The following is a 71,585-nucleotide window of genomic DNA, read 5'->3' as shown; positions in this document are numbered from 1 at the left end:
TTTTTAAATTTATGTATACCGGTGTCTTCTTGAATGCATGTCTGTATGAGGAACCCTGGAACTGCAGTTACAGACAGTTGTGAGCTGCCAGGTGGGTGCTGGGAATTGAACCCAGGTCCTCTGGAAGAGCAGCCACAGCACTTAACTGCTGGGCCATCTCTTCAGCCCCTTACTTAAGTTTTTGAATTTGGCTTTTCTCTCCCTATCATGTTGACCTTTTGTAAACATTCAAGGGATTCATTTTTCAAATGTTATCAGCCAATTTGGCATATACGACCTGAATTTCAGAATTATCATAAATGTCACAGTTCATTTTTGCAGATTTAGGAAGAGCTGAAGCTTTTGTGATAGGAGATCCCTTCTAGAAGGCAAAATATTTACAGTCTAAAGAGAGAACATTCCGTGCTGTCTATCACTGAGCATTTTCTTCTGCTTCCAAAGTTTACAAGATATTTCTCAGTGAGGAGTAGGAGCCGGGGGGGGGGGGTAACACAGATGCTTTTATTTGACGATAATGATGATGAGTATCCACAAAGAGAATAACTTGAGGGTTTTAAAGTCCTTGTCTACCTTCCAACTTGGCTAGCCAGAAGCTTTATAAAGTTATGTTACACAGGCACACCTGCAATGATGTTACCTCCACTTCTTAACTTTGATTCCAGGCAGGCTGGTCAGCTCAGGAGGCGGGGGGGGGGGGGGGGCATTCCCAGCATGGTCCACCCCCACCGCATTTCAGGCTCTACTCCAAGTGTTACCCTGCATCTTGGAAAAGCTCCCCTTGCCATTTCAGATAACAGATTAGAATCTTTACAATTACATGTCACCAGGAAATACACTATTTTACAGTCTGATGTGTTTTAAACTTAAAACAAACTCAATAGATTATATTTTTGCCTAAAAAGTAGTAATTACATCTCTTAGCAATGTGGCATAAAATCACAGAGAAATAAAAATTATCTTAAAATAATGACTGTTAAAATCTCAGGTTTGTGCTTGTAGTCATTTTTACTTTTCTGTAATTCTGTGTGATTTCTATATTACGTGTGTGTGTGTGTGTGTGTGTGTGTGTGTGTGTGTGTATGTCTATATAATGTATGTGTGTATGAGTGTGTGTTCCCTGGAAGACTGGAAAGGTTTGTGGAGGTAAGAATGTGCATGCAATTTGTTTGTGGAATGTATGCAAAGGTTGCTGGACTATATTTAGCAGTTTTAAATTTGCCTCCTTACTAAAGCTTTCTCTTTAATTTTGTGTTTTTGCCTTGGTCCCCTGGGGACCAATTATTTAATGTTATTTAGTGGTCATCAGTGTAGATTGAACTTTTGACCTTCCTCTGTGCATAGTTACAGCTGTAATTTCTATTTGTGAGCACATGAAGTGCCCGAGAACTTCTCTGCAATGGGAAGAAGTGCTAATTCAAGCAGACACTGTCCTTTCTTCTTATTTTCATAGAAATGCTTCCCACGTTCCTCTGTCCAGCCAGACGCTGTCGTTTGTATACTCATGATGTGAAACCGTTCTCAGTTATTAATATTTCCCAAGACATTTTTTTTCATTTTAAAATTTAAATGAGCATGCCTGGTTTGGATTTTGTTTTTCAAGACAGAGTTTCTCTGTGAAGCCCTGGCTGTCCTGGAACTCACAGAGATCCGCCTGCCTCTGCCTCCCAAGTGCTGGGATTAAAGACGTGCGCCACCACTGCCCAGTGAGTTTAGATTTTTATGGTGGGATTTTCAAAATATTGCTTGTGTTGATTTTCTTCTTTCTCTTCTCCCCAGCTCTCCCTGTGTGTTCCCACTGCTCCTCCCCCTCCATGTCCCACAGCTCTCTTCACAACACCTCTTCCTATCCTACCCGCCATGGTATCCTTTCCAGTTTCATAGCCTGTTCCCTCACCACACCCACACTCACTTTACAAGTGTGTTTGGTTGACATTTAATGCCCTTTAAGCCACCCTTAGAAGGAACTACTGGCAGGAGCAGCAGAAACAGATCTCTAATATTAAAGCCATTCAGGTTTAAACAGAACAAGCTCTCCTCGGTGACCCCAGAGCCCTTTAAGATATTTTGTAAGTATTTTAGGATTTGAAAGGTATTTCTATCTGAGTCTGACTATAGTTTTCTTTCTCGTATTACTGGAGCTGGTGTTAATTTAGCCTCTGGAGATAGACTCTATTCTCTGTATCGTTCTCTGCTATGAAGTAGTCCATATAACTAGTTCCTTAAAACACTGAAAGCCTCTTTTGAGATATTTTAATTGTGCTTTACATTTGATCTGGGGATGGTAATACACTCACATCGAAAATTTCTCCTTAAAGCAGGGTTGGTAACTTGCCCTTAAAGCAGCCTCATTTGAAGATTTTTTTTTCAGAGTAGGATATTAAAGCTGCCTGTCATTCTGTTCCTTACTTAGAGTACTTTTTCAAAATTTGAAAAAAAAATATGTGTGTGCGCGTGCACATGTCTGTGTCTGTGTGTGTGCATGTGTATGTGTGTGTGCATGTGTGTGTGCTTTTGTGTGTGTGCATGTGTGTGTGCATGTGTGTGTGTGCATGTGTGTGTGCTTTTGTGTGTGTGCATGTGTGTGTGTGTGCATGTGTGTGTGCTTTTGTGTGTATGCATGTGTGTGTGTGCATGTGTATGTGTGTGTGCATGTGTGCGTGTGTGTGCATGTGTGTGTGCTTTTGTGTGTATGCATGTGTATGTGTGTTTGTGTGTGCGTGTGTGTGCATGTGTATGTGTGTGTGCATGTGTGTGTGTGTGCATGTGTGTGTGCTTTTGTGTGTGTGCATGTGTGTGCATGTGTGTATGTGTATGTTTGTGTGTGAAGTCAGAGGACAACTTTGTGGGGTCAGTTCTGACTCTTCACCTTTCCTTGAGTTCTGGGGGTCGAACTCAGGTTGCCAGGTTAGCACACTAAGCAGCCTTACCCTCTGAGTCCTTGTTTTTTTCAAACGTTTTATTCAACGTTATTACAGAGAAAGGCATGGCTTCAGGGTGCACTGCTCACAGTAGGCCTCCCTCTCCCCACCCCTCTGCCTGCCTCCTCTCCCTCCCAGTATTCTGAGCAGATCATATCTTGATTTAGAGGAGTATAAATAGTTCTTTAAAATATGTACTCAAAAAGTAAAAACCGGCCCCACCCACTGTTAACATTCATCGCATACCATGCACTATCCATCTGATGCTCCTGTCTCTCTGTTCTCGTCTGTGCACATGATTTGTTTGGTCGTATGGAATTCGTCAGTCGACTTCTTGCTGGCATTTCTATATTCCACTCATCCTCTCTCTTTTCCCCTGGAAATGTCTAATTTACCCGCTTTTGTTCTTGGTTGCCTTAGCCAAAGGGAGAAACATTTCATCCTTGTCCCTTGTCTCCATTTTCTTGGTTGTGTACACACGGGGGGGGGGGGTTTCCATTACGATGTTTTAAGAAGTCAACACTGAATGGTACCAACTCTGACACTGTCTTCTCTGCCCACTCCAAACATACTGATTCTGTTGAGTTTCACTTTCCTTAGAATACTTCCCCATTCCAGCAAAACCCATTCATCTCTTCATCTTGTGAGTGTGTGTTTACACCAATGTTAACTTTTCACTAATGTTCTTTCTGAGATCTGTCTGAGAACCTGCAGGTGGCTGAATCCCTTCACTGGGGGGGGGGGTCCCTTCTCATGTAGTGTCCAAGAGCTGCCAGTATGGCTTCAGCAGCAGTCTCTATTGTTACGAGAAGCTTTTCCTGCCAGCCTGGTCCCAGAGCTGCGTCAGCCCCAAATAACACACAGAGACGCTGTATTAGATATAAAGCTATTGGGCTGTTACTAGCGTTTCTCATTGTCTAGCTCTGTCTTAAATATTAACCCATTTCTATTAATCTAAGTGTTTCCATGTGGCCTTATCAAAGAGAGGGTCTGGACCTCTTCTCTCAAGTCAATACATCTTGAATCTTCTCTCCTACCTCTCCCAGAATCCTCCTTGTCTCCTAGTCCCGCCTATCTTGCCTTCCTATTGGCCAACAGTGCTTTAGTCATTAACCAATAAGAGAAAAGTATTTATAGAATGACATCTCCCATCACTCCATGCTGCAGCCTTGGGTTAGGAGCAGGTCTGTACCTTCACAGACTGGCTTGGGAACACCAGGCTCAGGAGCTTTCATAGTTTATTCACCAGAACTTTCCCTTGGCCAGAGCCTCCCAGCTGTGACTTGCTCTGCCTTTCTGGTTCTCCTGGGATAGCCAAGGAAATAGACATCAGCCAAAGCATCCATGGGTGTCACAGGGGATGCCACCAAGTGCAGAACTTCTAAGGCCAACAGCCATTTTCCAGACCCACTGAGGGGGCTACTTGCCATTTTTCAAATGTTTGTCCTCCCCTCCAAGCTCCCGTCCATAGAAATGATATCAAACCTGGCTCATCGGACCAGACTCCTATGTGTTAGGAAAAGCATTCTTCTTGTACAACATTATCATCTGCTGTTTCTTGATATTAATGCTCATCTACCAGAGTCTTTGATCTTTTAATGTAGCCTGTTCTTGTTAGGCTAGCACCCTGTCTGGTCTGCTACACTAAGGAAGGACATTTGTGGCTTGTTACTAGATTTTTATTTTCAGATATTGTTTGATGGCAGTGTTTTTTTCATATATATATATACCAAACTGTTTACAAATATTTCTGAATTCTTCAGGGCTAACTTCCCATTGCCAAATATATTTCTGGTCCACATAGTAAACCATGTTTAAGAGTCTCTGCCTTCTCTGAGTCACCAGAGTTTGTTTCAGACATTTTCGAGTTTCCTTCCAATTGGTAGCACATTCACTTTTCCTCTAGTCCAGTTTGATTCTCTGCAGAAAAATATGCTAACTGCCCCACCTCTCCTGGTGAATGGCTGCTGTTCGTGACACAGACTGCAGAATGCAGTCCAGATGAGATAGACTTATCAGATGGTGTGATAAATCTTTCAGGACCTTGGTGAGATCAGGGATTATTTGGTTGCTAGGTAATTAGAAACAACTACTACCAGGGGAAATGTCCAATCACACATGCATCAACTCCTCCCAACACCCACTGCCTTGTACCTGTTTCTAGGAACTGGACTTCAGGAGCCCAGGGGGAAGAAACCAAAACACCTACTCCAATGGCCTTAGATGGTCACAGACTTGCTTGCTTGCTCATACCGTTTGAATCCTTCTAGCATCTAACTAGAGGATTCTACTCCAGATCCTAGCATCTGGTATACCAGAAGGCCGAGGGAAAGGCAGTTGAGAAATCTGCTGCACCAAACAAGCTGAGTGATGGGTGGACTTTTGTAGCATTTCTTGTCACACCAGGTCCTGCTGCTGCAATAAGCACACAGACGCTACTTTAGTTACAAAACTGTTGGCTGATGGCTAGAGCTTCTTATTGGCTAGGTCTGTCTTAATTATTAACCCATTTCTATTAATCTAAGTACTTCCACATAGTCTTATCTCACCAGAGATGGGTCTGGACCTGTTACTCTTTGGGTAGCCTACATGGTGACTGTGTTTGGCAGGCTCTCTCTGCCTACCTTTCCCAGAATTCTCCTCAAGCTAGCCCCGCCTATCTTCCTGCCTCTATTGGCCAGATGGTATTGTATTCATCAATCAATAAGAGAAACATATACAGAAGGACATCCCCCATCAATGGACTATCTATAGCTCCAGTCCCGGGTCCTGAAAGGCTCCATTCATTGAGGGTGGCTTTATTCTCCCTACTGGCTCTGTGGCTTTGCTGAAGATGGATATCAAACAAATTCCTTCTTTCCAGTCACGTTGGGGCTCTTCTTACCTGTCTCTTCTACTACAGAAGTTTAATTTCTCAAATGAAACATGACACAAGCAATCTCTCCTCAATCTTCCCCGCCCAAACTCACCGCACCCACTAGTATTTTTAGTTATGGTCTCTGAGTGAGAATACAAGTATGTAAGGAAAAGTGAATCCTGCTCACCTGCATGATAGAGAGACAGTTGTAAGCTGTCATGGTGTCTTATCACAGCAATGGGAAGCCCGGCTAAGAGAAGAGGTAACACAGACTCAGAAAGGCAAATGCTGCATGGCCTCTTTGGGTGTGAGTCTATGTGGGGGTGAGGGGAGGTACAGGTAATGAAATTAGGGGGGGACCATGAGAAGAAGGGAAATGCTGTTGACAAAGGTATGGAACTTAATAGGACACGTGTGACATCAAAATAGAAAAGAAGTTTCCAGGAATGGAAGGGCTAAGGAAGACCAAAAGCATGGGAAGAGAGAAAAAAAAAAAATCAAGATATTTGAAAATGCCACAGTGAAACCTAATGCTCTGTGTGTTAATTTTTGAGATAAAAATTTAAAAAGGAAATTGTACATGAATGATGACAGTCTTAGAAAAACAGGTTTGATCTCAGAAAAGAGACTTGATGGCTATGCAAATAAACAGAGTTTAAATCTTCACTGAAAAAAAAAAATCCACAAAAAAAAAAGAGTCATAGTGTGTCATGCGTCACCCTCCGGGATAGCTCAGGGAAGGAAGGAAAGACAGACAGTGGAAAACATTGTTAATGCAGCTGCTTTGAAATACAGTGGGACAATTCCCCAAAGAGTTGATCTTGGAGTTGCCATCTGACTCAGCGGTTCCACTCCATGAGCATTGAAAACACATGTCCACACAGACATTTGTACACAGACGTTCCTAGCAGCATTGTTCATAACATCCAAAGAAGGAGAAGGCGAATGCTGTTAGCCAAGGAATGGAGAGACAAAACAGGGCGCATCATTGGCTGTGAAAACGAATGAAGTGCAACCTACACCTAAGTTGGATGGAAGCTGAAGCCAGTGGATTCAATGAACAGAACCAGTCACAAGGTATAAGTTCCTGTGTGGTTCTGCGTCTTTCTCACCTCTGTAATGAGCAAGTCTGCCAAGACAGAGAACAGATCAGCGCCTGCCAAGGGTTTAGGGGAAAGATGGAGAGACATTGATAACTGGATAGTGATGTAGCTCAATGATAAACTGCTTGCTTAGCATGTGCGACGCCCTGTGTACAGTTCCCAGCACAAACAAAAGAAATACAGAGAATGAGAGACACTGTGATGCATAGGTCTTCTTTGGTGGTGGTGGATATCCCATCGTGGAGAGTTTCTGGAAAACACTGAACGGCGTGCTTTATGAGGGTAAGTTGTGGTGTGCCCCTGCATGGGGCTATTTGCGTTTCACCTAGCGCATTGCTCACTCGATCCAGATTCATCCATCCATCCATCCATCCATTCATTGTGTCCTAACTTAATTACGGATTCCGAAGGTTTAACAATGAAATGCGAGGACTGCAGTTCCATGTTAGAACTTCAAAATCAAATGGAAAGAAGGAAGAGGGGAGGAAAGGGGGCGGTATAGGAAAGGGGGTGGACAGGTAGCTGTGACAAATTCCTAAGACAAACCCCTCAAGAGGGGAAAGGATTTCTTTCGGATCTTGGTTTTCAGAGGTTTGAACCCAAGGTTAGTTGGACCTACAGCATTGGGCCTGAGGCAAGGCAGAATGGCAGGTTGGCAGGAGTGTGTGGTGGAAGCCTGAAGCAGAAATGAACAGAGTGGGCAGGAGTTGAGATACTCCCCAGTGACCTACTTCCTCCGGCTAGCCCCGCCTCCTCCACCAGCTGGGGACCAAGCCTTCAATCCAGGGGTCTATGTGAACATACATGTTTAAAATCTACCAATAGATAAGGGTGACATTTAACGACATATAAAACCATTAGATATAATAAAGTCAAATTTAGTTAATTAGGAAAATACAACAAAGCACAGAAGCCAATCTAAGGAAAAGAGATCACAAAAAAAGAGCAAACAAACAAAAAAACTCACAAAAGGAGAAATAACTGTTGACGCGAATTAAGTTAAAAAAATAAACATTGTTGCCTTCTGATCCCGAGGAAATAACAAGATCCAAGCTTCCTGTCTCACATGAGCTACTTGACATCTGGACACAATAGATTGGACAGCTGTTCTCAGACATGGGTTGGTAGATAGTTTGATGCAATATTTGAGGCTGAGGAGCATGTAAAGGAAAAGAAGTTTATTTAGCTTAGAGAGGCTGGAATCCAGGTGACTGTGTCAGTTTCTTATGGGGAACTTCCCTTCTGTTTCCTTTCCTGGCCTGGTCAGAGCCTCCTATCAATGTAGGAGACATTGTGGAGGAATTTTGTGTGAGAGACAGAGATCATAGGATAAGAGAAAAAAACCAGAACAGGGGAGAAATCGGGTTCGCTTACTTTTTTTTTTTTTTAAATAGAAACTTTAGTAAGAATGTACATTACTTGTACATAAGAATGAGTTTGATTGTGATATGTGTATGATACTTTGATCATATTCTTTCAATGTCTCCATTCCCCTCCCTCTGGAACCTTTACTCTTCTCAAATAGAGCTAGTCTTTTGCAACAAATCGGTGTTGTGAAAGCAAAGACAACTTCTCAGGGCGGCACTCTAGTGATGTCATCTACCCCTCCTGAAGAGTCTCAACATCTCTCCCATCTCCAGTCTGGAGACCAAACCTCTAATGCATGAACCTTTAGGGGACAAGTGACACCTAAGTCTTGGCAACTATGAAACCCAAGAATAGGCAAACAGAATATTAAACTCTACGAGTGCCTGGCTTTCTATCCAGAGGCATTTTCAGATTATAGATACAGAAGTGGCATCCGAGACAGACTCCAGTAGCCTCAATGGGTTGAAGAGGTGGCTGTAACAGTTCAGGAGAGTAGGGAGGACTAATGCTATGAAAAGTTACAGAGCAGAGTTCCAAAGAGGAGGGAGCTCCTCAGAAAAATAGCTGCAGAGATTTCATGGGGACTTTTGCAGAATTTGCTCCTCTGCAGTGTGGACCTCAAAAACTATAGGTAGAATGACCGTGGAGGTATAACATGACTCAATGCCCAAGTCCCATGTGGAGATATTAATTCTGACATGTCAGAGCAGAGGGTCCATACAGAAGCCTGGAGAAGCCACTCGCACTGGGGACGTACGTCACTGGGGTCTGATAGAGCATCATCACTTTAGACTTCCCCTAGATGAGCGTAAACAGGCCCTATAGGCATCTGTCTGGCCTTTGGGTTACTTAGCTTCCTTCCAAAGTGAAACCTTGTAGCTTAAAAAGAAAGCCAGAATTGTCCAGACCGTAAGTCACACTGGACATGATAATTAGCAGAGTTATGAGAGGTACATAGCTGACTTGAGAAAGTAACCAAAAGACAACTAGGTCACACACTGGCCAAGGAGCCTCAAAACCTGATACACAGCTGGGACTGAGCTTCAGTGACGTGCAGGCAAGCATAAAGTCCTCCAGCACGAGACACCAAAGAGGAGAGGCAGGAAACACTGAAGGAACAATGGCCACAATGTTTCCAAATTTGATAAATATCATACACCCAGGCATCCAAGGAGCCCCAGAAGCCTACTGTAGGTCCTACATGTAGACATGCTGCACATGCGTGTGCACACACACACCACACACACCACACACACCACATACACACACACCACATGTACACATATACACGTACATGATAAAGTATCATATTAAAATAGTGTAAAACAGGGATAGGAAAATCTTTGCGAGCAGAGAGAAGATGAGCATATTGCAAAGAGAGTGATAATGACTATGGACTTCCCGTCAGAACCCTTACGGTGCCAAGGAGAAAAACAGGATGTGTTAGACAGCAGACAGACGGACAGATAGTCAATAAGTCCGATTAGCCTGTAATTGTCTGTGCATGGAAAATAGTCATCTGGCAATGGAAGCAAAATAATTTGCAAGCAAATACCAGCTCCAAGAATTCACCTTCTAGGGGACCCACTGTAAATTTATGACAATAAATTTAAACTAAGTTCCTCAAACCCTGAGACTAAAAAGCCTAGGATCACCTGATTTTTAAGATTGTCGATGCTGCTAAGCATGTGGATACATGCAGAATATCTGCCTTGCTACTTTTTATTTTTCCTTTAAAGTTGCTTAGGCGACCAGGAGGTGGCTCAGCAGGCGAAGGTGCTGCCATCACTGCCAACATGGATAGACCTAGGAGGAGGGGACTCTTGACCCTCACACACATGGGCACAGATGTGAGCACAGGAGCATGCATGTGAGCACATGGACATGCGTGTGAGACCTGGCCATGAATGTGAGTACCTGGGCATGTGTGTGAGCACCTGGGCACATGTGTGAGCACATGGGCACACATGTGAACACATGAGGACGTGTGTGAACACATGGGCATGCGTGTGAACACATGGGCACACACTCCCCACATAAAATAAGTAAATGTAACTTTTTAAAAAATGTCTCCCATGTATTACATCCTGACTGGTTTCCCCTCCCTCCTCCCAGGGATATCAACCAAACATGGTGTATCATTTTGCAATGACCAGGCACATACCCTCATATCAAGACTGGATGAGGCAACCCAGTGGGAGGAAGGCAGAAGAGTCGTAGACACGCCCACTCCCACTGTTAGGAGCCCCGCAGAAGACCAAGCTACACAACTGTAACATATACGCAGAGGGTTCAGGTCAGTCCCATGAAGGCTAAACACTGGGCACATATGTTACAGTTGAGGGTATGGGAGGCAGAGGCAGGCGGATCTCTGAGTTAAAGGTTATCCTAATCAGCCTCGTTCCAAGCCTGCTGGGACCACATAGTGAAACCCTGTCTTTGAAAAAAAAAAAAATAGTTAAAAGTTAAGGCAAATAGCAAAAACACATTTTTTAATTAAAATTACTCGAGAGATAAACAGCACGACAGATACAAACACAAGATTCCAAGGACGCTACATTGCCCGTGAAAAGCTATATCCAGTATATATAATCCAGTATATATAACTGTGTGTATATATATCCTGCATAAAATAGAACAGAACAGCGAAAATACGCATCTATCTCAAAAGAAAGTTAGAATGGGAAGAAAAGGAGTAAGTGGGGTCTCGGGGGCACAGGAAAAACAAGATGGTAGGCTTACAGTCAGCTCTCCTGTAATTACATGATGCTCAGCTGGTTAGCACTCTTATCGAAAGGCTGGACTTATATGAGGGTTAAAAAAAAAACCCACAAAAGATGGGCATGGGTGATTTACGCAAAACCCATTTTAAGATGTGTCAACGAAGACAGGCAAAAGCAAAGGTCCACATGGGTAGGGGAGTCCACAAGAGCCTGAATAAACGGGTATCGAATATTTATTTGGGGAACACTCATGAATAACAATAAAGGTAGAGAGTCACAGCAGACTTCTGGCCTGGGGGTGCAGGATGCTGTGATTAGATCTCCAGCCACCACACAAGAGAACGCGAGAACATTCTTCTCCCTCTCATCAGTGCACACATAGCACCGGAGACTTTGCCTTAACAGAGGCCACTGCCCCAGAGGCTTTTGGCTGAATGAGTTCCCACAGCACGTCATAAAGGACCATTAGGATAAACAATCAAAACTGAGCAGATGCTAGCATCAGAAAGATGACAGGGATGGGGGGGGCAGCTCGTTCTGGCAGAGGGTCAGATCATCACAGGGTAGTGACACTCTCGGTGCATGCAAAAATGCAAGCAGAACCAGACAGAGCCAAAGGGGAAATGGACACATCTTAAAGCATGAGAAAACACGGACCAGTGAAGGCTCTGTGGGTAAAGGAGCTTGCTGCACACGCCTGGTGATCTGAGTTCAATCCCCAGAACCCACACAAAAGTGGAAGGACTGAACAGACTCCAGAAAGTTGTCCCCTGGCCACCACACATGCACTGTGGTATGCACACTCTCACACACATCATGTACACACACACACACACACACACACACACACAATCGAGTGAACATAAAGTTGGTAAAGATATGCAAGGTTTGGAAAATGCTGTTTGCAAAGATGACTATGGGATGTAAGCATGCCAACCATGACAGGTACAGGATGTATGTTCTTTTCACACAGTCTCAGACAGATCATGTGCTGAAACCAAGACCATGCCTCAGCAGATTTAAAAGGATTGGGATCATACAAAGTTTATATTCCGCTCACAGCAGAATTTAATATGTCAACAACAGAGGAATCTGGAAAACCCCCAAATATTTGGAAGTTAAACAACATACTTCTAAATAGCTCATGGGTCAGAGAAGAAGTCCTAAGAAGGATTAACACTATTTTGAACTAAACGAGAATAACAACACAGAGTTTGTGGGAAACAGCTAAGAAAAGACCTAACCTTTCACGTTAACAGATGAAAAATTAAAACCAGAAATGGGAAGAAGGAAGCAATAAATAATGAGGCAGACAAGAGCGAAAACCATCAAACCTAAAAGGAACCAAATGATAATAGTAGAAACAGATATACAACTTTTAGCTGGGGGAAAATAAATGAAAATGGTAAACATTCAACTAGATCTATTTATTACAGAAGGTGTGCACCACACCAGGAACAAAGAGACAGACCCTAAAGATTGAAAAAAAAAAAAAAATGAAGCAAACACAGAGAAATACTAGGTCAGTTTCATTCCAGCTGCTCTGACAACAACTTTGTCCGATGATCTTGTGTTTGCGTTAGTGAGTGCTTTTCTCCTTAGGAGGTTTGTGCGGAGCAGTTCAGGAAGACATCCACCATGGTGACATGCATACAGTGAGCTCGCAGCCCAGCCTCAGCCCCCTCTGTAGCTCTCCTCTGTACATGGGGTCTACCGACTGTGGGTAGAGAATATTTGAGGGAAAACAAAAAATCATCTCTACTGACTTGTTCTTGCCTAAGCGGAGTGCAATGTTTATATCGCACTCACACTGTTTATACATCGTAATTAATCTAAAGGTGTCTAAAATATGCAGGCAGGTGTGCACAGACCGGCCTCTTATAAGGGAACTAAAATACATGGATTGCGTTAGGGAGCTGACGAGGGGATTCTGGGAGTGAGTACTCTGTGGATAAAGAGGGACAGCTCTGTTTAAGGTGTCTGAGGGAGGCCACTCAATCAGTAGAGCACTTACAAGTCTTACAAGCATGAGGGCTGCGTGTGATCCCCAGAACTCTTACTTTAAAACGAAATGAAACACCAGGAGGAGTGGTGGTCGCACTTGTCTTCCCAGCACAGGGGAGACAGAGACAGGTAGATCCTCGGGGCTTACCAGCTAGCCAGCCTAGCAGGGACAGTAATAGATGTTGCCTGCTGGTCCCACATCTATGCAAACATCCTTGCGAATACACATCCACTTGAAAAGATTTAATACACAGTTGGGAACGGTAAGGCAACTTAGACATTAGTCATCAGGGAGACTCATCACAGGTGTACTTTCCAGTAAGTCTGCCTATGAGGACAGTGCTGTGACCTTGTCACTTACAGGGTGGGGCTGGGCTTCCTTCATGGCCAGTTTAAGGTGACAGTGGCCCAAGAGATTGGTGAGCTCTGGAAGCTCCCACAGCCCATGTCAGAGAGGAAGTATCCAGATCACCTGGCCATTGGTGCAGCCCCTTTCACAAGGATCAAGAACACGGACTGCCTTCCTCTAGCTACTTGGGATAACTTGAACACTGCCTACAGCAGTCAGCATGGCTGAGCTCTGTAAACAGAGGCCTGACCTATTTAATTCTTCCCGGGGGTTGGGTAAGAGGCTTGACTCACGCAGGCATGAAACTGTGGCCTAATTGGATACTAATTACTCAGGGGTTCACGATTTACCCAAACTTGCAGTAAACCTCGCTCCTCACGAAATGAGAAGAAACATGACACAGATCAGGACATCATCCTTTTGAAAGTCCTTTTTAAAAAAAGATATGATGTCACTAACTGCGTAAGAATAAGCAAGGGCAAGACTGGCCAAGCCCCCTTCCGGGCTGAGAATGGCTGTCCTGCGTTTCTAAGGGGCTGTCCACTTGGAAATATTTGCAAATGTGCGAGGTTAATGGGCTAGTAGAAGGAAACAAGCAGGATTTCCCTTCCCTTCGTGAAGGGAGTAATGTGCAATGGAAACAAATCTCTGTATGTTCACCAGTTTCAGCAAAGGAAACGAGACCACGGATGGGGAGCCTCCCTGGGGCTGTGCATGCAGCTGATCTCTAGGTTTGAGTGACCCCGGGGAGTGTGTCTGCATAAATATAATCCTTTCCATGGAGGAGAATGTGTCAAGTCAACCAAACCTGACCGTGGAAGACCAGGGTCACGTTCTTGCTTGTGTGTGGGAGGCCAGAGAAGGTGGATGTCATAGATACTGAGAGTAGGGCAGAGGTCACTAGGGTCACTGAGAGGGGAGGGGGAGGGGGAGGGGGAGGGGAGGGAGGTGTTAAAGTAACGGTGACATAGGATGACATTGTATATTTTATAAAGAGCTAGATAAGGTGCTCAATAGTTCCCAACACTAAATAGTAAATGTCCAGGGATATGGAGGTGCGCGTTATTCAGAGTTTGTCACTGTATGTATACACACACATACACACACACACACACACACACACACACACACATCACTCAAATTACTATACCGTGCCCCACAAATATGTACAATTGTACTAACAAACCATTCCTTAGAAAAACTTGTATCTGTGGAAGATATGTCAACGATGTTTTCAAATGTCAGCCATTGTGGGTGATTCATTTTAATTTAAACTTTTTCACTTCGTAAGAAACGGACTTCAGAGAAACAAAATTTCTTTGCAGGATAACAAGTTCCTTTACTCCTGCCCTATTGCCCATTGGTCAGCGTCAATGCTCTTTGTGTCTCTAGACGCTGCGGCATTCGAGCAGAGTTTTAAAAGGCAGAATAAATTGCTGGCTGCTCTAGTGAGCAGTATGGTGGATACAGTACACTCAGAGTAGAGCCACACCCCCTGCGGTATCCCATGAGCCTCCTGTGACTGCTGTGACTCAGTACTGCCCATGAGGCTCCTGGAAGTGTGAAATCCAGCCAAGGTGTAATGGCGATCCTCTCCTGGCCTCTCTCTGGTGGCTGTCCCTCACTGGAAACTCCCTTCTCTCTCCAGCCTCTGCTTGCCCTTTGTCCTCTCATGCTTCATCCTTGTGAATCTTCCGTTTCTCACTGATAAGACACCGGTCATTGCCTGCAGTGCGCACCCTCATCCTTCATGACTTTGTCCTAGTTACTTCTGCAGGCTCGGGAAAGGGTGTGGGGTTCGGGTTCCTTGCTTAGCGCCGAATGCTTAGTTTTGCCCAACTCTGCAAATCCACAGAGTCCTGGTAGGTCCTGCTGAAGGGTATGGAAAAGCCTCAGGCCACATGTTCTAGAGAGAGAAAGTCTGGACCCGGCAACAGGGAGGAGAGGAATAGAGAGCTGGTTGCCATGGTGATTCCCTCTCCAGTTTCCATTATACTCCTGCTACCTCCCACATGGTTCTAGGTTATTTTAGAGTCAATCCATCCCACGCAGAGGGGCCACAGGTGACTGGACAAGATGTTCTCCTCCCTATAGTTTGGGGTCCAGTGAGGTGTTAGAAAAGGAAGGGTTTTAATTCGATGAGGGGATGCGGGCTGAGTCCCAAGAGGAAGCAAGTGGGTGCAGGGCCACGGTGCAGGTTCAGCTGCAGCAGTATCTGGCCTTCTGGGGTTCTCTTTGTTCAAGGCAAGCATTGCAGCTGGGGGATGAGCCTTTGAGACTCTGTGTTCAGAAAGCTCAAGAAAATGTCTTGAGTGAGTGTGTGTGGGGGTCTCAGTTAGGAAGCCACACCGGGCCACTGCAGAGACTGCCTTTTGTGGACCTTGACGTCTGGGGACAGCTGACTCATGTCTTTACCCACCAGCTTGGTTTTCTTTCAAGGCCCGTGTCTGGTACCTGATGTTAGAAATGCTGCCGGAGCCGGGAGAAGTATTGACCTCGCACGCCAGTTTTATCATCACTCTAATGTTGCAGGTTTTGTTCAGCCCTAATCTCATGATCCAGGCTTAGAATTTCATCAGCAGAGGGAACAGGGAAGAATATCCGAATACAAAACCAGCTTCAGATTGGTCTTTGTTTGAGCTAATGGGACTTCAGCAGTGTGTGTTTGGAGGTCAGAGGTCAGGGGATGATGAGGGAGGGAGAGCAGAGATGTGGCTCAGCCTCATGTGAGCTCGGGAGACATCCTTGTGCTGGCATGACTAGTCCCTTTACTGTGTCTGAGGATGGGTCCCCATCCGGACCACGCCCATCTGGACCACTGCCATCTTGCCTTGTGTGTTGGTGCTGATGCCCAAGGAGCCTGAGGATGCTGTGTATGATGGTTTGGATGGAATGCCCTTATGGCCTCTGGCATCCGAAAAACTGGTCCCCTGCTGGTAGCACTGTTTAGGAACATTTACGAGGTGCGGCTTTGTTGGAGGAAGTATGTCACTGGGGGATGGAGGTCAAGAGTTTAAAGACGTGTACCATTTTGAGTTCACTTTCTACTTCCTGCTTGTGGCTCAGGATGGACCTCTCAGGTTCTGCTCCTGGCCCCATGCCTACTGCTTGATGCCATTGTTGACTCTTAAACTCTCTGGGACTGTAAGCACAAACAAACTCTTCTCTAAGTGGCCATGGTTGTGGTGTTTTATTACGTTCATAGAAAGTTGTCAATACGCATTTATACCTGTGGCTGTGTCTTCCCAGCCTCTAGGAGCTGGGGCAAAGTCACCTGCTCTGGGCAGAGGGTAGGTCGGAGGTCAAAGCCTTCCATTTGCCCAGTTGTGTTTCCTGGGGAGGTCTGGAGACAAAGAAAGACCCCTCCCAGTCCAGAACGGCCCCAAGGAACGCATGCTAGGGTATGCAGTGTATAGCGCGTGACCGCAGCGGGAGAGGCAGCTGGGGCAGCTGGGGTCTAGAGGGGGGATGCTGCTGCCTCTGGACCTGGAAAATGGCGTTCGCCTTAGCCACCTCGTTGCATTTGACCTGAAGTGTCTGTAATTCTGGACAGGAGGTTTTACTTAAGATAGACTTTTCTCACTATTGAATCGGTACAAACTATGCCAACATGACTCACAATTAAAGGGGAGAGTGCAGAGAAAACTGCCAAGCCTCCAGGGGACGTGTTGGTTTGGATAATTCATAAAAGTAGGACATGGGGTTTCAGGAACAGTGGGGTCCTTGGTTAGGGGTGGGTGCCATTGGGACTCTGGCCTTCTGTCTTCTGGCTGGCAACAGCTCAGTTCTCCAACAAGGTAGCCAAAAGGAATAAGATGGCTTTGGATGCTGGATTCAAACCCTTGTTTGCTGTTTCTGAGGCAGAACTTGTACCGGCTGGGGTGTCATACTCAATGGGGTGGGGGGGGTGAAGAAGGAGATATCAACAACAGATCAAGAGTCAGGAAAGCAGGCTTCCCGGAAGAATTGTTATGTGGAAAGCTGGAACAGCCTGGGCCCGTATGACTAGTGGAAACTGGAGGAAAAAGGCATCTGCGAGCATAAAAATCCACACAAACCTCTCCCCACAGAACTCTGAAAGCTGAAAATGCAGTGCAACCCCCCCCCCACACACACACAAGGATGGGAAATCCCCTGGCCCTAGCAGACTGCCCCTGGAGCTCCCAAGCAAGGCTGCATGCAACCTTCACCGTCTTGAGAGATGTTCCCATCGGAGCGTCTTAATATTCAGGGAAATAAAGAGAGCTCACGGCAGAAAATTACCCGCTCTGCGAAGGTCACCATTTCCTAGGGGAGCTGCAGAGAGGAATCCTTCTGAGGCTTCTTCTAGATCTTTCCATATAGCTCACCAGGAAAAGGTCCCATGACCCAGCTGTCCCAGGATAGGAGTCCACCCCGGGAGGTTCAAGACCCAAGAATAAACTTGGATGGGGGTGGAAGGAAATATGTTTTTATTCTGCCCGAATTCTAGTTGGTGGCAAGAATAGTTTTTCCCCGTTAGTGAAGGCAGGTAATGAGGTGGGGTTGCTGGACCCATCATGTACATGGCGGTGATATTTATGTGTTTGGAGGAAGCTCCATACCGTTTTCCCACTGTAGCTGGCCTACGTTCTCCACTGACACTGTGAAGTCTCTGCTTTCCCCCATGTCTTTGCCAACGCTTTCTGCCTTTGATCTTTTTGATAACTGCTGTTCTAACCCATGGGAAGGGAGACATCATTGGGGTTTTGATTTGCATTTCTCTGCTGGTTACTTCCTCTCTGGACTGGGTTAACTGAAGTGGGAAGCTTGCTCTAAGTGTGGACAGTGCTTTCCCTGGGGTGGGTTTCCAGGACTTAATCAAAAGGAAAAAGAATTGAGCAGCGAAACCCTCGCTTTCTGCTTCCGGACTGTGGGTGCAAAATGGCCAGCCACCTGCTGCTGTTGTTGTGGTCTGTGTCTTCAAACTGTGAACACAGAGACATCCGTAAGTGACTTGGACCAGGTATGCGGCCAGAACAATAAAAAGTGATGACCAGCATGTTGAGACGTCTAACTTCGAAGGAGAGAAGGAAGCTCATTTTGGCTCATAGTTTCTCTTCAGAGGTCTCTATCCACCATCCAGCCCTGTTGCTATGGTCCCATAGAGAGGTGGCTCATGGTAGAGAGAGCACGTGACAGAATGAAATTATTCACTTCATCATAAGCAGAAGAGAAAGGTCCCTGGAACCCTGAGGAACTGCATCGTCTCCAGCAACCTAAATGCCTGGCGGCGTGAGGCCACACATTTGGTTTCGGAGTGCTGGGGTAGAACCCAGGGCCTTGTACTTTGCTAGGTCAGCTCCCTGCCACTGAGCCAACCCCAGCTCTGTGCTCTGTGATTGTTTCCCCTCTGTAATCTCTTCTAATCATCTCTGTAATTAGAGAGTCCTAACCACACTGTGCTTAAAGCCACCTCCCCCCCCCCCCCCCGCACCACAGGGAACCTTCACCGCCCACAGCCTCGGTTCCGACCTCGTCTATCTGTCTGTCTGTGGCAGTATCCAAATACCTTGGTTCTTTGATGAATGGATGGATCAAAGTTAAAAGCCTTATGGCTGTGCAGCACTTGAAAAATTGCATACAGTGTTTTTGGATTGAGTTGGATTTTTGTTGTTTGCTCTCCTGGACAGTAGAAGAATTCATGAGAAAGTTTGTGGATTGGGCCTCCCCTACCCTCCTGGAGGGAATGCTTCAATTCAGAAGAAGCTGCTACTGCACAAAAGGCCCCTGGTGACCTTAGACTGCCTGCATCTGTCTTTTACACCTTGGGTTGCTTATCACTCCCTGGGGATTCTCCAGCTGTCCCCCATTTTCCATCACAATGTTGGAATGTCTGCAGAGCACTATGGCCACTCTGTGTAACCTCGCCATTGATACAATGCCGTCATCTGGGGCCCTCGGGCCTCCACAGCTGTTTTCTCTATTGCTTTGCCCCCTTCTTGGCGACAGAGCTGAAAGCCTGGAGGGAGCTCAGTGGGTGCATTCCACAGACTGAGGAGGAAGATGCCGCAACACAGAGTTCTCACCAGGAGAGCCCAGTTCTGCGAGCCCCGGATTCCAACACACCTTTGCTGGTATGCTTCTGTCCATGCGGCTCCTCGGGTCTGTGTGGCTACTCCCTATGGCCAATGGGTACCCAAGCACTGGTAGTGTAAGGATGGAAAAATTTAGCCTAATTCACCCTAGACTCTCCCCCCTAGCAGTGAGTAGGCAAAAGGTCATTCTTGACTGTTTACGACAGGGCGGGTTTACTGACAGCACCTGTGAGTGAATGAGAACAGGAAATGAGCTGCACCACACTACCCAGAAGCCCTAGCGAAAGCAGACTTCCTGGGCAAAGTGCGGGCTTGGATAGTTCAAATTGATTGGTCCATACTGGATGCTATTGAGATAATTGGTTTGTGATGCGCTGTCTGAACCCTGTACCCAGGGTCCCCAGTCCTCTACCCCACGTGGAGTATGGCTGTGGACCCCAGTGCACTGGAATATAAAAAACCTCATGCTTTTGCATCAAGACCGCTTCTCGTGAGTGATTTGGGGGGGGGCGCCTTTCCTGAGTTGGGGCGTGAGGGTCCATGCCCTCCGCGGGTCTTACGTAGTCAATGGCCGGATAGGGATAAGGGTATGGATGGTTGTCATCATGTGTTGGTAGCTCCTCACTGGGCTCTCATGCCATCAAGTCCCACATCCCTCAAGGCACGAGCATGCCTCCTCTCTCTTGCTGCCTCCTGGGTATCCTGTGTTTGTGGAAACTGATGAGTGTTACCAGTCGAGGGGACCGTGGTGCCCGTTCAACAGCAATAGATAAACAGAAAGAGTTACACCAGGATCAAGCAGATGTCTGCAGGTGTGTGGACCCCTACTGGGAGGGGTGACTCAAACTTTGCAGGCCACCCAGATGGACACCAGAGTTTCAAGAACGTTTGGGACTGTGGTTCTCTTGGGCACCTGCCAGTTTCCGGAGAAGCGACAGGAGCAGAGGTCCCTGGGCAAGGTCCCTTCAGAGCCTGGAGCCTGGCCAGATGTCCCTCCCTTCCCTACTGCTGGGACAGTTGGTGTTAGATCGTCACTCTGATGGGATCTAGGGTCACCTGGGAAATGAGCCCCTGGACATGCCTGTGGGGTAATCTTGATCACGTTGACTGATTTGGGAAGATCCATCGTAATTGTGAGCTAGGCCACTTTTGTTTGTTTGTTTTTTCCAATCAGGGTTTCTCTGTATTGCTTTGGAGCCTGTCCTGGAACTAGCTCTGTAGACCAGGCTGGCCTCTGCCTCCCAGAGTGGTGGGATTAAAGGAGTGTGTCACCAACCCCCCCCCCCCCCCCGGCTTGGACTAGGCCATTTTCTAAGGGGGGAAGGGGAGCTGAGTAACAGCACGAGCCTATTTCTTGAGTGCGGATATAAAGTGGCCAGGTCATTCAAGCTCCTTCTACAGAGACGCCCCGCCCCCTCCGCGATGGCCTGACTGTAGCCAGGATAAGCCCTTCCTCCCTTTTGCCATGGCATTCTATCTCTGGCTCAGGAAGGTAGCTAAGGCAGACAAAGCAGTGAGTACCAGCTCTCCCTCACAGCAGAGATGCCCCTCTTGGCCTCATCCCTGCAGATGTGGGAATCCAGCGTGCCGAGTTCCCTCCCAGTCCCCTCTGATGTTTTACTTGTGAGCCTTCCCCTTCTTGTATATGCTTGTTCGACAGCAAGTCTGGGCTTTATGTCAACGTGCTATTTTTACCCAACCACCCATTATTTTTTTCCCCCCTTGCTCTTTGATGCTTTTAAGATGTATTTTGCAACATCAGTTGGGAAAGCCGAGGAGGCTTGCAGTGCGTCTCTGTGGTTTTCCCAGAATGCCTGCACAGTCCTGCAGGAAAATGACCTTGGGAATGTATAAGGGGCGCCAGAGGACGCTGCTTTCTAGAGGGACTTGCAGCTTCCTGGGTCCCATCCTTCCTCTTGTGTTCTGGTGATCATTTCTGCCCAGGGCAGAGCATTTCTTGCTCAGCTCCCCTCCCCTTCCCCTCCTAAGCTGTGTGGTGTCTTCTTGACAAAGCTACTGCAACTGTACAACCTCTGCAATCATCATCAGTAGGATCACTCACAGCCACTCAAGGAACACAGGCGAGACCTTGGCTGTGGCAACTGGCCTCCCAAACCCAGAGGCCTCCATGCCTCTGCTCCCTCCCCTGTAGCCTCCAGGTCAGCTACCTGCTCAGAACCTGGCAGAATATCCAGAATATCTCCAAGGCAACCAAATCCCTAGCCACCAGGAGCGGCTTCTCTTGGGCTGGAGGGTGAGAGGCCAGCCAGGTTCTAGAAGCAGCTGTATTCTTTTCAATACGCAACGGCAGCAGCATGGCCATGGAATGGACTGGAAATATGGAAGCAGCTCGCTCGAGTGGAGCACCCCCACTCCCCGGCACCATCCCCCCCACTCCCCGGCACCATCCCCCCCACTCCCCGGCACCATCCCCCCCACTCCCCGGCACCATCCCCCCCACTCCCCGGCACCGTCCACCCACATCTAGCATTTCGTAGCAGGGCTGTTGCGTCGTCTCTGCTCACCTAACCAAGGCTGGCCAGGCAGAGTGAGGCTCACCCTGAGTGCAGCCCCTTCTGATCACAAGTTCCCTGCCTTCAGAGGCCACAGGGGCGGCTACTTACAGCCCCTTTGCCTTTGCTTAGTGCCTTGATATAGCTGAGCTGTACTGTTCGCTGTTTATCAACTGTCCACGCCCTTTTAAAAACATCTCCCACTCTTGGGGCTGCAGTGATGGCTCGGCCGTTTAGAAGGCGCACTGCACCGCAGAGGGCCTGGATTCAGTTCCCAGCACCCACAGGACAACTCACAGTCACATCAACGGCCCCATGGACACTAGGCATACACGTGGTGTACACACATGCAAACAGGTAAAATTCCCATACACACAAATAAAAGTAAATCCTTAAAAAACCCTGGCTCTTTTTATCTGCCCCTTTTTTCCTATCTCTCTCCTTCTCCACTCCAGTCTCCTGTTCCCCCTCCCCTCCCCTCCCCCTCCAGTCTAGCCTTCTCTCTTCCCCTACTCTCCCTCCCCTCCTAGTCCTCTCCAGTTCCATTCTCTTCCCTTCCTTCCTCTCCCCTCCCCCTCCCCTCCCCTCCCCTCCTCTCCTCTCCCCTCCCCTCCTCCCCTCCTCTCCCCTCCCCTCCCCTCCCCTCCCCCTCCTCTCCTCTCCCCTCCCCTCCCATCCCCTCCCCTTCCCTCCCCTCCTCTCCCCTCCCCTCCCCTCTCCTCCTATCCCCTCCTCTCCTCTCCCCTCCCCTCTCCTCCTATCCCCTCCTCTCCCCTCCCCTCCTCTCCTCTCCCCTCCCCTCCCCTCCCCTCCCCTCCCCTCCTCTCCCCTCCCCTCCCCTCTCCTCCTGTTTTTCCTTTCATGTCCTAGTCTGGGACTTGCTCAAGCTTAGGCAAAGGCCGCCTCTACCACTAAGCTGCACTTACAACCCTCTTCTCTCCAGTTTCATTCCGGCATCAGATCTGACCGTATTTAATTTCTGCACTTTGCAATGGAAGCATACTTCGTGTTAATTTTCTTTCTATAGCAAGAGCCCCCTGAGTCTGTAATATATATTTAGGATAGATTTGAGAGCACAGACGCGACCAGGGGACCTGAAGCTGAACTTAGCCTGCTTAGTGTTGAACCACATCCTCTCAGAGTCATGTACCAAATGAACCTCAAGGTGAGCCTGGGTTTGGGGACAGCGTCTTATCAGAAGCACCTGGCTCTAATGCAGGTGAGTGGCACCTTGGGCCCAGGAGAATGCAGGCACAGCTGTATCTGCAAATGGAGGAGGAAGAGAGGAGCCAGACAGAGTAGGCGGCCATCTGCACGCCAGGGAAGAAGCTGGGTGGGGACAGATAATCGTCCTGTCTCAAAAGGCGCCAAATTGTTGACATCGTCATATCACACTTCAGCTTGCAGAGATTCAATGAGACAAAGGTTGCCAGCGCCGGGGAGTCAATGCTCACTAGACACGGGGGAGGGGAGAAAGGGGGAGGGGGAAGGGGAAGACGGGAGGGGGAGGGGAGGGGGGACGGACTAAAAGGAGCAGAAACAGCTAACGTGAAACCAGCACAATGTGTTAGCATATGAACATGCATGTATGTGCATGGATGAATGCGTCTGGTGTGTGCTCACATGTGTAGGTTATGTGTTATGAGTAGTTTCCCGCCTGCCAGTCTTGTCCCTCTGCCGCACCAGCCCCAAATAACACACAGAGACTCTGTATTAGATATAATGCTGTTGGCCTGTTACTAGTTTCTTATTGGCTAGCTCTGTCTTAAATATTAACCCATTTCTATTAATCTAAGTGTTTCCTCATGGTCTCATCTTACCGGAGAGAGGGCCCGGACCTCGGGTCTCTCCAGTCTCTACATCTTGACTCTCCTCCCTACTACTTCCTTTCTCCTCTTAATCTCATAGTCCCGCCTACCTTCCTTTCCTATTGGCCAACAGTGCTTTATTCATTAACCAATAAGAGAAACATATTTACAGACTGACATCTCCCATCGGTCATGTATGTATGTGTTCTGATAACTGAAGCCTTAGCTCCCAATGCAGGGCTGAGCTACACAGCAGCACAACCATGGGTGCCAACACCTGTTAGCTTTTGGCAAGGCTGACCCCCCGGAGCTGTCCCTAAAGCACACTGCCCAGGAGAAATGAGTTGTTTGGACCCTGAATCATAGACCTGGCGAGAGTGCAGGGTCCCGAGCCTCACAGTCCTGGGTGCTGGCTTCCAGTTGCCCCCCACTCCTCCTGTGTTTCTTTACTGGAGAGTGAAGGAGGGCCTGGCTTTTGTTCACCTTCGGATTCCCTGTGGCTAACTAACATATTGCTCATAAGTGCAGCTGTGGCTGGGCAAACTCAGAAACAGTGAACAGAAGTTAAGCGAACTTCTCAGCACACCTCACACTCTCTCTGGGGATCCGTGGATGATTTAGGAAGATGCCCCCCCCCCCCATCCTTCAGACTTGGTGACTGAGGGCCTGAGCGTTATAGGCAAAATATTTGGATGCAAGGGCGCTTTATCTTGGCAGCACCCCAGTCAGGGACAGAAAAGATAGACTGCAACCCTGAAAAGATGGTAGACACTCAGAGGAGGCAGCGGCTCTGGTTGAGGCTCCAGGCCATCTAGATCCCTCTGTATCTCTAAGCCATCGGCTACAGGTCAGGCATGACAAGCTGATCAGGAGCCACTGATGGATCAGGAGCCAGCCCCTCCAGCGCAGGAATTTTACTTCTCTAAGCCTCGATGCCCACATCTGCAAAATGGGCATAGTGAAGCCAGCCTCAGGCTGTACATGGGATGGCAGATGAAATTGAACTTTGGAGATGGCGCTGTCTGCTGTAGTCATTAATTAACTGGAAGGTTATTTCTCAGTGCCAGGTTTACACAGAGGCGACTGAAGTGGACACACAACCCTTTTCTCTCCGGATCTCATGTTTCAATTGCTGTTTGTCTAGCCTGCCACCTTCCGCGACGCTGTCTGGTCCACTGGACCTCATGGGTCCACGATTTGGACCCTGCTGTGTCATGTGATCATGTGATGAGCCCCGGTTCTACGTTTGATTAGAGTCGGACACATGGAAAGAGCTGGTGGGAATTGTATTTGGCAACCCTAAGCCATTGTGCCGCCACCTGAACATGGCTTGGGAGTCGGGGAGGGGACAGTTACTCACAGCGCCTGGAACAAAAACCATGTCAGTTCCAGTTGCAAAGATGTCATCACACCATCTATGCCCAAACATGGTCTTTCCCAAGTGTCAGATTTCAGGCAGGACTCACATGATTGAGCTCCACCCAGGAGTTACAAAATGCTTTCACAACCAGGGGTTTCCCCTGCTAAGCTTTGGGGCTCGTCCTTCTGTTTTGGTCCTAGGGAACTGACAGGCTGGCCAGCATCTGGTGCAAATGAAGACACTGGTTGGTCATGGGTAATTTAAAATGCAAACCAAGGGCTGAGGATAGAGGAACTGGGAGCCTGAAGGAGCTCCCGTGTGGCATCTGGGTCAGTACTGACGAACCCTTTTTTTTTTTTTTTTTTTTAAAATAATTATTATTTTCATTCAAAGAAAAACATTTTATATATTTTGATCAGATTCTTTTCCCCCTTGCCTGAACTCTGCTCACATCCTCCCTAACTATACAACTTCATGTTCGTTCTCTCTCTCAAAGCAAAAACAAAACCCCCAAACTGAAAAATCAACACACACACACACACACACACACACACACACACACACAGAGCCAAGGACAAAATATCCAAAACAAAGGAACCAAACAGACGGAGTCCACCTTGGGTTGGCCAGCTACTCCCAGACATGGGACCTGCGCTGGAGTGTGGTTCATGTCCCCAGTGACATTCCAGGGGAGACCATTGATTTCCCTTTTCCTACCCAGAAGGTATCCGTTGCAAATAGCTCCTGCGTTAGGGGTGGGACTTGGTGTCTACTTCCTGTACTCCATGCTGAGACTTTGTTTCCGTAGAGCGTCTGGCTCTTACAATCTTTCCACCTCTGCTTCTGTATACTCCTCTGAGCCTTGATGGTCTAGATAAAGACGTCTCACTCTCTACACATTGTCTATTTGTGGGTTAACTCCCATCTACTGTGAGAGGTGTCTCTGATTAGGGATGAGAAATGCTCCCATCTTTGGCTTTGGACATGTATCATCAGGCTACATTTTATTGCTAAGGTCCTTTAGAAGAATAACAGTCATTGTTTTGTTTTGTTTTTTCCCTAGGCCCTTGATCTATATAGCCTCAGTCTCTTGACCACTCTAGCAATGTCATGAATGGATTCCATCCCATGGATTGATCCTTAAATCCAATTAAAGATCAATGCTCAGTTGTTCCCAATATATCTGGCAGGCAAGTTGTTGCCGTAGGTTCAAAGATTTGTAGCTGGGTGAGCTTATCTCCTCTGGCAGTGTACAGAGTATCTTCCAGCACCACGAAGGCCAGTCAGTCAGGGTAAAGCTTGTAGTAGGGCACCGGATCACTGTCTCCATGTCTGATGACATATGTAAGTTGTGTCTTAGCAATAGGGCCTTACCATCATGTTGTGGAGAGCAACCAACAGCTTTTGTAATATCTTGTATCTATGGGACCCCTTATCCAATGACTCAACAAGATGTAACCCATTCCTCACATCGGAGACTTTAATTGGTAGTAGATGTCCACATAGGGCATTGTCTTACCCATTATGTAGAGACTCCATTTAAGTTCATTTCATGTATGTACATATTTTAGGAAGCTTCTAGAGGAGTAGGTTTCGTATTGCTTTTCAATTGCCTTTAGTGTTAGTTGTCCCTTCTTACATTCCCCTCTTTATCCTGTTTCCCTCTCTTCTCTACTTCATCTTCATACTCTTGTTTCCCCTCTATGTCTTTATAACACACTATTTCCCCTTCCTTGGAAGACTCTCTCCTCCTTGGTCTCTTATTAGCTACCTGTCCTCTATGGTATTTGGATTGAGCACATATATCTAAAGCTTAAAAGATAGCAGCCACATGTAAGAGAAAACATGCTCAACTTGTCCTGGATTTCCTCACCCAGGGTGATTTTGTCTCCCCTCGCTCTATCTATTTGCCTGCAAATTTCATAATTTAATTTTTATTAACAGGTGTAAAGTATTCCATTGTGTAAATATTCTTGATTTTCATCATCCATTCATCCATCAGTTGATGGAAGTCTAGGCATTTCCCAGTTCTGGCTATTATGAACAGAGCAGCAATGATCTTAGATGAACAAGTGTCTCTGTAGTAAGTAAGACACAGAGCTCTTTGGGTATTTGACCAAGAGTAATATAGCTGGATATTGTGGTAGATTGATTCTCAGCCTTTTGAGAACATCCAACACTGATTTTTCTAGTGGTTGTACCAGTTTTCACTCCCACCAGCAATGAGTAAGTGTTTCCTGGCATCCTTGCTGTCATTTTGTTTTATTGACTGTGGACACTCTGGCTGGGGTAAAACACAGGGTCGTGTTTAATTTACATTCCCCCCATGGCTAAGGATGTCGAGCATTTCCTAAGTGTTTTTCAGCCATTTGTGTTTCAACTTTTGAGAACTCTGTTTAGATCTGTACTCTATATTTAATGAGATAGTTTTCTTTGTATAATCTACATACTAACCTTGCGCCATCCCATATAATTAACTGGCAAAGGTGTTTTCCCATCTGTAGGCTGCCTCCTTTTCTGATGGTGTCCTTTTCCACACAGAAGCTTTTCAGCTTCACCAGATTCCATTTATCAGTTTTGATGACTGTGCTATCATTCTGTTCAGAAAGTATTTTCCCGTGCCAATGAGTTCAAGTCTATCCCCTACTTTCTCTTTTATCAGTTTCAAAGTTTCAGTTCCTGTTTCTGTTGAGATCCTTGATCTGTCTAGAGTTGAGTTGTGTGCAGGGTGATAGCTGTGGATCTGTTTGTGTTCTACAGGTGTTATCTGCTGAAGATTCTGCAGTGTGTGTCTGTAGGTGAGTGGGATCACGTCTGAGTCTTCAGTTTAATCCCATCGATCAATTGAAGACCCAGGCATGGGAATCTGGAATGGTGATACTGTTTGCAGTTCTTTTACTATTCAGGAAGCATTGATGATTTCAGCCCATCTCTATGTTTTAGAGCCAAGTGTGGCACCTCCTGCCTGTGATCCCAACATTTGGGAGGCTGAGGCAGGAGAATTACTCAAAGTTAGAGGACAACCTGGGCTATCCAGTGAGACATTCACACACACACACACACACACACACACACACACACACACACCCCAAATGAACAAAACTTTCTAACTTCATTTATCCAGAATCTAGGGTGGGCAATTCTTAAAGAAAGGAGATTTATTTCTCACTGTTCTGGAGAAGTTCAGCATCAAGACTCTGGCATCTGCTGAGGGTCTCCTTAGTGTATCACTACAGGACGCAACCGGCAGTTATGATATTGCAGAGCCCTCTGAACACCCCAGTCCTCACTACTGTCATAAAATAGCAATGCGGATTTAGAGGGAACCCTCAGGCCAGAACATGTGTTGTCAATTTCGGTGACCAGAAGAATATCCCACGAAGATGCAGATCCCTGACTTTGAGCTCTGGTTCAGTTAACAACTACAGAGAGGCTACACTCCTCACCTCAGCCGGGTCTCAGTTTTGAGTGTGTTAAGAAAAACATGAGGGGCTGGTGAGATGGAGCAGTGGATAAAGGTAATTGTGGCCAAGCCTGATGGTGTGAGTTTGATCCTTAGGATCCACATGGTAGAAGGAGAGAACTAACTCTTATATATTGTTTACAGACTTCCACATGAGTTCTGTTGCATGTTCTCTCTCTCTCTCTCTCTCTCCCTCTCTCTCTCCATTCTCTCATATAATGTAATAAGAATGTTAAAGAAAAAATGACTTTCTACATATATAAGTTCCCTTCTCTTTTTTGGGGGGGGGATAAATTTTATTAAAAAGTATATTAGATTGAAATCAGACACAAGTATAAAACACATGAATTGATAACAATCTTCACAAATGACTAATTACCTTGCATTGAAGGGTTGCTGATTCATTAGTGGACTTGGAGTAGATATCTTATAGTCACATGGTTAAAAAAAAAAAAAAAAACCCACACACATCATTTTTATTGTACCTTTAAAGAAAAGAATAGAATTTCAAAGTGGACAGAATGAGCCTAAAAATGTTATCCTAAATGACTCAAGTGCAGGGGACGCAGCTCAGTGTAGGGCGCTTGCCTGGAAAAAGCAGGATCCTGTTTTTTCAATTCCTGGTATCACAGGGAAAACAATGCAAAAGCTTTTAAAAATGTAAAACTTTAATTTATTGTGTGTGTGTGTGTGTGTGTGTGTGCCACATCACTTGTGTGTAGGTCAGAGGTCAACCTTTAGGTATTGGTTCTCTCTCGTTGTGGGTTCTGGGGATTGAACTCAGGTCACTGGGTTTGGGAGGTGCTTTAACATGCAGGGCCATCTCACGAGAGGCCAGGAGACACTTCTTCGAATCATATCATGTTGCTATAGTTCCATCTTTGAATGTCCTTAAAGGTCCATCTATATCAAGGCTTGATCCCCATCAGGCCCTGGAGAGAAGTCTTCGGGGGTCCTCAGATCACACGGGGCACACCCCATCTTTTTCTGCTGCACTCCGGTCACAAGGCAGTCAGCTCTGCTCTGCCCAAAGCTGGCTCCACGAAGCATTTGCTCACCACAGTGCAAGCCAGCTGACCATGGACTGACACCTCCAGACTGCGGCCCCGCAGAACCTTTCATCTCCATAAATAATTACAAAAAGTATTTTGTTTTGGTGACAGAAAACTGACACTTTCATTAAACAGATAACTACAATTCGGTATGATTCAGAACTATCAAAAATGTGTGGTAAAATGCAGTCTCTCTTAGAAGGTTTAGAATCGGAGTGGAGCATCATGGAGGAATAAGGAAGGAGCATTTTCAAGTACTTGTTTACGTAAAAAACTCGTCCTTGTCCAGTATGGATAGATGAGGTGGGTTATAGGGGTCCGGGGCTCATTTCACGCTTTGCCCTATGCAAGAGTCTACTTCTCAGAATGGCTCTCAAAGTGTGGTCTTCAGGCTCCTGGGGTTTCTGAGATGCTTTCATGGCCATCCTTAACGTAAAAAAGCTCTCATAATAATAATACTAATCTGTTTACTCTGTTTTACTGTGTTGACGTTGGCCTTAGTGCAGACACAAAGATTATCAAGACTCCCGTCGCCTCTTCAGAGGTCAAAGAAGACTGACTGCCATCGCTCTCTTTACCACATTGTGAAGAATAAAGGACCCCCCACTCTGACACACACACACACACACACACACACACACACACACAGATTCGTTTTCTCACAGAACAGACCTCTTTTTAACTTCTCTGGGGTAGAGATCTGCTGCATTCTGAGAAAAGTATGGCAACTCCCCCCAAGGAAATGCAACCATGTTAGAGTTGCCAGCTAAACGAATGCCTTCATTCAAATAAGATTTTTTTTTTTTTTTTTTTTTTTACCCGAAAGAACAATTGGCAAACTATATCTTACCATGGATATTCGGCTGTTTGTTTCTCAAAGTTAAATGAGTCAAGTTTGACACTTCAAAGTTAACGATTTAGGTAAAGATGATGATAAAAGGTTAACGTTCAGAGTTTAAGAATTTGTACATGCCACTGTGAGCCTGAGAAGCTTCCTGGAGCTTTTCTGTAAAGTTGGGCAGTGATATTAAGTCCAGCCACCCTTCGGCAGTGTCTACTAAAACAAATATTAAGTGCTGTTACACTGATAGGTAATATATGATTTTGAAATGAGAATTCTAAACATTAAAAAAAAAAAATCTGTATTTGAGCCTGGCAGCCTTTAATCCCAGCACTGGGGAGGCAGAGGCAGGCGGATCTCTGTGAGTTTGACGACAGCCTGGTCTACAAGAGTGAGTTCCAGGACAACTAGGGCTACACAGAGAAACCCTGTCTCAAAAAAACAAAACAAATAAACACATCTCTATTAGTCTGCATGTGTGTACGCCACAGGCTTACGTTGTCATAGAGTCAGAAGGGAGTGTTAGGCCCCCTGGAAATGGAGTTATAGGTGTTTGAAAGCTTCCAGGTGGGCGCCAAGAGCCAAACCTGAGTCCTCTGCAAGAGCAACAAGTGCTTTAACTGCTAAGCCGTCCCGCATCTCTAGCCCTGACTTAAGTTTCTTATTCAATTATTTTTTACATTCCAATTCCAGTTCCCCATCCCTTCTCTCCTCCCGATCCCCCCCCCCCCATCTGCTCCTTGGAGAGGGTAAGGACTCCTCTAGGAATTTTACTAAGTCTGTCTCATCATCTCATTGAAGCATTACCAAGGCTCTTTTGTAAATAGATGTGTTATTTGGAGCTGGCACGCCTGTGGGACCAGGATGGCAGGAAAACCTGCTCGTAACAAAATGGCGCCCTACGTGGGGCCTAGAACTTTCACTTAAAACTTAACAAAAGCTTAAAACAGGGTTTTAGAACTAAAAGACAAGCAAGGCTTCTTGGTAGAAGCATTTTTCTCTGTTGGGTTTTGTTTTGCTAGAGACAGAGATTTGAGCAGCTCCTTTAAGGGAGGTTTCCCGACTCAACATAGCAGCAAAAAACCACACAGCTTTTAAGAAGTGCTGCTAACAATTCAATGGTGTGTATGAACACAATGGTGTGTTAAAAGAAAATAAATAAATAAATAAAAAGAACTTCGGATGACTGACCAGGCCAGTTGTCTGTCAATTCTAGAATTTATATATTATCCTTCTGTGGTCTTTGATGGAGTTGAAGACAGATAGTTATGGCTATAGTTTTCCTTAGTTAGGATTAAAGATAAGTTACATATAGGACCTTAGACTCACAAAGATAGGATATACGATAAAAATATTTTCTTTAAATCTTACTAAAATGTTAATGGACTAAATAGTGTTAACTGTGGTTCTTATTTGATAACTGTTTTGTTATATATTTTGCTATGTTAAGGTTAAAACCTTTCCTTTTATTTTAGACAGAAAAGAGATGATGTGAGATGCCATTCTGTAAATATGTTTTTCTATTGGTTAATGAACAAAGCCCTGTTGGCCAATAGGAAAGCAAGGTAGGTGGGACCAGGAGACAAGGATTCTGGAGGAGATTCAACATGTAGGACCAAGGCAGTAGAACTCGGTACCCTCTCTCTAGTAAGATAAGACCATGTGGAAATACTTAAATTAATAGAAATGGGTTAATATTTAAGACAGAGCTGGCCAATAAGAAACACTAGTAACAGGCCAACAGTTTTATATCTAATACAGCATCTCTGTGTGTTATTTGGGGCTGGTGTGGCTGTGACCAGGATGGTGGGAAAACCTGCTCATAACACACCCCTGTGTCTAGGCTGGGCAAGGTGTCTCTCCATACAGAATGGGCTCCACTGAGTCGGTTTGTGCATTAGAGTTAGATCTTGGACCCACTGCCAGTGGCCTCATCTATTGTCCCAGTCACACCATTGTCACCTATATTAAGGGAGTCTAGTTTTTAAAAATTAATTTGTAAGATGATATCATCAGGGATGGATAGGATTGTGGTTTGCTTGTTTGGCACCAGCTCCCTGGAGGGTATGAGACACAGATTTTACCCCCAGCAGTTGGGGAACTTGTGAGACCTGGGTACGGCGTGCTTCTTAGCACATGCTTGTGGATTCCAGAGTGTAGAAATACCCTGGGAGCCAGAACACACACATCCAATGACCACAGATCCATATTGCTGTCTTACCACTATCAGAATTCCAGTGAGGGGGATAGAGCTGTGGCCTCAAATGACCAAGGTGCTTCAGATTCTAACATTTCACACAAGCTTCCTGAGATTTTTCTCCTTCCAAAATTCTGATGAAGACAAGGCTAATCTTTCTATTCTAATCCTTTCCTATGTAAAATTTCAAAAGAAACAGACTTTTTTCTTCTTCTAATTCCTTGAGGAAGGACTCAATGGATTCCATCCAGGAGCTACAGACTGAACTTTCAGGTCGTGTAGATGAGGGTAGGGCATGGGTGGGTTCATATTCTCATCTACCTCCTCTGGGTAGGGACCGGGAAGGAGAAATATTCCAAGGAGCCAACATTACAAGGAGGCATTGGCATAAACCAAACACTTTATTATTTGAGGAGGAAAAGGCCAAATCACAAAACCTTTATACTTAAGACCACGACGCCAAAGACTTCCATAACTGTTGGGTTCAACCATGAAAAGCTGCCATCTTGGCTGACGAAACTCAGGCTAAACTTGGCAATTTCCTGTGGCTCACCTGCATACAAATTGAAGTGATGGCTAAGCTTTGGGCAGGCACCTGTTCCGGGCCCAAGTCTGTTTACGTTACAGACAGACGTCCCAGTGACACACTGGTCCCATTTGAAAAGCAGCTTCGGCTCAGCTGCAAAGCATTCAGTCTGCCGGCTAGACTCCTAGGACTGGCATACCAGGTCCCAGCTGGTCTTGGGTCCATTTCAAGGTCTCGGTGTCACCTGCTGGCCCCCTGAGGCCACCCTGCTGGTGAATGGCAAGGCTTGTGGTCCACTTCTGAAACCGAATCACTGGGTCAAAGCATGGGGGTCTCACAGTGGGGTGAGCTCTTCAGCAGACAAGGACATCCACAGACGGCTCCACACCGTTTCCCATCTTGCTCACCCTGTCTGTGCTTCTGGGCATTTGTGGCCAAGAAATATGAGAGGAGCAAGCTCTCTGAGGGCACAGAGCAGGAAGAAGCGCATGCAACCCAGATATAAGAAACACGGAGGGTCGTGGAGATGGGAAGCGCCCCGTTTTTGTTTAAGGTCAAGGCTGATGGACGATCCCTCCCGACCGCCCTCAGCCCTGCCCAACACGTTTCCCTTCACACAAACGAAGATAAAAATAAAGCTTTCGTACAAATTACAATTTTTTTCCAGTGAGTTACTTTTGCAGTAAAAATAGCTGCTACATAAATCCCTTCTGATCTCTGAAAAGGAGGCATAGATTTCCAAAAATAGTCTTCTTATTGTAGTCTCACAGAATACCTTGGGGGGAAGGAAGGAAGCGACTGGCTAGGGGGAGGGGGAGTTGCCTGGAAAACACAGTTACGCCAAAAAAAAAAATAATAATAATAATAATAAAATACATTTGTGTAGAAACCGACTTAAGGCATGCAGAGATGTGGAAAGCATGTGCCATTTGTCGAGAAAAATACTGCTTTATAGCTTTCACTTTACAGTCCTGGAGGGAGTGGGGAGGCCTGGGGGCACCCTCAAATAATAACGTTAAATCTCTTATATATATAAAAAAAGCTCAATATACAAAGTCCTGGCCAGATAATGAGCAAGTCAGAACTAAAACAACAACAACAACAACAACAAAACAAAAGTAAAAATAAAAACCGGGGGGGGGGGTCTTCCCTCAGACCCCATTCCTGTTAGAAAAAATCAAATGAAACAGTATATTACGATTTCTCTCAGTCAGCCAGCCCCCAAGAGATTACACCTGTGTAAAACGACGTTCCTAGGTGCTATTGAAAACAAAACCAAAAAACCAAAAAAAAAAAAAAAAAAAAAAAAAAAAGAAAAGAAAATCTACCAGGTATCTGCGTTCTTGATTCAAACACAGTTATAATTACTTTTAAATACAATATACAATTTCTGTTAAATAGAACGGTTGGCGGACTTTGACGTTATAAGATACAATAATATGTACAGACTGACTTCCGAAACGGAGCGGGCAACCACCGCTCTCCACCTGCCTATCCCAGGCTCTCCGTGAAGAGGAGGCGGCTTTCGCGTTTGCTACTCCTGGAGGCGAAAGGCCAAAGGAAAAACAATGTTCTTCAGGGTTTTGTGCATCCACCAGAGCCTCTCTCCCTGGAGCATCATCTCAAATAGCCACAACGACTGTGATCAGTGCACAGCCTGCTCGGTGCGTGCTGGGGTGGCTTCCCGGAGCCACTTCCCTTCCGGGTCTCACGACGGGACAGGGAGGCCATGCCACCTTCCACCACTGGGGAGTTGGCCTTGTGGAAGAGGCATGGGTTGGAAAGAGACCGCTGCTGTTTGGCAGCTCCCAGAGGGTTACACCCTGCCCTCCCGTGGTCTTTGGAGCAATGGGTCAGGACAGGCTTCCCACTCAGTCCCCGGGCCCGGGGCCAGCTCAGGGTCATCCTGAGGACCTCAGTCTTCTGTGTCAGGCTGGACGCCCAGGATGGCGTGCAGTTCCTCAGGAGTGAACCCTAGCAAGTTCTGCAGGTCACACACGAAACGGTACACGTAGCGCTTGCCTGACGTCTTGTGGATGATGTTTTTGTCGTAGTAGTATCGTAAACCCCGGCTCAGCTTTTCATAGTTCATCTTCGGCTTGTTCTTCCTCTTGCCCCACCGGCGGGCCACCTTTGGGAAGACACGGAGAGGTCAGAGTCACCCGTGTTCACTTTGGAGCCATGACTGCCTCCCCTTGGCCCCGATGCTCACTCTGAAGAACCTAAGTCATGGGGACCTGTCTGGGTCACTTTAAATGTATGGAGATGCTTCTCTGTACAAGGGCCAGGGATGTTCACATCTCCCCGGCTCCCCCAGCTCCTGGGGCCAACCATTTGGAACCAGGAGTGCCCCAGGCAGGGACATCTGCTGTCAGCCACCCTCCACCTCGACCCCTTTTAAAAAGCCAGAGTCTCATTATCCCAGGTTGGCCATTCATTCTCCAGCCTCTGCTTCCCTGCTGATTACAGATAGGCGTGTGCCAGCACACCTGATTTATGTGGTGTTTGGGATAGACGCCACGGCCGTGAGCAAGCTAGGCAGCCACTCTGCCGTGTGATAGCTTAAGAGACTACCCTGGCCCAAGCACGAGACATACTTATTCCCCCAGACACAGAGACGGTGGCAGAGTACGTTATGTATACTGCTGGCATCATGCCTTACCAAAGCCATCTCTAGCAGAGGGGCCCAGGGCCAGCCTTGAAGGCTCCCTGGCTGCCATGTGCCATGTCCAATTTGGGGGGACAAAGGTGAGGCCCCTCTAGAACTTGCTGAGGGTACTCAGACAACCTCCTACAATGTCCATGGAGGCAGGGCGCTGCCTAAAGGATACCAGGCCCATTCGTGAACAAGCCTGAGCAGGGGACTCCTGCCGGGGGAAGGTCTCGGTTGACTTTCCCTGTGACTGGGGTTGGCTTTAGAACCCAGTGTGATGAACTGGGGTTGAGGGCACAAATGGCCATACCTCGTCAGGGTCAGCAAGCTTGAACTCCCATCCATCCCCTGTCCAGCTGATAAAAGACTGACAGGACTTGTCAGAGAGCAGCTCCAGAAGAAACTGCCACAGCTGGATCGGTCCACTTCCTGGGGATAAACAGGGGTGGGGGAGGCAGGTTATAGCAGATTCTGCAAGGTCAGCAGGGGTCTGAGCCTCCCAGCGAGCAGGCAGTCTTAAGGAGAGCCGACTTGTCTTGGGTCCCTATCACAGATTAGGGAAGGGAAGACCTCAGATGACACCAGACTGAGCCTACTCTTCAGTGGCTTGTCACCCCTGCGCGGATTCCTCAGTGAGTGTCCACACTACCCACGGTAACACCGCGGGCCACAGGCTGGGCTACCCTACAAACAGTACTACTGTTACCACCCAGGTAGACATTCCTAATGCTGTGTGTGGGGTTTCCTTAGCAGCCCTTGGATTCCTAGGTATCAAAATGGCCTTAGGTTCAAAACACTCTATGAGTCTTTATACATTTGTGTAGCCATTTGTTTTGTTAGTGAAAAAGAAAATCCACACATCCTCATTTTAATCTTATTGTTTAAGCTTAAAAAAAAAAAAAAAAAAAAAAAAATCCACAGTGGCTTCTTACGGCCAGCATGAGAAGAAGGTTTATTTAAAGGCATCTGGAGCGGTGAAAATGAACATTCTTGGTATTTTTTGCTCCAGTCTGGTCCTAAAAACAGACTCATTCTCTGCCCTCCTCTTAGATGGTTTTGGAAGGGGCCAAGAGAGGCAAATAGCGCTGGTCTCCTACGAGCGAGCTCCCGCCCTTCCCCAGGCCAGTTTACATTCCTAGAGATCCAGAGTATGAGTCAGAACCAGTACCAGTCTGTCCATCTGTCCCCGTCTCCTACCCTTCCACCTCTTGTCCCAGGGAGAGGGCGTGGCCTGGGATCTTATCCTAACCCCCTGAGATCCTAACGTGAAAACCTCTGCAAGCCTGGTCTTGGGGACAGCTAACCTTAGAGTTGTGAGTGTCACAGCCAAACTTGGAAGCAGCACGGGTGACATTGCAGTCACACACAGGAGCCCGCCGGAGCCCTGAGTGCACACTCACCGGTGAAGCCAGCCAGTACCGCCGCAGGAATAACTGGTTTGCCTTGTTCCACTGGGTCACTCCTTTCTTGGATGTAGTCCTTGAAGGACATGGTTGGCTTGCTGAGGCACAGCGGCTGGCTACAGTCCTCCTCGAAGCTCTCAAAGGAAGGCACCCGCTGCACATCCAGTAAGGACGACTGGCTGTTCCAGGACCTCAGGAGCGAGTCAGAGCTCTCGAAGCTGTCCGCGCCATTCTCTGGGGAGTCGTGGTCCTTGGGTTTCCCTGGTGAGAAAAACAACCAACTCATGCAGAGACCCCTCCAAGAAGTGAGAAGGGCCAGTGCCCCTGGGTCATCAAGTGCATCTTGGCCCCAGTTCCTGCAACCACCTCCAACTACGCCCGGTACAGATATGAACACTGCAGGCAAGGCATCCTTCAGACCTCCCGTGAGTGCTCTAAAACTCAGGTGCTGATTTCTCAGGACAAGGTCACGTACACATGACACCTTCCTCCAACAGAAGCGTGGATAAAACGTAGAATATTATGTAGCCACCAGAAAGAGTAAATGCCACAACACAAGGGCTGGTAACAGACAAACTCCAAAGGAAACAGTAGGAGCCGGTCTGTGTGAAGCCCCAACCCAGCAGAAACCAATCTGTGACGAGGAAAGGTCAAATGCTTTGCTCCTGTGCAGAGGGCTAGGAAAGGACAGGAAGGAACCTTACAGACAGCTAGAAACTTCTATCTCCACACGGATGTACGCAGCCGTGTTAATTCAACCAGACGTACAACCTGAGATGTGTGGACCCTGTCTGTTACACTCTTAATCTGGCACACTCCCCCGTACGTGTCCAACAGAGTGTACTGCTCTGTGAGGAAAGTTAGCTTAAAGCTGTAATGCTATTCGGTATTGCTCACTCGATACCTACAGAACCCAGACCGGGGTTTCAAACGGGTTGCGCTTTTTGCAAAGCCACACGGAAGGTGACCCCTTCCTTTAACCTCCTTTTCCAATGGCAGAAGACAGGATGTCCTTACCAAGCGTCTCTCAGACCAGATGGCTTCTGGGATAAACTAAACAACCTTATTCTAGAATGTCCTCTTACCAGAGCCATTGGTGAGCAAATTCAAGTTGCCGCCAGGGAAGTCCTGGGCGACGGAACAGTAATTGACGTTGACGGTATTGAGCCGAGACTTGGGTAACATCTGGAACTCCTGCTCAGTGCCGAGAGCCGCAGGTGTCGCAGACGGCGGGCACATGCTGTCCAGCAGGCTGTCTTTGGGGTAGCTTGGTGCCTGCATTCCATACGGAGCCTGTTCCATTCCGAAGCCTGGATACAGGGTGGGTCAGATGGGAGGGCTGTTAAAGCGAACATCGCCACAGCTAGACCCACAGCTGGCCTTGTGAGCCACTCCCCCCCCCCCCTGCCCCCTGGCACCCTGTTTTGAGACAGGTGTCCTAGGTGCCAAATTCAGAGCACTGTGACTGTCTTCCATGCCCTTGTGGCCACATCTTCTGTCATACTACGTTAATGTCTCCTGACTTCTTTTCCCTCTTTATGGTTTAACAGTGTTGACTCCCAGAGATTAGATGAGCCACTTAAGCAAGTTTAAGTTTCCCCAGTGGCCACATTAAAAACACAAGGGGCAGGTGAAGTTAATTTTCCATTTAACTTGCCAGCTTATCAGTGGTCACCTGGGTATATAAACAATGCCCTAACTCATCAGGGAACAGTTTATATTATCGGTTTCATTTTACGACCTCTGAGTGAGCAGAGATGAGTCAGACTCTTAGATCCTCATGCATTCCATGTGTATCTGCTACGTTTCAGGGGCTCAGCAGGCCAATACCCATGTGTAGCCACCACAGGCCACCTGAGGGGCTTGAGAGACTAATGCCAGAGATTTTGAGAAAAGGTCACCTGACTGACCTAGTGTATTGTTGCTGATCCAGTGAGGGACCGAGTTGAGGTGTGAGTTTTCCTCATATTGGTCTTCTGTCTTTTCTTGGTTCTCTGAAAAACACACACACAGAAGAAGACATCAAGCCCCCTTTAAAAACTGCACAAGAAGAGCCGTACTTCGAGCCCCTGTGTTGCGGATGTTGGAATGGTTCACCTTGCCCTTCATCTTCCATCTGATTCCAACCCCCTTATGTCTGTACTTTTAATTAGGATACATTTTCCCCCTAATAATTTGGGATAAGTTTTCCAAAATCGATGGCGTCACTGTCTAGAAAAGCGTATTCACTTCACGCCTATGTTTATGAAAAGCCATCTGTTCTGGGGCTGGGAAAACAGTGGCGAAGGAGATGGACTTAGACCCTAACGCCATGAGGCTTAACATCCTCCGCAGGTTAGTCCGGGACGCCGTGAAGTCCACAGGGAAAGTGTGTTCTGTGTAAACTGCCGTGCTAGGAACTCACAATCGCAAACTCTATCCTTTGAAGCCAAGCGACACAAATGCACACACTGCCCAGAAATGCACTGGGTGAGGCCAGGCTCCCAAGGAATCAGGGAGTCCTCGAAGTCAGGAGTCGGTTTCCCTTGGCTCTAGGCAGCCACAACTAAACCAGCCTGGCAATGGAATCCTAAATGAGATTCTGAATTTATTTGTTCAAAGCAGATGTGTTTAACCATGATGCTAACCGTTTTATTCAGTTTTTAAACTTAAGTTAGTCTTATTAGAACTACCCCTCATGTAAACCCACATACCGTTTAAGCAAGCCTCACTGATGTTTGAGTTCTGACACAAGAGTGACATCTGAGGTCAGCGTTTGCACTTAACATTTCGGTGTGTATACAAGTAGATCGGTTACAGCCTGTACTCCAAAATCCTCAGCGGACCGGAGTAATTTTCCTATGAAATCTGCAACGATCATCTGTTTATGCTGCCTAACATTTCCCTGTCTCTCTTGGCTCTTCCAGTGAGCTCACCCACATGGCACCCTGGCTGGCCTACATATCCAAGGTGCTCTGAGCTGGCAAAACCAGCAATTTGGTGACTCAGGCTATTGCCTCGTGGCTACACCTGGCCTGAACATCGCGCACACTTCCCTCCATGGAATGAAGACCCATCATCATCACCTCTCTGTTTGACTTGCTTGGGGGTTTTCTGAAGCAAGGGACTCTGTGCTACTGGGCAGCCCGAGGTAGAAGGGCACGCCTTCCTGCTGTCTGGGTCCCCACCTCTCCAAATCCCGCAGCCCTACCTTTGATCATCTGCTCCAGATGTTCCCAGAGGATGTCACCCACAAAGTCAGGTGCCAGCTCCAGGAAACGCTCCTTGCCCAGGTTACACAGCATCTGGCCGTTCATGCCAAACCGCTGCAGGTTCACGTTCACCAGGCTGAACTCGTTGGTGGCCCAGAGAAGCCACTGGTACACCTGCTGCTCGCTCCAAAGCCAGGGGTCTGTGCATCGAGGGCGAGAAAGGAAAACACTTGTGAACATCCGGAAGGCAGGGAGTGGCCTTCTGCAATTCACCAAGCCTGGACAGCCCCAACCCCACGAAAGGAGAGAGACGCCACCGTGCTGTGACCTAGGCATGTTCTAAGACACCAATGGCACCTGGTGTTTAATGAGTGCAGGGTTAGGTGTGAAGCAGGCCACAGGCACAGGGCAGCTGCATTCTTCCTACATTCTTGCAACTTCTTGCAAAACAACCAAGAGCATCTTAAAGACAGACCCAGCCAAACCAGTCCCTCTGCAGCCTCCAAGCCCAGCCAGCACTTACTTTTGGGAATGCCAAGACGCCGTTGCTCCTTGTGGAAGCCACTGAAGGTGGCTTTTAAGGCTTGGCTCATCACCGCCTTGCTGCAGGGTGTGAGCAAGGGAAGTTCACAGCTGGCTGAGTCTGGGGAGAGACCACAGGGATGTCAGGGCCAGGGCGACAATGTCAACAGAAGTTTAGGAGAAGCCGCAATCTTCAGGGAACCACGATCACAAATCTCAATAGGATTCCTTATCAGAATACAGCTGTGGGGCTGGGGTGCAACTAAACGCTTGCACACTCGTGTAGCATGCAGGAGACCCTGGGTTCCATACCCAGCATTACAAACAAACAAACAAACAAAGGACTCCAAAAGCAAACAAGGAAAGACATTTTTTTTTTTTTAAATATACTCTATTACAATAACCACAGAGATATAATTTGACATGCCATTTTTGATTTTGTTTTTAAAAAGTAAGCAATGGCATTAAGAACCCAAACCAGTTATGCTTCTTAAAATTCCATTTATGGGGAAAAAAAAATCCAGAATAAAAATGAGCTTGGTGGTATACAGCTGTAATCCCAGTAGTTGGGAGACAGAGACAGGAGAATACTGAGGTTAACCTGGGCTACACAGTGAGTTCTAAGTCAGCCTGGCAAAGTCCCTGGTGTGTGTGTGTGTGTGTGTGTGTGTGTGTGTGTGTGTGTGTGAGACACTCCTATGCCCAGAGGTTGGATAGTCCCTGGCTGCCTTCAGTGACCGTGAATGTTTGACGTGGGAGCTTCATCCGTCAAGCTGAGCAGACGAACCCGGGCGTGCCAGGCTCAGACTACTCTGCACTGTGAAACAGGCGCACACCCCCAGCTTCCTTGAGAAACAGTCTTCTCTGGTGCTGTCCGAAATTTCAGGAACAATAAAAGATCACCGGACAATGCCGTGCTTATGAAAGCCTGGGCGCTTTGATCTTCCTGGGCTGTGTCGTCCAGCACCCACTTCGTGTGACAAATCCACCTGGAATGTGTCCAGCCAATAACTCTATGAAGTGATTGTAGAGACGTATGTGGCATGCTAGTCCTTTGATTAGACTGAAGAATGGTAGTGAGAATTACCACCAAAATACAGACCGGTTAGGACGAGCAAGAGTAACTTGTGGTACCAAAACTCAAAGGGAAAAGTGTGTGTGTGTGAGTGTGAGTATGTGTACAAGTGTGTGTGAGTGTGTATGGGTGTGTGAGTGTGAGTGTATGTGAGTGTGTGCATGAGTGTGTGTGTGTGTGTGTGTGTGCACACGCGCTGGCCCACTGGGGTGTTTTAACTAGAAATGTGAACTGAGCATTAGAAGCTGGCACACAGCTCGGTGCCCACTACCTTCTACTTGAAGAAGACATCGGGGAGATGAGGAAGTGTTTGAAAAAAACCCAAAGAGGGGCTCTCGGGGCTCTTTGGTTCGCGGGTACCATCGCAAGTGAAGACACCAGAATGACCAGTTTACTCATACAAAAGGAAAACTGGCTTCCCCCCTACCCCGGGAGAAGTGTTCCGTCAAGATGGTCTACACCCAGTACTGAAGCCATCGGCATTCTTGGCTGGGGAATGATCTGTCTTTATGAACTGGTCATGCCTTTATTAACCCAACTACTGAGGGAAGCTATGCACCACCTCTGCTGGGATGGGGGGCAAATTACCATGGGAGACAGAATCCAAGCCCGTGGGCACTTCTTGGAGTGTCTGCTCTTCACTGAGAGAGGGGAACACAGCAAACAGAGAACCATCAAAGGTGTCAAAGGCCGGCTGGCGCTGCAAGACACAGGAAAGAAAGAGGCGAGGCGTGAACTCACTCGATGATTTGCTTTCTTATTGGTCCACGATCCTCGCCACAGGCCCTGATGACATCAGCCATTCTAAAGCAACACGAGCCAATGGCCTCTCAGTACTGGCAACACACTCCCTAGGACTGCACTCTGGATTCTTTAATTAATCTCACAGGGTCAGATGGTTTGGGAGATTATTTCAGCAGCGTAATCAACTTAAATCAGTAAAGTAAATACATCTAAAAGCAGTCGGATCTTAGGACCACACCGAGAGGGGCTTCAGAGAAGACCGGCACCCATCTCATTGGACCGGGTGCATAGGAAAAGAAATACCGGACAGGGTGTTTTGGTGTAAAACAATCAAATAAAAAGGGAAGGCTGTTCTTATTGTTGGGCAGTTGCTTTGAAGGATCTACCACTTTAAGTGAAGCGAGGGAAGCCCTTCTTCATACTCCAGTGGTCCAGATAATAATAATCTGTGAAAAAAATAAAACCTTAATACTTTCCATGATGATGATGATCATCATCATCATAATAATAATAATAATAAAAGAGTGTGGAAAAGAAACTTCAAACCAACTACAGGGAGACTTTCAAAGGTATCTTTCAGGAAAAATTGGGTACACAGGCAAAGAAAGCCCCAGAAAACATTGACGGCTGTGTGACCCCACAAAAGCAACGTTTATAAAAAACCAGCAGCCTGCATGGGAGGGGCATGGATAAGCTCCCTACGAGGCTGATCCACCCCTGCCCAGCTCCTTTTAAGAACGTGAAGAAAAGTTCTGTTTCCCAACATCATCTGGAAATCCCACATGGTTTGTAACACAATGACCCATGTATTACATCATGGGCAAATAAATGTGTAACACATTTACAAATAAAATCAGCTCAGTGCTGTGCCTTCATTTCTGAAATGCAGAAGAGTGAATGACGTGTCCAGCAAGGGGCAGGCTGCCAATCCCAGCCCTCAATCCTCAATCCCCCCAGGACTGCCAACGGCCCAGGAGGGAAGGCTCACCGAGGCATATGAAGGACTAGATGAACCAGGGACTTTATGTGGAAATGATTTTGGAGAAATAGTAAATAGATGTCAAACAAAAAACAAAAAACAAAACAAAACAAAAAACTTCCCGCAAGTATTGCCTAGACCTCTAGGAAGTGTCTTTCTGGAAGTTCTTTTTATAAAACCAGGAAGTCACAGAATAATGCAAAGCCGCGGTACGGATTTCAACATAGGCTCTGGTGGCGAATGCCTTCTCCGAATCCAGACATCAGCAAGTTCTCTCCATTTACAGAAGGGTTTTCCCCTTTAGGGGTGTTTGTGGGTTCATCCCCATCACATCTGAGCATCGTCTCTGCCATGCTCAAGACACACAGCTAAATCGAACAAGGAAACACACTGGACTCGACGCCTTCACTGTAACAGAAAAATTGGTGCCAGGTTCTGCCTCTGGAGTTTGCACCAGACACATAACCGTGAGGGCAGCTTAGGGAGCTGGGGAGGTGGTGGCTCAGTAGGGAAAGCATTTGCTGGGGAAGCTTGAGGACATGAGTTGGATGCCCAGAACCCACGTGAGGCTGGACAAGGGGCCCTGTCTGTCATCCCTGTGTGCTGGGAAGAGGGGCAGACAGGAGAGGCCCCAGGAGATTTGTGTACACAGCAGAGGACAAGAGACCCTGCCTCAAATAAGGGAAAGGCAAGGACCAGCTCTAGAGACTGTCCTGTGGTTCTGTAATCCTAGCATCAGGAGAGCAGAGACAGGAGGCTCCCGGAGCCTCACCCGCCCGTCTTGCCTAGCCGGTGAGCAGCAGGTTCAGTGACAGACGCTGTCTCAAAAAAATAAAGTGGAGAGCAATAGAGACAGACACTCAGTGCTGGCTTCTTTACTCACATGCACGAACTCGCACGCACGCACCCGCGCACGCACGCACTCACAAACAAAACTGCCAGCTCATGCCACAAGAGTGCCTCACAGGGGAGCCAGCTCTTTCACCTTTAGTCTGTTTGGGGTTTGTATAAACAGGCCTGTTGCTGCTGCACCAGAGAGAGCAGGCTCCCTACAGCCCCCCCCCCCGGGGGCAGCCCCCCCCCCCCATGGAATTAGCACAAAGGTACCTAGTCTCAACTCTTTGCTTTCAGTTTATACACAGCCTTCTGGGACTGCTGAGGTGGATCGGTGAGTAAAGACACCCAGTGCCAAGCCTGAGGACCTGAGTTTGGTCCCCAGGACCTCCACGGTAGAAGGAAGGGGTGAACGGACTCCCACAAACTGTCCTCTGACCTCTACACGTACATGCATGCAGGCACAAACAGATGACTGCCAAGTAGTATGGTGGTACCCATTTCACAGCACAGAAGACTGAGGCCCAGGGAGATTAAACAATTCCCCCCCCCCCCCCCGCAGAAATCCCACAGCTAAGATAGTTAAAAACCTGGAGGCCAGAACCAGTTTCTCTGAGACCCAGTCCAACACGGGTTGCCCCCCCCCTTACTAACGGAGTTTCTGAAAGTGTCGAGAAGAATTTTTTGATTAAGAAGCACACACCTTGAGTGTCCCTCGAAAACTGTTAGCGACGGGGGCCACTTGGTCCATGTTCTTGATTGCAAAATCATTCATCTTGGTGGGGGGGAGCAAAAGAGACAGAGTTAGTTAGAGAGGTTACCACCGAAGCACGTTTTAAAGGTAATCCTGGCAGCGGCGACATCGATCTTCAGCAGTACAGGTGGCTCCCGCGTGCCTGGATGTGGAACTTGTTATATAAGGGCTCCAGACAAAGTAGCTCCGTTTAGATGTGAGACTCACTGCACGGGCTGCCCCTCCCCCCCAACACCCTGGGTTAGGCGAGCGGGGAGGCTGTGCCATGAGCCTCAGCAGCTCTTCCTTCTATGGGCAGCTGAGGTGAGAGCCCAGGTGGTACCCAGCAGGGCCACGTGCCACCATCTCCCGTCTGCACAGGGCATCAATACAACCCGAGCAATGACTGGAAGCCACAGAGGGGTCACCTGCCTTGGAAGCTCCCACGGGAGCACCCCCCCCACACACACACCATTCTTCTCCGAGATACATAGAAACCCGTGACCCTGAGTCCCACAGCCCCTCAGCCTCTGAGTATGTGAGCTCAGACCTTCTCTACTTTGTATGTAGCACAGTTGTGAATCCCTTCAAGAAGCCAGGCCTTGCTTTAATAATAGGGGCTTATGCCAGAGCTGTGCTGACCACCAGCTGTGGTATACTGGCACTGACCAGGCACCTGCGCAGGGAGGCAGGCTGTGAGTGAGGATATCTCAGGAACTAGAAGGGAAAAGGAAAGCGTCTAGGCACTTTGAATATTTACGCCGTGCTTACGTAATGTTGCGAATACATTAGGTTTACTGACTATAGTTAAACGTGGCTTGCAGTGGGCCATGATGTGTACTCAGCCGTTGAACAAGTGACATGAGAAACGAAGTAAGGAGGCCTTCAACGGTTTAAAAAAAAAAAGGAATCATTGAGCCTCATTTCTACCCTAAGATGGGCACCTGCCTGCAGCTCCCCGCCCTCCAGGTTCCAAGGTGCAGAACACTGGGAGCTTCCAGCAGCTCCTTGGTGTTACCCACAGCGGCCCACACCTGCTCTCCTCCGTGCGCACCCGCCTGTTAAACAAACACTCACTAAAATTAGTGTGCAGTTGATAGAACTCACTAGAGGCAGCAGACAGCACACTGTTCTCAGAGAACTGTGTTTGCCTGCATTGTTCTTTCCCGTGGTCTCTTCATAATCAACATTACGGCCAATGCAGAGGTCCTAACGGTTTCGTGCTCAACACATACGCGTGCATACACCGACAGGCGTGCAAGCGTGCACACACCGACAGGCGTGCAAGCGTGCACACACGCACACCTTGATAAAAAGGCAGTAAGGGCAGAAAAGGGGCCCTCGGGGAGGCTGTTGGGAGCTCAGATATGCAGATTTGGGTTTAAGTAGCTCACAAAGGTTGAGGAGCACTGAAGGAACGCCAATCAGTTCTGGAAGAAGTCAGGGCAGGGTCTGTCCAGTCTCCCTTGGTATAGTATCTCAGCTTCACCCACTAAGGATTCGACAAACAAATGCCACCATGACAGAATGCCTAACTCCCTGTGTCCACCAATGAAGCGCAGAGTCCCACCTCCTCAGTCCTCCTCCTATGTCCAGGTTCCAAATGTTACCATGGAGGCAGCTGAGTGTGGCCCATGACCCTGAGTCACTGTCCTGGGGCCACACTCCTACTGGGGTGTCTATGGAGATCACACCTCAGGTGAGCAGGGCCCGGGCAGAGAGCACACAGATATGATGAAAGCAGGCCTTCTTGTCATTGCCCTGTGAAATGCTCCACTACTAAGAACTTCACATTGCCTGCTTGGATGGAGGCAGCCCTGTAACCTGTTGACTAAACACAAGCTTTAAGCAGGAGACCAATCAGAGAGCCAGAAATGTCCACAGGGTCCTTTCAGGGTCTGCCGGACAGGGCGTTCTGTTGGACCAACGTGTAGGCACTTGCGGACTTAATTCTGATTTTTAGCTACTGAGATGGATGAATGGCCTGCCTTTTGTGTACAAACAGGAGGAGAAAAGGGAGGTTCCCACTCCCACATAAAGAGCTGTAATTACCAGCTGCAGAACAGGGTTCCTTTGTTGCCCGGCTTTTAATGAGTTTTGTAAAAAACCCTGTAGAATTAAAAAGTGCTCGACTAAATGGCTTCAGGCAGACACACGGCTAATCAAATTTAGGTTCATTTATCCTACTGAATGTGCTTGCTAACTCCTGGGACAAGTCGAGACTCTGGATAAATCAATAAGTTTAGACCCTTTGGTACTCTGGGGACTAACTGCTACTTGTACTCAAAAAATAAATAAATAAATAAAATAAAATAAAATGAGCAGGAGGAGTGAAATGGTGGAAACATAACGGCTGAGAAGTTAAGTTTTAAAACAAAAATCTCACTGGCAAACTGCGTCCTTAATTGGAACAGGCAGCCATTTATTTATAAGAGGGCACGGGTTTGTATTCAGGTAAGTTTTGGAAGAACAAAACCTTTGGAAGGTTGGTTTGCTTTTCGCTTAGAAAGCGATCAGTTTAGAGAGATGAATGACTAATTCCAGATCTGAGAGTTAGACTATTTCCCTGTGGGGCGCACGGTGTTCACATTTACTGTACTGAGAGATTACTCAGAATTTTAATAAAAGCTTAACACTGAGATATATCTCCCGATCGGCGGCGGTGTGGGCAGGCAGATAAGGTACTGGAGCTTCCAAGGCAGGGAGCGAGTCTATCTGTCTATCTCTTAACTGGTGAATTAAGTGGCTCCTGTCTTCAGCCAGAACTGCTCACCGCTTCACTTCTAAATGAGTAGCGAGTCAACCACTATTTTAAGGTCCGCTGAAATTGAGTGCAGGTTAGCATAAATCTCACGAGATTAAATAATAAATAAATAAATACAGGTCAAATGCACACACAACACCTTTTTTATACTTTAAGGAGAAAAAAAAAAAAAAAAACCAAAATAAAGGCAGCTCGGCCATGCGCACCTCTACTTGGACGGTGTCCTGGGCTGGCTTCACAGGGCCGGGGGTAGGGGGTGGGGGACGCAGACCTTGCCAAGCAGGTGACGCGTTCCTGGGAGCCGCAGTTTCCCAGGTGTTTCAGGCGCCGGGCACCCCCATATCCTCCCAGGCCTAGCGCTTCCCTCACTCAAGTCCCTCCTAACCTGGGGCCACCGAGAGCACCCTCTTCGGGTCCCCCAGATCCCCTTGAGAAACGCCGTCTCGCGCCCCGGGCAGGAACCGCACCAGGCGGGCACTGGTTTCCCCAAAACAAAAGCGGGCTGCACACGCCCTGCCCGGTACCCTGGTCCCTCGCCGAGGCCACTGGGTGCCCGAGAACCAGCCGGAGCGGCTCTGCGACGCGCGATCGACCGACCGGCTGGAGCAGGGGCCGTCGCAGCGCACCCCACCCCGGGCGGAGTCCCTCCCGCGGACCGGCGCACACGGGGCCGCTCTTACCGCGCCGCAGCGGGCAGGGCCGGCCGGCCGGCGGCTGGGAGAGGAGATCGAGGTGATCCGGGCGCGCGAGGCCCGGCGAGGCGAAGGCGCAGGGCCGATCCGGGAGCGCGGGGCCGGGGGGCGATGGCGGGGATTGGTGGGACTCGGCGGTGTCCACTCCGTGCTCAGCGCCGCGGTGGAGGAAGTAACCAGCCCGGTCCCCTGGCCGCGCGCTCTTCTGGAGCTGGGGGAGGGCCGGAGGGGACCGGGGGAGGAGACAGCAGGGGTGACGGAGAGAGCGAGGAGGAGGAGCGAGCTAGAGGCCGGCGTGGGAGGAGACCCGCGCTCCGGCAGCGGCGGCCCCACGCTCCTCCCGGGGCCCTCCCTGCACCCCTTCAGCCCGCTGTCGCCTGCCTGCTGGCCTCTGCTCCCGGGGGCCCCGGCTCGGGCCGTGTGCCCTGGAGGTCCAGCGGGAAAGGCAGGGCCGTGCCCTCCTGCGTCCCCGGCGCACGGCTGTCCACAGATCCGAGCTAGTGGCGCTGGTGGCACTCGGGTTAGTTAGGTGGTTAGGCTTCTGCTGTGTGGCCGGCCCTGTGCTTGGAACTATGTGCGGATTCTGATTCCTGGCCCTTCCGTCACGAAAGGACTCTTACGTGAGGTTAGGGAGGCGCAAAGTAGGCGGGTGGCCGAGTCGCGAGTGGAAGAGTGGAACGTGGCGTAGCCTCTTGGCTCTGCGCAGGCCCCTCCTACCGCCTCGGTAGGGATGGCGCCCCCTAGAGCTGAGCCCAACCTTTGCGCTAACTTGGCGGAACACCTGGCCTTATTAGTTATCAAGGGATTGGTGTTACACTTTATCAGGTCAATGACATGCCAAGTAAAGAGTGGGTGTCCCAAACTCATGGGCAAAAGCACCGGCCATAGGGCAGTTTCTCTTTCTTGCAGGAAAGGGACACTTTTCACCGTTGGAAACCTGTGCGTTTGCTCTGTAGGCTCGGGTGTGTGTTTGGTATCGAGTAGAAAAGTTTAGGTGGATACCAGAGATGCATATGGAATTGCAGGCGTCCAGTTTAGGCAAGGCCATGGGGCTGATGATTGGTACGTTCCAAGGACAGCCTTGTTGGGAAGTGAGCAGAAGCCCCCCCCCCCCCGTTTCCCTGGTACTCAGGGCTCCTGGTTTCCATGGCAACACCCCCATCTGAAGAATTATTGGCCAATCGAATTACTGTTGTACTTGATATTTCTCTCTGGTGTATCACCCTCTTCAGGAGTCAAGGCCCAATCCACTAAGTTAGGACAGCTGTGTTCAGACGGAATCGATATTTTTTCTCGTGGCTTCTCAGCGCGTATTCAGGTTTGGACCAGAGAACCCAGGTCAAGGAGGGGGTACTCTACAGGGCAGAAGGTACTGACTTGCTGGAATTCAGTTCCAGTTGAAGGAGGGTGTCCTCCTACCTGCCTGTTCTCATGCCTTAACCATGTGCCCGCTTGGCACACACATAGTGGTCTCTTGAAGCTCAGGTACCCTAAACCACTATGTGTTCCAAATAATAGGGTGACAAGCTTTGTAAGCTTTCCTTGGTGGGCATGTAAGGAATGTCTTCGGGGGGAAAAAACAAAACAAAAAACCTGTCACATACATGGAAAGGAAGGAAGGCATTTGGGAAAGCAACCCCAACCTTGATCCTAAGGTAACAGCAGCTAGCAGCATCAATAGCAGACCTCTGTAGAAGGAGACCTGTGTTGGCCCAAGCATCCCCTCACCTGGCCCATTTGGTGGCTGCCTTGGGCAATTATATGCTTAGGAACATAACGGATACACATTCACCGTTTCTGATTGTTTCTTCCCCCTTGCTCTTCTTGGGTGGTTTCCTAGTTACTGATGCCTGCCCGAGCCCTGTGATTATTCATTGACTATTATGGCTCGATTCACGGGGAACCTGGGGCCTTCCTGCAAATTGAATCTAATAAAAGCACACCCCTTCTGCTCTGAGATCAAAAGCCAATGGCGCTAGGAGGAAATGGAAGCTGGGAAGGTTCCTAAACGGAGTGAGCAGCTGGAGGCGGAGTGTGAGGACAAATGCAGCCCTTTTTGGACATAAGGGAGCCATGATATAATATAATATGATATAGCACAAATATGAAATACCTAGAGAGTGAAGTGCAGATAGGGCCCTTTGGAATCTGGGCATAATTATGAAAAACAAAAAAGATTAACTCACTAAGGCATCCTTTTCAGAAACAGTACTGTGCAGCCTCCTGGGGAAGCTGGCCTGTGTTTACCTTGTGACCCTGGTCAATAGTATCAACTCAGGGGGTTCCCAGGTCCAAGTTACACATTTAGTCTGAGGTGTACCGTTTATTCACTGGGCAAACACAGCGTGAGGTGGCAAGTTGGGGAGTAGGGACCAGTGACAAATCCCTCTGATGTTGGATCAAGGCACAAATAAAGCCAGGCTTTCTAACCCCACGCTTCCCAAAACCAGCCCTCTCTTGCCAGTTCTCTGGCTTGCATGGGTACCAGGAATCTGTGTGAGGTGGCATCAGCAGGCCAGCCTCCCACCTAAGTGGGCCTCAAGAAATGCCTGTTAGGTCCTAGGGCATCTGCAATGTCAGTATGGACAGCCTTGGAGAAAAAAACGTTTTCCTGCTCTCCCTCTGGTATGTTTTCTGCTAGCCTGAGGCATCTGGTGTCTCTCAGGGCCCTAGGCTTGAGGACAGACTCCTTGCATACAGCCCTGCTATCCTAACCTCTGAGGGCAGCTGTTGAGCCACATTGCCTGGGATCGCCCTCGCTCAGCCTCCTGCTGGCTATACAGCTGTGGCCCTGTAGGCAAGTTTCTTTGCCTCTCTGGTCTGAGTTTCTACCACAGCCCCTTGTTTCCTGAGCTCAGAACAAAGGTGGCCACACACTGAACTCAAAGTGGGGGGAATAAAAACAACCACTTCCCTGCCCAGTGAGGTTGGGTCTGTGCCTCCCAGCCTTACCCCTGATGGCTGCAAACCCTACCCTCACAGCAAGGAGGGTTAAGACCAATGCTCTCAAGAGTCATGGCTTCTTGCATTCTCTTGGCTTTGGGAGAGACTAAGGATTGAAATGCTGAACATTGAAACTGGGAGACTACAGAGCCAGGGAACAAGGTCAAAGTCTGTATTTACAGAAAAGGAAACTGAGGCCCAAGGAGGCGCATCTCCCTTCTCAGGGACCTTCGGCAGTGTCCTTGCAGGACTGGACCACACCTGCGGCCTCGTTGCTGCCCTCTGTCCACCATGCTGTCACGCTACGAGGCAGCTGTTTCCCTTATAAGGCTAAGGGTCTGTTCTCGAGCGCATCAACGGCTTTGGGAATCCACTGTGATATTAACCTCCGGGGTGGTGAGCCTTAGGCATGTCTGAACAGCTGAACTCGTAATAAAGACCCGTGGTGTTTGCAAAATTGATAATCTCTAAATAAATGTGCCTGTTCTGAGTCAGACCTGTACAGATATATGATTTTTTTTCCCCTCTCTCTCTGAATCAAACATGACTCCTACATTTGCTCTGAGTAAACCAGGATAACTGAACCACAAATAAACTAAGAGTTGGTCATGATTCTGTCAGGCCCACCAGGCTTGAGTAGGCATAGGAGGAAATCATTAAGTGGCATAGTTCAGTTTCAAGCCTCCAAAACCACGTGCTGATGTAAACTGATGCAGAAGGGGTAAGTTTGCTGTGGTCACCGAGAAATGTTGAACACACCCGGGGTGGGGTGGGGTGGGTGGGTGTTGCGAACAGTGGGAACTTGGATCTCCCAGTTCTGGGGCCTGGACATCTGATGGAAGCAATGGCTTCAGTGTCTGGGTTGCCTCTGAGGAATGGCTTCTTAGCTACTGCGAGGCTTCCCACGCCCTGGGACACGTGTTCTTAGTATCGTGTCTATTCCAGAACAGCTGAGATACACACCCCAGTTTCCGCCGTTGTGTAGTTACCTCTCCACGTGCTCTGCTCGGGCTGCATGCTGCCTTCAAGTGCAAAACCCACCATCTGCTCCTTTTATGCTTGTGTTTTATTTTTATCTGTGCGTATCTGCATGCCCTGCCCACAGAGGCCAGGAGAGGGTGTTGGAACCCCTGTGGTTGGAGTTGCAGAGAGTTGTGAGCTGCCTGGCGTGGATGCTGGGATCTGAACCTGGGCCACTCTGGGAGAACAGGATGGCACTTATAACCACCGAACCACCTCTCCACCCCCAGTGCAGTCCGAGTAGGAGGAGGGTTACCCTCCCTTCTTAGTTTTCAATGAACATCAACAGCTCTTGTCTTCTGGAAGAGTCTCACGGAATGCCAGAGTTACCGCTAGTCTCCCAGCGAAGAGAACACCCCTTTGGACTCAGGCTGCCTTGAAAGTCACAGATTTTGAACGAGAGATTCTTTTTCGCTTTGCACCGGGACTCCTAACTCAGGCCCAGGAGGGACGTCTAAGGAGCAGGAAGCCAGGTGGTGGCCCCAGCTGCAAAGGCAATTGTATTGTTTCCCTGGCTCTCTTTCTCCTTGTAATCGTAGCTAATTACCCCACTTATGACTGCAGATACCTGGGAAGGAGCTGGTCTGTGATGATGGCTGAACTGTGAGGGGGTGTTTAACACCAGGGTGAGGACGCAGCTCCAGAGTTGGGAAGGAAGATGCATGGCCGTAGTGACAACCCATCAGGAGCTGTCCTCCAGGCCCTTAGGTCCTGTCTCAGCCCCCAAGTCTCCTTCCTGGCGGAGCGGGGAATAGCAAAGCCTCCTCCAGAGGCTTACTTACTTGGCCACCCCAAAATAGCTGGGCTCTGTGTCGGGAGAGAGAGTCAATGGCAACCCTCTTCCGGCACTGAGCCCGAGCATATGTGTAGCAAGAGCGAAGACTGACTAAACTTAGCGAGTGTGCCTCCTTTTTTTTTTCTTTTTTTTTTTCATTCCATCCTACCCTTTGGTGTTTGTGTCAGAAGGAACAGGCTGCTTCCCTGCCAAGAGCCACCTGCTGTACTGTAGTGGGGAGACAGGCAGGCAGTTGACATTTAGAAAATGACTTTTCAATAGAACTTGTGGATTTGAATTCTGCCACCAATTGCTCTAGAAACTCTGACAGGGGATCTGTCATGTCAGCCAGCTAGCCAGCTCTTCCCCAGCTGAAGACTTCTAGTAGCTCTCACGTACCTCAGAGGAAAGCCAGCCCCGTGAGAGGCCATGCAACCTGGCAGTCCATGGGCCTCCTCCACGACTCTGCCACCTCCTCACTCTGGGCTGTTCCACAGGCCTCGGTACAACCCCCCAACTGCCAGGCAAAAGGTTTCCTTGAACTGTTCCCTTCTAAGGCTAAATCCACCTTAGCTAAACTAAGAAGCCACCTGGAGACGTTCCCTGGCCACTCTGTGTCACGTTTCCAACTTACTTGATGACAGTATGTAGATTTATTTTTCTTAACCCCCTAATGCCATTTATTGTTCTGTATGGTTTAGACTGTTTTGCCATGCCCCCACTAGGCAAGTCTTCTACTGCACACCCTAGTCCTCTCTTTCAATCAATTAATGCGTTGCTTTACCTTGCTAATTAACTCTTTGTCTCCCCAGCATGTGTCCCATTCCATGAGGGCCAGAATTGTGTCTGGGTTGGCACTAACTTCCTGTGGTGCTTGGGACACCCCCTGGCACAGTATTTAATAATAAATATCCATGGAATAGATCGCCCCAACTCTTCTCAGGGTGGCTTTTGGTCACCTTTCAAGTGGAAATGTAAGATGTCAGTTAGCAGGCACTAACACAGAGGCCCATCAGTTAAAAGAGGCCGCGTGTAACCGGTAAAAGGCGAGGCATTCGAGTCATCCGTAAATAAACCTTCAGTGAGCCCACGGTCGGTCGGTCGTAGAGGTTGGAAATCCAAGAGCGTGGAGCTGACACCTGGTGAGGTCTTCTTCCTGCCTTTTTGGGTTTGAATTTGTTATGTGGCGTTACTAAGGCCATTTTCATGCAGGTGCTTAGGGTGCTTCCAACATACCCTGCTGTGTTTTTGTTTCACATCTGCCTTTATGTATTCCTTCTGCAACAGAGCATGCCTGTGCCACGGCCGTGGGAGACAGGGTATGTCAGTGTAGCTCTCTCCTTATGAAGCTCCAATTCCACATGGGTCCCATGCCCTCATCCAACCCCCAACACCTCCCGAGGGTCCTGCCTCCAAGTATCGCCAACAAGCGAATTGAAGGAATAAGAGTTTATAGTTAATGTACTTTGCTAACTGGTAAAAACTATGACAGAATTCTCATGTGATGTTTTGATTAATCAATCAATTTTTTAGGTTTATTTAGTGCGCGCGTGTGCACGTGTGTGTGTGTGTGTGTGTGTGTGTGTGTGTGCGCGCACGCATGTGTGACTTGGGTGTACACCATGGCATGCACAAGGAGGTCAGAGGATAACTTGTGGGAGCCATCTCTTTTCTTTCACTATGTAGGTTCCAGGGGTTAAACTCGGGTCATCAGGCTTGGTGACAAGTGCCTTTACCTGCTGAGCCATCTCATGGGCCCATCATTTATATCATACTTCTGTTATTCCTGGTCACAGCCTTCGTGACATTGCTTTTTGGAAGGCATCGCCGTCTCCAGTGTAAGTCACTTGCCTTAAGTTGCAGAGCCAGCTCCCAGGAGATCCAACACTAGCTCCAAGCCCTTCTCTATGATACTCTCCCATACAGACAGACAGAATGGAGCTTTAGGTGTATGTGGCCCTTTCCCTATGATAGGTAGAACAGGCACTGTCACCCTAGTCAATGCATGAGACGTGACTAGTGACTCAGTGGCCCTTTGGCCCTCTGCTCTTTGTACAGACACGATGGCTGTCGATTCACAGGGACACATGGCCTCTCTTTGCTTTGCAGAAGGGTACAGATCCGGTGTTCTTTGGGTTTGCTTCCATTAGTCAGGGGTCTGCTTGCCCCTCGGAGGCATGTTCTGGAGCTGGGAGTCTAAATTGTCCCTGCCATGTGGCTGACATGAACACCTCGAACATAACCTACAGCCAGACTTGTATTCCCCTGTGGTGAGGTTGGATACACAGTAGTCACTTTCCACAAAGGAAGGCAAGTGTGGTCCTGCAGGGGGTGAGGGATGGACCCTGCCTGCTCCCATTGGAGTATGACCTTATTTGGATGAAAGGACTTTGAAGCCACAATAGGGAACTGAAGATGAGGCCACCCTGGGCTAGTCTGATGGCGCTTGATCCAGTGACAATATCCTTAGGAGGAACACACAGAGGCAAGGCATGGGGACAGCTAGAGATGGTAGCAGATTACAGTGATGCAGCCATAAGCCAAGGGATGCCTGGGGCCATCAGAAATTGGGAGAGGCGGGGAAGGATCTTCCCTGAGGGTCTTCAATGCTGTCAGGGCCCTTGTTGACACCTTGGCTCTGGACTTCTGGCCTATAGAACAGTGAAGCAATAGTGTTCTCTCATTTCAGATGCTTGGTTTGTACAATTAGTTATGACAGTCCCAGAAAATCAGTACAGTTCTCCTGTGAGAACTGAGAGTATATTACAGAGAAAGTTGGGAGCCAAGATGAGAAACTTCCTAAGGAAGTGGGTGTCTTATCAAGGCAGTTGAGAGTTAAAAAAAAAAAAACAAAAACCATTTTTTTAAGGTGTAAAGAGTAAAATGATTAACCAGGCAGGGACTTTGTGCTTTCCTTTCTCCGTGATAATGAGAGTAGCCCAGCATGGTGGGATGGGGGGGGGGGCTTTAATCCCAGCACTCTGAAAGCATAGGCAGATGTTCAAGCCCAGCCTGATCTACATGAGAGTCCTGGCGGGGGAGGGGGAAGACAGAGAGGGAGAGAGACAGAGAGAGAGACACACACAGACCAGGATTGGGGTGGGAGATGGATTTCTAAAACCAGTAGTAGCCAGTGGATCAGCATTCAGTTTATAGGGCAATTATATGTCGGAATGCTGACTGCAAGCCCTAGGGAATGACTAGTCTCTACAATTCATCTGGGAGAAACACTGAAAAACGTAAGAGCTTACAGATTTGAACCAATAGCTTGTTGATAAAAGCAGGAGGCACAGTAAATTTTCCTCCACCCCAAGTGAAAAGTTTGGTGACTCTGTTTCCCAGAAACTCTCAAAATCGCATCAGGGACAAGAAAATCAGAAAGAATGGAGGGATTGTGTGAGTTCTCCAGCTCCTGCCATTTCCAGGTTCTCAGATCTGGGTCTCTGGGGACCCCCTCAACGTGGATTCCAGGCTCAGTAAGGAAAGCTAGCTCTGTGTGTGTCCAGTGTGGGATCCAAAGTCTGAGCTGTCCCCGCTTTGGATCATTGGATGTTGGTGTGCTTCAGAGTCTCATTCTGGGCTTTGGGAGGAGGCTGCTGTCTTTGCATTGGATGTTGGTGTGCTTCAGTGCCTCACTCTCATTCTGGGCTTCGGGAGGAGGCTGCTGTCTTTGCATTGGATGTTGGTGTGCTTCAGAGTCTCATTCTGGGCTTCGGGAGGAGGCTGCCATCTTTGCTCTCAGTTCAGGCCTTTCCCCTGTCTGGTGGCCTAGTTCCCCTCTCTGCATCAGGGCTGGCTCCATCCTAGCTTGCAAGCCTAGTCCCTATGGCAATCACCTGGACTACATTGGGGTTCCTTCCAGACTATGTGTGGGTCTGCAGGAGGGCTGCTGATGGCACCCAGAAATTCAGTCATTCACGGAGTGACCCTGTAGGAGTCCAGCCAGGTGACTGACCGCCATAGGATCAAAGTCAGAGACAAGCTCCTGGCAGCTGTGAAGATGTGTGACAAAACTTTTCCTGGGGAGGTGCAGCATGTTTATTCATGTGCAAACACACACACACACACAGTCACACACACAGACACACTCACACACACATAGACACACACACACAGACACACACACTCACATACACACAGACACACACAGACCACACACACACACACACACACACACACACACACACATCTATTCACTCCAGATAGGGATCTCACAACAGACCAAAGTACAGATATCACCAAAGTCCAGTTTGGTGAACCAATGAATTTTATTGGAGTTAGTTATAGGATTCTGGGTTAGAGGTCATTTACAGGACCAGAAATGACTCAAAGACATCTGCGTCACCAAAGCCCACCCCAGCATGGGTGCCAGCTCAGCACACTGCACAGCCTGCAGGAAGCCCAACAGGTTGGAGAAGGTCCTTTCCAGGTGTCTCAGCTGGCCTAAACCTCTTCCAGGCAGCTCGGCTGGTTTCTGTTTCTTCCAGGCAGGTGGTCTGGTCTCTTTGCAGCTGTCCTCTGAGAGTCATCTTTGCAGCTCGGCTTGTCTGAGTAGGACTCTTGGTTTTCATTGTTTATTCTGGCAGGGAGGGTCTAAGTGGATCTGGTTAGTTTCAGGGACTTCCTGAAGCTATTTGGAGGTTTTTGTTTTGTTTTGTACAGGTCAGGTTTGAGGAGTTTCTCTTCAGGATGGAATGTTTACATCTCAGATGAAACTGTTCTGCAACATTCTGTCCCCTCTTCCAGCTTTAACAGTCTTCATTCTTTCCTGCCTCCTCTCCCTCAATGATCTCTGAGCCTTGGGGGGGGGGTGACTGTCCATGCCCACCTATGGGTAAGAAGTACACCGGCATGCCATAGCAACAGTCACTTGTTCTCAGGAGTTTCCTGGTGGTCACATGCCTGAGCCCGACAGCTACAGCCGCCATCTATGGGTGTAAGCACACATGCCCGAGACTGACAGCTACAGCCATCTATGGGTGTAAACATGCATGCTAACAGACACTTTAGCAGACACATCACATCTATCTAGTAAAACCATAGAAGTTGCTTCACCACTGGGACCTGTGACTTCCTAGCCACAGGTTTCTGTTATGGTTTACAGTAGCAGCTGTGAATTCCCCCTTGTGTAGCAGGCCTTACATCCAAATTAAAGACTGTTGATCTTACTCATGATAGCTAAGCCATGATTGCATGGGCAGGAACATCCCGCCTGGCTTTTTAGGATTTTAGTGCACAGGGATGTTGGTGATAATCCTTCACCAGCAGTCTGCATGGCAACGCCCCCCCCCCACAACAATACAAAAATCCAGCCAGAAGGGTGGGAGTTTCCAGGTCCTCCTAGCTTACTCTCCCCCTGCCCTGCAGTCAGAACATGCACACGGGATGTCTCAGTGGGGTCTTACTGTCTAGTTCTAGCATACAACCAATAGCTTTTATGATTTGTGCACTTGGGGGCTTCCTCACAAGAAGGTAGCCCGTTCCTGGCCCTAGGTTTCTACTCAATAGCCGTATGGCCTCTGGGAGTGTCCTTTTTAGCCCATGTAGGGTACGTTTTGGATTTAAACTCTTTAGCTTTTGTTTTAACAATCAATTTTCCCTTTCAGTTAACCCAGCAGCAGTAGGATTGTAAGGTAGGTGGAAGTGTTGTTGTAGCTGGTTGTCTCTCTGGTGGCTTTCCAAATCTATCATCGTGTCATCTACATTTCAAAAACTTCTTTTCAGAGGATGGGCAGGACAAAGCAACACCCAAAACCACCATCCCCTTACAAATACTGGAGTTAGAAAGACAGCCTTGTGTCTAATCACGAGCTCACAACCAAGATTGCTAAAGTGAAGCATAAGCAAAGTCTAACACAGCGCAGAAGGTCCCATCCACTAGGATCAGTTGCTTCCTCCATGGGTCGAGGTTGGGGGCGAGGTGTGGATAAGAGGCGCTAACTATTAGCTTCCTGTAACCCCAAGTCATTCCCTCTGAGCCATGATGTTTGCACATCCTGGAGCCCTTCCACGGAACATCCCTGTATTTCTGCATACTTGATGAATTCAGTGGGTTTGGCTCAATCTTCCTAGGACCTACTCAGGGTCAAAGGGAAATATGGTCTTGCTCTCCCGTACTGTATACGTATCTGCTGGCTCCCCAGGTCACATGGGCCCGGTGGATGCAGCCATAGCTGGTACTTCCTCATTCACCATACCTGGGAGAGTTCCTGACTGGGTAAGCCATCTCCACTCCTAGAATAGTCTTCTGTTGGAGGGAAACTTAACCTCTCTCCTCAGTGTGTGTGTGTGGGGGTTAATTACCACCCAGGAGCAGGCTTGATAGTTTTCTTTTGAATTATTCTGTCTCGTATGTTTTCTGTGAACTGCTCCTCATGGTTTAAAGCCGTGAAGAACCTTCCATAGCACAGTTTGGTTTTCTGTCATTTATTTCCCCCCCCCCCCTTTAGGAACTCTGGCTCGACACAGATCTTGCCACATTTGTCTTTGAGGAACCCAGACAGACTTCTTTCTCTGATTTACTATTTTCTTGCTCCTTAGGCTGCTCTCTCACTTTACAGACAGGCACCCTTTACCTGCTGCTCTACGTCACTGAGATCTGTCAAAGCCTTTCCTATTTTATATAATGATCTTGTCCCACCACAGGACTCAGCAAAACCACTAAAGTTCGATGCTCCTCTTGAGGTCCTTTCTGGGTCAGCCTTTTCTTTACCTCCTCTATGAGCCCTGTGAGGTTCCAACACAGCTTCTCTTATTCCTACTTCCCTCTGTAGCATCTGCCCCTCCTCTATAGTCCCCCAGCTCCTGATACGTGTGGGGACCTCGGACAGACATAACCACATGTTCCTAATGGCTTTGATGAGCCAGTCTTCCCTGGGACTGACTTCCATCACAGTGTGTTAAGGTTATGCAGCCCTTGCCTTAAGGGGGGATAGGAAGTAACATCACCCAGCTTTTCTTCCTCCACAGCAGCCCGACTGACCCCATCCACTCCACGTCCTGCAGCCTCAAACACCAGCCCCCACACAAGCTCCTTTCATTTAAAAGCCCTTCCCTAATTCCAGCGATCGATTCAAGGGCTGAGCATTTCCCAATCACACTCGTTTCTTGCAGCAAGTCAAGGTTGATGCTCCCATTTGCACGCTGTGTTAGAGACTCTTTTTCCTCCTTTTCTACTAAAGGTTGGGCCTTCTATCACTTTTACCATCTTCTCCTCTTCCTGACTCTCTGGATCTTCTGATGGGTTCCAAGTTCTTGGGTCAGAGCTTCTGAGCATGGATCTAATTGTACTATCTTTCCTCTCCGGCCCTGGCTAGCCAACACCTCTACCTCAACCTCTCATTTACCTAATTGACTTGCCTGATCAGAGGTTAGCATGGAGGATGCTGCCACATCTCCCTTTCTTGTTGACACAAACAACTTCCTGCTTGGCTGCCATCTTGGCCTCAGCTGTGTTCCTAACTATGCGCTGCAATCTACATTCTAACTACGAAGCCTCTGCCGCCACCGCCGCCGCTTGCCGGCAGTCTTGACCTTTCTGCAAAAACCTCAAACACCTCGACGTTGCCTCCGAACCTGTAACTGCCTTCACGGAATCCTCCATATTTATATGCTGGCCTGCACTCATCAAGCAGGCATGCCGCATGTAGGTGAAGACAGCCATCCCGGGTTTCTTCCCACGGACACTCCTAATCCTGATGGCTCAGCCTTAGTTGCATGCCTCACTACTCATAGCAAGAACCATGCAACTACTGTCATACAAAGGCACGCTAACACACACCGGATAGGAAAGGACGACTCCATCGGCGGTTGCTCCGAGGATGCTCCCTTTCAGGGATCCCATGACATGCCAAAGCGTGGACACAGCCAAAATGGCACAGCAGGAAAGTTGCCCCTGTCTCCGAAGCGAGTGAGTCCCCGAGTGCAGGGTTTTGGTGTGCTCCCTCCCCAGGCTTGAGTGTTCTCGAAGGTCAGAGGACTTTGCTCCCTAGGAACTGGGGGTCTTGTCAAGGCAACGGGTGGGGGAAAGGTGTGAAGAGTAAAATGCCGAACCAGGCAGTGGCTGACAGGCTTCCAGATTTTGCAGCGTACTTCCTGCTTGCTCTCTGTTCTCTGCTCTACCAAGAGGCGAGGTGTTCCAGTGCAGACCCCCAGCCACCGTCGAGCCAGCTGCCTCTCGGTGTCCTCCGCCATGATGGACTGTATCCCTCAGTCTGTGAGCCAACATAAGCCCCCCTGCGAGTCGCTTCTTTGGTTATGCATTTGGTCACAACTACGAGAAACAAAACCAACACCTGACGTCTACCTGTTCTATTCAGGATCCGGGAGTCGTTCCAACTTCTTTTCCCGTTGCCCAACCACCAGTCAGCCCTCTGAGCTTTATTTCCCTCCCAAAATGCAGGCCAGCCCTCTTCCTATCCTGTCTGTCCTCTGGTCATCACCATCACTGGCCCGAACCACTGAGTGGCCAGGTCGACCCTTGGGATGCTCTCCTGGTAACTCATCCTTCACCTCGCAGCCACGAGGTTACCTTTTTCTTCTGAACCCAGAGCAAAGAATAGAACCAAACCCTTTTGGCATCCCACGACCAACCCCCTGCCCCTCCTCATGCTCATACCCAGCACAGCAGCCCATGCTGTTGCCCCCATGACCTTTGCACTTAGGGTTCCTTGGAATTCCCCTTCTCTTCTGTGCCACAGGTCTGTCTGACTGTGTTTCGCCGCTCAAATCTCATGGCGCGGGGCGCTTTTCCTGGCCCTAATGTGCTGGTTCCTCAACTTCCTCTCAGTATCCCAGCCGCTAATGCCCTCCCAGTGTTTGCCAGTTTGAACGTCACCTTGTTAGTATTCTTCCAATCTTATTATCATTTCCCCCATGTGCAAGAGAAAGCCAGGGGAGGGCAGAACCTTGACATACGTTCCTTAGGGCGTTCCTGCATTTTATTTTTATTATTATTATTTTTTTTACGGTGTCTGGGATTTCTAGGTGTTTCTGGACACTCCTGGGTCTAGTCAATGATTGAAGGATGAATGGATGGGGCTAGGTATGTTTGCAGCTCCATCCAGACCTTTATGACTCTTTTCACATCCAAGCTAACCACTCAGGCAGGGCTACCTTTAACCCTGATCCGCGTGTCACTCACCAATGACTAAGGTAAAGTCAGAGAGTATGTCACTAGGACTCTCCCCCTGGGTGACAGCCGCTGGGGACCATTCGCTCCTCCTGTGACATTGCCTGTGAAGATAAAGGACAATGTGGCACACATCTGGCCATAGAGTCTACAGTCTGGCTTCAGTGTGTCAAAGCAAAGCCTTGGGGCCCACCCTGACACAAACAGTTTTCATGGGTCCCAGTGACCCGAGGAGACTGTGCACCCCGGCTCGCTCCTACTTCTTCCCAGGTTCATGCCGCAGACTCAAGCGCCTCTGTCCCATGAGCTGTCACAGGCTGAGGACACTCGATCCATGAATTCCAACACAGCCTCTGTGCAGGAGAAAGGAGGCTCCGAGGACCTTTAGTGTGTAGATGGAGGCAGAAAGAGACCATGCCAGTGCGACCTACAGAGCTAGACCGTCTCAAAACAACAAAAGTACAGTAAAAGCAACTGGTCTTCCCCTCGTGAGAACTACGCTTGCAAAGGACGTGTCAGTAAAAGTGTTCACGAGTGCTGGGGCTTCAGTGGGATAGAAATGGAATGTTCCCTCCATGACACTTGGGGACAGTGGCCCAATGTGGCTCCCATGACTATCTCTTATTCGCTTAGCTCCCTGGCTTAGCGCTGCATCCACACCCATCCCTGACTACCAGAGGCATTGGTTCAAACCCTAGGTGGTAATTAGTTTGATCTTGTCATATGGCCTCATTTAGCTGAAAGGAATCCTGGGAAATGTAGTCTAGCTGGGTGAGTCTGCTGTTTGGAGAGGCGACAATAAATATTTGAAGATGTGGCTCAGCGTTTTAAGAGCACCGGTTGCTCTTGTGGAGGGCCTGGGTTCAATTCTCAGCACACACACACACACACGGTGGATCACAACTATTCGTGTCTCCAGCTCCAGGCGGTCTAACACTCTCTTCCAGATTTCTTGGTCACTATATGCACATAGCACACACGCACGCACGCACACACACACACACACACACACACACACACACACAGGCAAACCACTCATACACATAAAATACAATAAACAAATTAATTAATTACTTAATTAAAAATGTTTCACCCCAGATAGGATATTGATGACAGAATAAAGGACAATTCCACCCAAGGCTAGCTGCCTTTATTGAGGTTATTACGAGGGTGATGGGCGAGAGGAGCAGGGTGACTCAAAGGGTGCCTGCCGCGTCACTGAAAAGTCCGTTCCAGCACACGTGATGATTTTATGAAAGTTGCATCCCTGGAGCTAACATGCAGACAGCATGGTGGATGGACCCCTTCCAGCAGTTGTTAAAAAAAAAAAGACTACAACTTTAGGGAGAGCCTTGTGAATCTTGAAACTTTGTTTCTGTTTCGTGTTTTTGAGAAGTGGTCTGTCTTACTGTGTAGCCCAGACTAGCCTCTAACTCTTTTAATCTTTCTGCTTACATTACCCAGATCCTGGGATTGTGTGCGTGCGGTGTGTGTGTGTGTGTGTGTAGGTGTGTGTACGTGCGTGCGTGTGTGTGTGCGTGCGTGTGTGTAGGTGTGTGTGCGTGCGTGCATGCGTGCGTGTGTGCGTGTGTAGGTGTGCGTGCGTGCGTGCGTGTGTGCGTGTGTGTAGGTGTGTGTGCGTGCGTGCGTGCGTGCGTGTGTGTAGGTGTGTGTGCGTGCGCGCGCACGTGTGTGTGTGTGTGTGTGTGTGTGTGTGTAGGTGTGTAGGTATGTGCGTCCTCTATAACTCTCCACCCTACTCCTTTGAGACGGGGGTCTCACAGAAACTGGAGAGCCCTGTTTTTTTTGGCTAGGCTGGTAGCTTGTCCTGTCTTCCCTGTACTCCACCAGCAGTGGGATTAAAGGCACACAGGGCTTTTGAAATGGGTGCTGGGGATCCTAACTCAGGTCATCACGTTTGTGTAGCAAGCACAGTTATCTACTGGGCCATTTCCCTGGTTCCAGGACTGCATTCTTAACTGTACTTAAAACCCACAGGAGGCCTTATTCATGTAATTCTGTGCACCGTTTGTTTTTTAACCACATGAGAAAACAAAACAGACAAGTACTTAAAACATTTATTTCAAAGTAATAACAATAAACCCAGCACATGTTTCTCTGAGTGGCATTTAAAAAAAAAAAAAAAAATGAAAAGTAGCATTTCCTAAAACAGCAACAGAAGGGTTAGCTGAAGGAAGCCATTTTTTTTTTTTTTTTTTGACATTTTAATAAACCTTCCTCATCTGACTTCATGAAAGGTGCTGTGTCTCCCTCATCCTTGCCTCTGGGTTTCGTCCTTGCACAGTTATGCTTCTGGAACTGGAGGTGTAAGAATGGAGATGGCCAAGGGTACCGGTAAAGAGTAGTAGCTCTGATGTCACAGGTCAAGAGGCTCAGGAGCCCTGGTGTCTTCAGATGTAGACCTGTTCCCACCTCCTTGTTGATCAGAAGAGAAAATCCGGGTACCCAATGGGTCCATGAATTCCCGAGGTCTCAAGCTGGTCGGCAACAGGGATCAAGGATGGCCCAATGTCCGTCCCCACCACTTCTCAGCCAAGGTTGTGCCCCTGCCGTGGGTTTCGGTACAACTTGAACATCCAGGTCAGAACATCTCTGCTCAGAACGAATGCCAGCTTCTGAATTAAACAATGACCTAGCGTGTGGGCACAGAGTGCCCAACAGTCTTATATTACTGGTGATCTCCGCTCTGGCTGCCTCGTGGGCTGTGGCCCACACAGTAACCCTTTGTGCTTTCTGTATTTGAGGTGCAGCCCTGAGCAGTGAGAGAAGGCGTTGCAACCAAGATGAATGCTCCCTTCCCAGAGTGGGGCAAAGGTGGCCCACGAGAGCTGACTGGGGGAGGGGTGTAGACTCCTGGGCCCCACCCAGCCTTCTGAACGGGTGCCTCTGGCCTGCTTTGACCTCTAGGCTGGGGCCACCTCTCCATTCTCATTCCCAGAATCGACCAGGTCGCTTTAGCTATGCGCCAGCAAAATGAAAACAGGCCAACTTGTCATTTCTGGAGCTCCAGAGACAGCTAGGAATGGCTGCTGCCGACTTTTTGGATGGCGTTCCAGGAAGAGCAGGAGTGTAGTGACCGTGGCTTGAACAAACAGTACCTCCACTGGGCTCCCAGGTGTCATGGGCATGAGTCACCCAGATGCTATCTGGAGGGAGAAAGTCCAGACAGGGTCACCAGTGAGTCACAGGGCCCCATCAAAGACCTTTGGGATGTACAGAAACCAAGTAAGAAAAGACAAAACAAAACACACAAAACCTTTTCTGGGAGACCATTAAGCAAGTCTTAACTCTGCACCCGCAGAAAGGGTGGGCTTGGAGTGGGTGTCCCTGATCCTTTGGTACCCCAATACCTGTTGAGAACCGTTCTGTTGTGTGTTTGAGATCCTTATGAATCCCAGGTTGAACTTGAACTCACTGGGTATACTGCCCCGGGTTGGCTTTGAACTCAAAGGCAATCTTCCTTATCAGTTCCCTGCTGGGACACCAAGAGCCACTATGCAGAGATCCATAGCCCTCCCCACTTAAAAGGCAAAGGCAGAGACACTGGCTTCTAGATAGGAGGTAGCAGGTAGCAAGGCCTTTTAGGGCGAGGGATAGGCCTTGCTTGGGACCAGGAAGGCCAGGCTCAGAAGTTTTAGTGTGGGTCCCGCAGAGAGCATCAACACAGGCCTCGCGTGCTAAGGGTTCAGCTCCTTTTTTTTTCTTTTCTTTTTCTTTTTTCTTTTTTTTTTACATCATGCACTAATCTGCCCGATAAGGCTTTTATGGTTGTTATAAACGTGAATTATTAAATGTTTGCCCAGTTGACGGAAACACTGGTGTGAGTTTAAAGGGATGTTAAATGCATAGTTTCCCATAAAGTTCCCCTTTAAACGTTCTAGAAGTTCAGAAGGCCGCGCCCAAGACTCAGCACAGTCGGAAGCTGCCAGATAAACCGTCCTCTCTTGGGGGCCCAGTTCCGATGCCAGTTTCAAAAGGACAAAACCTTGCTTCATTTAAGGTCAAGAGAGAGTGTGTGGAGAATTATAATGTGTAAATTATTTCATGCCACTCTTAATACCGGTATTAAATGAAGGTTTTAACGGACCATTGACTCTTTCTAGTGAGACACCACGTTGGCACCCGTTTCTGTCACAAGCCTGACATTCTCTTTGGAGACAATTCAATGGTGGGGCTCAGGGCAGAATGCCAGGCCCTGGGTCTTGGGGTTACTTAGGGTGTGTGGAGAGATGAGGAGTTGTTTTACCCTGACCAGAGAGTGCCCCACCTTGGCCATGTAATCAGTTGCTCAAACCATGATTTTCCTAAGGACATCCCAGGTCTAACCTGGTTAGGTTCTTGTTCTCCAGTTGTGCTGAGACCCCGGAGGGTAAGGAAGCCCTGGCTTGCTTTGCATGTTGGCTCTGCAGTGCCAAGTGTTTGCTGAATGAGTGCCGGAGGCACAGCTCTCCGGGACCTCATGGGCATCTCCAGCTCCACAGAGAACACAAGGAAGGAAGCAACAACAACCCCTTTGATGCCCGTGTCAGCCTTTGTCACATGTCAAGAGGAAGTCAGGCAGTAGAGGTCCAGACAGGCAATCCAGCAAGCTCCCAGCCATTTAACCTCTGCCATTTACAGACTCCATGCTCACCTCCCTGGCCACTTCCCTCCCTTCCCCTTTCCCCCTCTGCAGCCTCCCTCCCTCCTCCCTCCCTCCTCCCTCCTCCCTCCTTCCCCCCTCTCCCTCCCTCTCTCCCTCCTTCCTTCCTTCTCACCCTCCCTCCCTCTCTCCTCCCTCCCTCCTTCCTTCCTACCCTCCCTCCCTCCCTCTCTCCTCCCTCCCTCCTTCCCTCCCTCCCTCCTTCCTCCCTCCTTCCTTCCTACCCTCCCTCCTTCCCCCCTCTCCCTCCCCCCTCTCTCCCTCCCTCCTCCCTCCTTCCCTCCCACCCTCCCTCCCTCCTTCCCTCTTTCCCTCCCTCCCTCCTTCCCTCCTTCCCTCCCTCCTTCTCATCAAACCCCTTCAAGCCTACCAAAGTGATCAGTGTGTTCTGGGCTTATAGAGTCCTTGGGGCTTCTAGAGCTGGGAAGAGAAAGCAAGAAAGATTTAGGAAAACCTACATTAGGAGTAAGGTACAGAGAAGAGGCAGGCTTCATGTTCCATTCTCCGACAGATGGCACAGCAGTCACAGCCCCACCCGCGGAAGCAGCCGGGAAAACCTGGAGAAGGTCTAGCACCGAGCCTATCTGGGCTTCCCTAGGCAGAGCTACCCACCCTCCCTGGGCCTTTGGCTATAACAGCAGGGGCAGGGGTGCATGGTGGTGTGGAACCCAGGGCCCCGTGGTTGCTGCAGATTGAGCAGCTTTTCTGGCTTCGTCCCACGGCCCCGCTGAGGACTGGAAATGCTCAGCCTGAGAGTGGGATATAGAATTGGAGCTATAGCCAGGGTCTGCTGGCTCGGGGAGAGGACTGCTCCCGGACACAGTATATTCAGGCCCTCCCTGCAGGGGCTCGGGGTGTTTGCTCAGTGCCTGGCAGCCGAGCTGGTCTGTGTCTTCCCCTAAGACCTTCTGCAAATAGAAACTATTTGGGCTGAGCTAGAAGCAGAGGCCCGAAGAACAGAGCTTGGATTGTTGTGGTAAGCCAAAGTAAACCATGGGTGAAACAGCTCCCTCCCTCAAGGCCTTCCCCTGGGACAAGGACTCCTGAATCCGCCCCCAGCATGCTCACCACCACGAATCTTCACCTGCTGCTCCTGTAAGTGGCCCTCTTCTAGCCACAGCTGACTTCAAGCAACACGACACACTTCTGCATTCGTCCTCTGCTGTGGGCTCAGTCTCTTTCTGCGAGGCCTTCTTTTGATGACGAGAGGCACTGTGTCTCTTCATTTTTTAACCCGGCTGCCTACAGCACAACTTCCTGTCCATGTTACCTTTTATTCAAGGCCTGAGGTAGACGCTCAGTGGTTAAAGCTCTGTGGGCCAAGAGTGATGACCAGAGTTTGGGCCCTGGGATACCAAGTAAGTGCATCCAGCAGATGTGGCTGCCAGCCTTTCATTCCAGCCTGGGAAGACAGAGTGAGGTGACATCCAGAGCAAGCTGGCTATTGGCTATGAGACTGTTCTTAAGGATGAGGTTTGGGTTTGATTGAGAGATCCTGCCATGGTGGGCTACATGAGCCACAGCACTCACATGAGCAGGAACAGAGTGCTGACAGACCCCAGCCGCCATGAACCTTAGAAGCATCATGCTCAGGGATAGAGGCTAAACAGGAAAGCTCACAGATTGACTCCATTTCTGCAAAAGGTCCCAGAACAGGCAAATCCACAGAGAGGGAATGCAGACGACAGGTCCCTAGCAGGGCTGGAGGGAAGGAAGATGGAGAGGCTGGTGTAAAACAGTAAGTGGAGTAAGTGTCACTGAATTGTAGGCTACAGGACGGCCAGTTGTATATTGCATAAGGGATCAAGGACACATGATAAAGGTATAAGGAACATTAACCACCAGTATCACACCTCTCATCCCAACCTCTCAAGCCAGCCGTGTGACTGGCTGGTTTCCACCCAAGCCTTCAGCTGTCTTTTGGAGACCAAACAATGTTATACCACATGGATTAAAACTGCCAACTTAAAAACAAAAAACAAACTAACAAAAAAGCAACCCATATTACAATTATATGGATAAAAACAGTTTACTTCATCCCCTGCAAGCACTCAAAAAATTCTAAATTCCGGTGGGTAAGGAAATTAAGATCACAAGCTGTTTTCAAATGTAGAAATTGTTGCTGTGCAAAAAAGTTGATAATTAAAAAAAAAAATCGAGAAACGGTGCAGGTTGCAAACATCCTGTGAAAATGTCAACTTCATACTTTTTCCTTTCTTTGTTATCTAGGCTTTCAAATATTTTTATTTCCCTCCCTCCTTCCCTCCCTCCTTCCCTCCCTCCCTCCTTTCTCTCTCTCTCTTTCTTCCGTCAGGGTTTCTCTCTGTAGCCCTGGCTGTCCTGGAACCCTCCCTGTAGACCAGGCTGGCCTCCTCCTGCCTCTGCCTTCCAAGTGCTGGGATTAAGGGTGTACACCATCACTGCCAGGCTCACATATTTTTGTAAGTTACTAAAAAGTTCCAGAGTCCCAGCACCAGACAGCAATGCCTGATGGGTAAAATGAGCAACCTTTGATAAGTGCCCTTCTGACATTAGTTCTATCAGTTGAAGATTTTGTGTTTTGGTTTTTTTTGTGTGTGTATGTGTGTTTATGCATGTGTGCATATGCACATACGTGTGAATATAGAAAGGCGTGTGCACCATGGTGTATGTGTAGGGCTCGGAGACCAACCATGCCTTGCCTAGTCTTGTTGGCTGCTGGGTAAGCCTGGCTAGATCTGATATTGGATTCCCTGAATAGATGGTTTCTGGCACACTGGTTCTGTCTCTACGATTTGTAGTAGTCATCTGGGCCAAGGGGTGACCATCTTAGTCCTTTGGAAAGGCAGACAGGTCTGCAGCTTTAAGTTGTTCTTGAGCAAGAGGGAGCTGCTATATGACATTCAAGACGTGACACAGAGAATTCAAGGAAGAAGCCCTTAGGGAAGCCTGTCATAGGGGAGGTGTCTGTTGTCATCGATACAAAGGGACAAATATTAGACTTCAGTGAGGCAGAGAAGAGAGGCCACATCTGCAGTCCGAGTGGGGGAAGGAGCCAGCAGAGGCACATGGCTTACCATTGCTGCTAGAAGAAGCTACCTGGCAATGGCTGGGCCGGAATGTCTGCCAGGGCCAGGGAGATGGTGCAACTGGTAAAGACACTTGCCGCACAAGTGTGATGACCCGAGGTTGATCTCCCAATCCTGAATCAAAGTAGCAGAGCATGTCCATGCGTGCCTGTAGTCTGAGCACTGAAGAGGAAGAGACAGGTAGATTCCTGGAGCTGGCTAGATAGACAACCTATTAGGATTGATAGGCCCCCAGGCCAATCAGAGAGCCTGTCTCAAAATACATGTGGGGGGCAACTGAAGAAGGCACCTGATGTCAACCTCCGGCCTCCACCTACACATGTGTACAGGTGCACATGCACCCCCCCCACACGCACGCACACACACACGCACGCACGCACACACACACGCACGCACACGCACGCACACTCCTTGCAAGTCTGGAGGCCAGAAGTCTGGTAACTTGGTACCAGTGAAAGTTAGAAGACAGCTTTCAGGAGCTAGCTCCCCACATCGGAGGTTGGGTCTGTGTTCTCTCTGTCATTGTGCTGTGTACCCCTGGCTAGCTGGCCTTGGGGGTGTTGGTCTTCTGGTGAGTCATGTCCCCACACCAGGCTTCTTACGTGGGTTCCTGGGGTTGAACTCAGGTTGTGTGGTAAGCACTTTCCTCTACTGAGCCGTCTCCCTGGCCCATTCCTCTCCCCTCCTCAAGCTCCTCCACCTACTCACATCTGCAAAGTCCCCCTGGACATGACGGGCCTGTCCAGGTCTTAGAGATCAGGACTTGGACACCCCAGGAGGGCCTTTGTTACACCCCTCCATGCCCCAAATAGAACTTTCTCCTCAGCCAAGAAGCATCTCTCACCATCATGCCCCATACTCCTTGGGCCTCCAGAATTCTCCACGTTCTCACCAACTTCCAGAACGCCTTGAAGCCCACCTTCCCTGGGAAGTTCCCACCCTGGGATGGTTTGAAAGAAAAAATAGCCCCCAAGGGGAGTGGTACTACTAAGAGGTGTGGTCTTGTTGGAGGAAGTGCGTCACTGTGGAGGCGGGCTCTGGAGTCTCTCACATATGCTCAAGATGCTGCCCGGTTCACTCGTGTTGACTGCAGACGGAGATACAGAACTCCCTCAGCTCATTCTCCAGCACCATGTCTGCCTGCCACCTCTAGTAAATGCCTTACTTTAGAAGACTTGCCTTGGTCATGGTGTGTCTTCACAGAAATGGAAATCCTAACTAAGACACGCCCGTCATCAGAGCTCACACCTCCCTCCTC

The 71,585-nt window shown here is 48.5% G+C and overlaps 1 protein-coding gene across 1 annotated transcript; it reads right to left on the bottom strand.

Moving 5' to 3' along the window:
- Positions 1-32,994: 32,994 nt before the first annotated feature.
- On the bottom strand, positions 32,995-48,934 carry Ets2 (ETS proto-oncogene 2, transcription factor). The gene is made up of 10 exons (XM_051191948.1): positions 48,717-48,934; positions 45,243-45,314; positions 42,571-42,682; positions 40,909-41,028; positions 40,385-40,585; positions 39,105-39,188; positions 38,280-38,504; positions 37,192-37,455; positions 36,102-36,220; positions 32,995-35,269 (listed from the first exon to the last, which is right to left on the bottom strand). Exons 2-10 carry the CDS (start codon positions 45,312-45,314, stop codon positions 35,054-35,056), a joined length of 1,413 nt encoding a protein of 470 aa, XP_051047905.1. The 5' UTR covers positions 48,717-48,934; the 3' UTR covers positions 32,995-35,053.
- Positions 48,935-71,585: the final 22,651 nt, after the last annotated feature.

Source organism: Phodopus roborovskii, unplaced genomic scaffold (genome assembly GCF_943737965.1).
Source record: "Phodopus roborovskii unplaced genomic scaffold, PHOROB, whole genome shotgun sequence".
NCBI classification, from domain to species: Eukaryota; Metazoa; Chordata; class Mammalia; order Rodentia; family Cricetidae; genus Phodopus; species Phodopus roborovskii.
Note: the sequence above shows the minus strand (reverse complement) of the source record. Positions and strands in the feature narration are given on the sequence as shown.

Bases quoted from the DNA above. Each gene is read 5' to 3' on its own strand.
- Ets2 (XM_051191948.1), bottom strand. From the start codon at position 45,314: ATGAATGATTTTGCAATCAAGAACATGGACCAAGTGGCCCCCGTCGCT. The intron at 41,029-42,570 runs GTAATTTGCCCC...GTCTCTCCCCAG, and splicing joins CTTGGATTCTGTCTCCCATG to ACTCAGCCAGCTGTGAACTT. The intron at 40,586-40,908 runs GTAAGTGCTGGC...CTCGATGCACAG, and splicing joins GCGTCTTGGCATTCCCAAAA to ACCCCTGGCTTTGGAGCGAG.